General features: G+C 37.8%; 6 protein-coding genes across 6 annotated transcripts; all 6 read left to right on the forward strand.

Moving 5' to 3' along the window:
* Window positions 1–6,719: 6,719 nt before the first annotated feature.
* On the forward strand, window positions 6,720–8,220 carry CBG16365 (the record flags this gene model as incomplete). Its single annotated transcript, XM_002643578.1, has 3 exons — window positions 6,720–6,803; window positions 7,735–7,865; window positions 8,193–8,220. 3 exons carry the CDS (start codon window positions 6,720–6,722, stop codon window positions 8,218–8,220), a joined length of 243 nt encoding a protein of 80 aa, XP_002643624.1.
* Window positions 8,221–12,345: 4,125 nt separating this feature from the next.
* On the forward strand, window positions 12,346–16,293 carry CBG16364 (the record flags this gene model as incomplete). Its single annotated transcript, XM_045238770.1, has 8 exons — window positions 12,346–12,499; window positions 12,923–13,145; window positions 13,439–13,559; window positions 13,761–13,898; window positions 13,951–14,034; window positions 14,298–14,448; window positions 15,801–15,922; window positions 16,156–16,293. The coding sequence occupies 8 exons, from the start codon at window positions 12,346–12,348 to the stop codon at window positions 16,291–16,293; spliced, it is 1,131 nt and encodes a 376-aa protein (XP_045095863.1).
* Window positions 16,294–18,013: 1,720 nt separating this feature from the next.
* Cbr-nas-39 lies at window positions 18,014–26,834 on the forward strand (the record flags this gene model as incomplete). Its single annotated transcript, XM_045238771.1, has 20 exons — window positions 18,014–18,248; window positions 18,538–18,658; window positions 20,350–20,528; window positions 20,577–20,963; window positions 21,009–21,070; window positions 21,577–21,780; window positions 21,803–21,988; window positions 22,035–22,136; window positions 22,181–22,335; window positions 22,965–23,080; window positions 23,500–23,784; window positions 23,848–24,009; window positions 24,062–24,160; window positions 24,208–24,302; window positions 24,719–24,812; window positions 24,942–25,061; window positions 25,149–25,237; window positions 26,247–26,354; window positions 26,538–26,622; window positions 26,668–26,834. 20 exons carry the CDS (start codon window positions 18,014–18,016, stop codon window positions 26,832–26,834), a joined length of 3,051 nt encoding a protein of 1,016 aa, XP_045095864.1.
* Window positions 26,835–27,001: 167 nt separating this feature from the next.
* CBG16362 lies at window positions 27,002–29,363 on the forward strand (the record flags this gene model as incomplete). Its single annotated transcript, XM_045238772.1, has 7 exons — window positions 27,002–27,207; window positions 27,258–27,342; window positions 27,432–27,473; window positions 27,655–27,744; window positions 27,790–27,959; window positions 28,170–28,362; window positions 28,407–29,363. The coding sequence occupies 7 exons, from the start codon at window positions 27,002–27,004 to the stop codon at window positions 29,361–29,363; spliced, it is 1,743 nt and encodes a 580-aa protein (XP_045095865.1).
* Window positions 29,364–40,937: 11,574 nt separating this feature from the next.
* Window positions 40,938–41,828, forward strand: Cbr-cah-3 (the record flags this gene model as incomplete). Its single annotated transcript, XM_002643574.1, has 4 exons — window positions 40,938–40,977; window positions 41,035–41,181; window positions 41,230–41,584; window positions 41,630–41,828. The coding sequence occupies 4 exons, from the start codon at window positions 40,938–40,940 to the stop codon at window positions 41,826–41,828; spliced, it is 741 nt and encodes a 246-aa protein (XP_002643620.1).
* A 2,723-nt stretch (window positions 41,829–44,551) lies between these two features.
* Window positions 44,552–45,723, forward strand: CBG16359 (the record flags this gene model as incomplete). The annotated part of the gene is made up of 3 exons (XM_002643573.1): window positions 44,552–44,853; window positions 44,898–45,476; window positions 45,546–45,723. 3 exons carry the CDS (start codon window positions 44,552–44,554, stop codon window positions 45,721–45,723), a joined length of 1,059 nt encoding a protein of 352 aa, XP_002643619.1.
* Window positions 45,724–52,071: the final 6,348 nt, after the last annotated feature.

Here is a 52,071-nt window from a genome sequence, read left to right on the forward strand (position 1 = left end):
CATAATATACAAAATGAAAATTGGAAACAGTGAAATACCATGTAAGAGAACAAGGTTAAGCGGCTTTAGCAACATACAAGCGCTGGCTGGTGGGAAAACGTGGCGTGTCGGATTGGCATATATATCTATCTCATATATTCAGCTAAACATATATAGAAATAAAAGGAAATAATCGGTTTCTTCTCATCTCGATCAACGAAATCCTGATTTGTGGGAGGCGACGAGACTAGAAAAAAGGCGAATAAAGAAAGCAAGAAGTCGTAGAAAGAACTGGTGGAAAATTGGCGAGAGGACGATCTTTTTCCCGTCTTCCCTCCGCTACACGTCGTCTGATGGCCTCCCGGGCGTCGGTTTTTCTATTTCCCTCTCAATTCACTTTTCAATGATTGAAATCATTTGCGGTTCATGCCCTCATTACCATAGAAAAGAAAAACACAAACTCCTAACGGTAGTTCGGGAAATTTCAGGGTTTTAAATGTTCATAAAGTGTTCAACTCACCTGGAACTCTAGGCCGTGAACAAACTATCAGAAAAACAATCACGCAATGCGTTATGAATATGAAAGAAGAAAAAACAGCTAAGGTAATGATGCCATCACAGGAGAAACATTTGAAAACTAAGAATAATCGAAATAAGAAAACATACAGGTTTTGACGGTCATGCTTTTCTTACCCGATGATAAATACACAGAAGGAGAGAAAAGCGGTGACAAGGGCATTTGATTCATTCTATCACACCCATTATATATCATCCAATTAGATTTTCTAAGGTTGGGAAATCGGATATGCGTTAGAAAAAAGAACAGTTTAATGTCTGTGAATGTGAGTTCTGCCCAAATTATGATAATAAGAATTTGAAATAAAACGAAAAGCACTATGTCTTGAAATTTTGTAGAACTTGCTTCAAAAAACAGCAAAACTGTTCAAAATTGTCACTGTAAGTACTTTCACACTATAATCAAGCCTTGGATTTCGAATAATTGATTTTTCCAAATTCCAACTTTAGTGTTACCATATTTTAAATTGTTGAAAATTATTTATTTCAAAAATTTGACATTTGGAAGCATTTCTGCTCCAATTCGAACTGTCCAAGTTCTCAAATGTGTTTAAAAACCAAGAAGCTGTTCTTATAAAGTCTCGTTTCCCGTCATTGAACACAAAAACTCAAACTGACCATTACTTTAACCTTCTGAAAACTAACGTTACTTGTAAAAAAGTAGATACAACCGGAAAAAGGTAAAATGAGTTGAGTATGTGTGTTGGGACCATTATAAAGTGAAACGCAGCCATACTCTTCTCTGCACCCTCTGGTTCCGTTTCGTTCTCTTGCTTGTTACCAGGCAACATTTAGGATGTGAGAGCGGATGTTTTGGACGGATTTTCAAAACGTAGTTACGAAATCCGCGGACGCACGCGACGGAACATGAAAAGAGAAGGAACCACTAGACCTGTGAAGAAGTAGATTACATTTTCTGAGGTTGAGATTGAAAGAAAGTCGAAGAAGAATAAATTGTTTCACTTCACCATTACGAGTACCTGAAAAACCGCAATTATCCATTCCCAACCACTTGTATTTTCATCTCGTCTGAAAAGGTGAAAGCTGGTTATGTATTTGTATGCATACTGCCTTCATCCCTCCTCAAAAGTCATTATCGGATTCTTTGGAGAAGTTTGAAGGAAATGAAGAAATTAGAAATTAGAAAAACACACACATATATGTTTAAGGAGAAGACATGTACACTTTTCGTTTTCCTCCCACGCAAATCAGTCTAAAAATGAAATGTGACGTCTGGAAGGAGATATCAAGATAAGGAGAAACTGAAAGTATGGGAGAGTGAGAAACGAGATGGCTCATTCGGAAGTTTGCAGATATTGCATATTGAATGTTTTCAGGATAACAAACCGGAAGATGATTCAAAAAGATTTTAACACCAAATGTGTTTATTACAACCTAAATCAGCTTGTCCCACTATGAAAAAGATCGTCTTTCTATTTCATTCTGCTGTCAACTCATTTTCGATTTTTTAGTCCCCCTTTCTTCAATCCCTCGAAGTCAAAAACTCACACTGCCATATTTATCTGATTATTTTTTTCACAGCGTAAATCTCGGATCTGATCCCACGCCAGCGTTCAAATACCCTGTTATCTCTCGATTCTTTTATCTCATGTAGTGAAGTGACAATAGAAATTGGATTACTCTATTCAAACAAGAAAAAAGTTTTGAAAAGATTTGAATAGACCACATTTCAGATCATCTTGAACTCATGAACTTTCAGTACAGGATCTGGGTAAATTCATATGACTGGAATGATTGAAAACATTGAACTGAACGCTGTTCGATTTCTTCATAAAATGACACAGCAGAAAGAGCCAGGTGAAATTCTAACGTTACGTGGAACCCCTGATCAATTCGAGGCCACATGGGAATAACATCAATTATTCATTTTTTGGATAGCTTGTCGGTGTGTTTTTTTTGTCTAAAACAAATTAATGACGTAATGAATCTTTAAATTTGTCATTGTCAGCTCCACCGCTCATCTCAAACACCAAAAAGGTTCGATAATCATGTCGGCATCCTGTGACCAACCAGTGTTCGTTGGCCTCGTTGTTATGATTTCTCGAGGGATAGTGTGTATTTTCATAGTTAAAAAGAATTTCATTAGATTTGTGTATTTTGTTTTCATAAATTATGCTAATCGATGTTTGTGTCTTGAGAAAAATAAAAAAAGAAATGGAACGCTTCAAGAATTGTTTTGTGTTCATCGGACATTTTTGTTGGAATCTGTGGTCTTTTCGGAAAAATAGTGAATATTACTTGTAAAGAGATCAAAAATGTATCCGGGTGCGAAATTGAGTTTAGTTAGCGCTTATAAAATTTATTTTGCAGCGCATCTCCAAGTTCTCACATGAATGCTGCATAGATACATTTGAACATTTTTTCGGAGTTTCAAAAATGATGAAAGCGGAAGTTCATTTCGAAAATTTAGCAAAACGAAACATTTCAGCTTTTCCAGCTCCAAATGATGAGAAATCTTTTTACATTGTTAACAGTTGTGATGAAAACGAATGTGAGGTTTTTTGAAACTAAATGTCAAATCATTCGATCCCATGTCTCATCATCATTTCTACCAATTTATGTTCTTTCTCTGTCCAAATTTGATACTATTTTACGGTATAATTTTTTATAGTTCATTTTATTTTTTGAAAATTTATTTATTTCTCTACTTTATCCAATTATATCGTAATTCATGTATTAGAAAGGCTTTCAATATAAGGTTCCATCGAGTGGGGCTTGGAACAATAGATTGGCCGGTCCTTCTGATACAAGGTTTACGATATGTGAAGGAGGAAAGACATTAAAAATGATTATTATAGCAATGAAACTTCTGTTTATTGACTTATTGTAGTCTTGACCCATGAAAAATCTTGATTTTTCTAAATCCTGGCGTTGTTCTTTCGAACCCTGATCAATAACAATAAGTCTTCAACCTGAACTGCAAACGTCCATTGTTTTACATGTGACAATAATTCTTTTTCACTTCAAACTACATCCAGTCCTTTTTTTTTTTTTGTTTTCTGCTACTTCACCTTTAAAAGCTCTTTGTTTTTTTTTGTTCGAGCTCTTTATTTTCTTTTCAGTGCGAGAAAAAAAAACGCTTCACCGCCGAAGAAAACCGGGAAACTATTTTTCAAAACGACCATGAATAATGAAAAAGACACAATTTCCGATTTTTCGTTTCAGACTCGGCTAAAAGCTTTACTTGTACATGTTACGAGCAGCTCTAGGGTGTTTTTTCAAATGGTACTATGATCCTTGAAGTTGATTCGGGAGTCACATACTTCCATGAATGCTCGCAATTAGACTCGTGGTCTTCCTTATTCATCACGATCCTTCTGACTAATATGTCCATAACTAACTAGACTCCCTAGTCAGCATTTTCTGCAAACCAACTAACTGACTTTAGTTTTTGAAAAGAGGAAAAGCTAAACGAAATGACAACTCTTCTCTTATTTTCATAATTCTTTTAGCTATACTGAGTTGGTCCACCGGAACTTTTACCACTCACAAAAATTGGAAATTTCTTTTTTGCTGAAGCTTACATTTTTTCAATGTTCAATGAAACAAAAACACTTAAAACTTCACTAGGCAGTCATAAAAAACTTTTATGGTCCAAAAAAATCATCTATCTTGAAAATTTGGAGACTCAAGAGTCTAACGTCGCCGTTTTCGTTTTTTTTTTCACTGGAGTCCAAAATTCAAAACATCCTTCAAGACGAAAATAAGTTTCCTTTGTCTGAAACTTCCTGTGATCATGTTTTCGAGTCGCGCTGATCCCTGATATAACTTGTTTTATAAGAAAAAAACTGACTTGCTTTTTTTTCCAGAATAACAGTTCCTCTATTCTACTCAATCAGAAACCCCTAACGCTCTCAAGTCGCTCTTTTTTCTGTTCTGCTTCTGAGTTTTGATCTTCTTTAGTTTTTGTTCACCGAAGTTGTCATAGACTTCGACATTTCACAAAAATAAAAGACCGCCTCAAACTTTTTGTATGACCGATCAGAAGCCACTACTAGTACAAGAGCTATTAACTTTGATGGGTCCCTAAGTTTTTTCCGCGTTTTTCCTCAAATCGTGTGGCCCCCATTAAATCCCTCGCGCTTCGTGTTTTCTTCCGGTTTCATGATTGCTCCCTTTGTCGCCAACGTCACTCCTATGTCCCTCACGGTCATGAACAATGATGGTTAAGTGCACATTAGCTTCAGAATATAAACAAGAAAATTACAGTAGTGTTCGCGACAATTTTATTAGAAAAACTTTTTTTTTTGAGAAACAGGACTACATAGAACACTTTGATATCTTAATAAAAGTGGTAAGATTGGACGTAGCCTTATGACATCAACCAATTAGTTGTCATTCAGCCCATATAATATTCGATACAATTTTTTAAAAAGCTTGAAACATGAAACTAAAAAGTATTTTTCAAAAGTTCAGTATTTTGAACTTATTTGTTGTTTTTGATTCCCGATAAGTTTCGGCACAATTCAATCTGAAATCAATGGCTGAACAACTTTTGAAACATCAGCGTTTTTTAAAGGTTATCTCAGGCCATTTGGACACTTCGAATTTGTGAACAAATTTTCAAATTTAACTCATTATCTGCAATATCCTCCATTTTGTCTGCTCCACAAAATCATCAATAAGCAAATTTTGCAAATCCAAATGCTCACATTCTGATCATACCACGAAAAACGAAACATGAAAGGAAAAAACTTTCTTCCTCACTCCCAAAAAAAATTAACGACCTCGTTTTTTGATCAGAAGCTCCAGAGCACGAGGCCGATAGGAAACGCGGTGCAATTTAGATGCTCGAATCGAGCCTTGAATTATTCCGTCTTCTCCTGTTTCCCCCTATTTCTGGAGACAACAAGGAAATGTGCAACACTCATCGCATTTTTCCTTACGGCAAGGCATCACAAACAGCCACCCACACTTGTTCTGCACTACAGAGAAATGGGATTGTTTAAATTAGAAATTGAAATAAAAAACTTTGTTGTCTCATCTCTCCTACTCATCTCCGAAAGTCTGAAGCCTTCGTCGCTTCTGATTGGCTTGCTTGTCAAATGCAGTCTTATTGTCCTTTCAATTCATCAGAAACGGTAGCACCGACTCAATTAGGCGCCATTTCAGGTGTCACCCACAGAATGGGCAGGCCCCACCCGTCTATCTACTTTGGTAAACATTCAACAAACTAGTCATCATCTAGAATTTTTTAGTCTTGCTAGGATTTAGAAGATTCCATGTTGACCTGCCGGGTTTTTTGATGTTTTAGTAAATGTAATGCTTCATTTTTGTAAATTTATACCCCTTCCCGTCTTCACCACCCTCTTTTTCTAGGCTGGGAACGTGCCATTCTGCAAAAATAACAATAACTGATCTCAAAATCCAGTCAACCTAAACCTAATCAAGCACGAGTTGGGAGGGACCGCTTCACTAGTTAATTCATTCCACCCAAGTTCCAAGAATATCTATACATGAGAAGAAAACTCAATTTCCCACTCGTTCAAGGAATCCTTTTTTTGTTTCACATACCTGCTTTTTGCACTTTTGCACTTTGAAACTTTAACGATCATGGAAACAGCTTTTTCTTAATTATTCGTCCTATCCGCCCATATCGTCATTTCAGCCCTCCCCTTCTTGTCAATGAAGTGAAAACGATGTGTGTAGGAGAGAAGAATATGGAAAAAAAGTTTTGAATATTTTAGTGTGGGTTTAATCCAATAAAATTATGTCATTCATCTTGATATCTCCCAGAAAAAAAGAGATAGAGAAGAAAAGTGATGTTCATTAATCCAGTGCCCGCCTTCATTGAATGCCCGCCCCTTTTGAAGAGTTAGGCCGGGTGTATAAAACGGAAATGGTGGAGAGCTTGTCGTTGGGGCTCCTAACTGGAGAAAGATGTTCTTGACTTGATCTTCTTTATTTTCGATTTTTCATTCTTTGCTCTTTTTTCATTCATCTTTTTTTTTCAAAATTTCCTCGAATTTTTAATAATACCCCATACCTATTCACTTCTTCATGAATTCATTATCTTTTTCTCCACTCTTTTCCTTTTCCATTTCTTGCTCATTTGACAATTTGTATATTTGCTGTTCATATATACATGCAAACAGCTGTTCAGTTTTCCAGGTACTCTTTCCGATTTTCAAAGGATCTTCTGCATGTTCCGTCGGCTTCTTATCGCTGTTTTCTGCTTCGCCTGTCTTTCGGCAGTGACTGCGCAGCGGTTCCTGTACAACCCAAAAGTGAGTAAGGAGTATTTGTATCTTAACAGAGTTTAAAAGCTTTTTGGATAAGACTAACAATTTATTAATGATTGATTACTATTTCAACGAGTTGGAAAAAAATTAGAAACATAGTTATGATCAAATTTACTGATTTGAAAGTCTGGAGTGTATCAAAAGTTGCAGGTAAAAGCAAAAAATCAAAATTTCTACGTGGCCTGTCAAAAAATATGTTTTGAGATGAACACAGAATTTAAGATCATTTCCATATTCCTAATCAACAAATACTTCGCGGACACTTTTAGGTCCCCTATGAAACTTTTTTGTTGTCGAAATCTGATTGCTACTTTAATAGCAACAAAGATCTCGAGTTATTGAAAAATTGAAAAAAAAAACTCAGTGTTGATCTCTTGATCTTCCAATCAAGCCTTTTATTCGGAAAAAAGTTATTCAGTACACAATACGTGAGAACAAAACAAATGTGCTCGTATTCAAAAAAATTGGATCAATCGAATCATTTCTCTTTTTCCTAGATGTTTTTCCCCACTTATCGGATCAGTGAGTGTGTTTTGATCTCACCCACACCAGAACTCAAGAGCATAAGCTCTATTGAACGTGAAGTCATGAATGCTGCATGGCTAAGTTCTCGTTCAGCTACTGTATTCTTGCACGGCTCAAAAATGTAGCCAGTGTGTCTTGTTACCAAGTATTCAAAAATATTGAAAGGATATGACATCTGACTTCTGATAAAAATACATTGAGGGTGTAAGATGAGGAGATTACCATAAACCGATTCTTTGAACAATAGCAAGAATTACTACGTTTTCGAGCCTAATCCGTGGTAATAGCAGGAGTTGGAGAACTAGCAAAAACACCCTCAATTTCTAAAAATCCATCAAGTTATCATTTGACGTGCCCTTCTCCTGACGTCATGATCCCCATTTTTTTTCAGTTCCAACCATCATTCAATGATGGATCGTCGCTAGACGGATTTGGGGAATACGCGAACTACATGCCCGCCAAACGAGCCTTCTCGTTCCAAGCTGCTCGTGGAAAGAAAAGTATGGTCGGTGGAGAGAAGAGGTTGGTATTTTCATCTGCTTTTTATTAGCATCTCTTTTTTTTGTTCCTTTCATGTTCTGATGGATTGGGATGTGCTGTCCAAAAATAGAGGTTCCGGTTCATTCAGCAAACGAAAAAAGTAAAGAAAAAAGAAAAGAAGAACATGTTACATTTTGGTACATTTCCATCTATTAGAACATTTATTAGCATTCTCCAGTCAGAAAAGCTGGAATATGCATATCAATAATCATACCGGACCACATAGTCTTCTTTTTCTTCTTTAATAGATACTAATGAAAAAATGTCATGAAAAACGGATAGGAATTTTTTGATGTCTGACATTTCCAGATACTCGTACTTCCCATCTCGCGGATAACTCGACAGAGATCTCCGACCTTTGCGACAGATACGTCCGTCATCAATTATCTCCCTTTCTTTTCCAAAACTTTTCAGCAGAGCCCCCTTCAATGATAAATGCAGATCTCAGAGTTCTTACGATTATCCTTTCCCATTGTCAAAAATAAAGACATTCTGTTAAAAAACTGTTTATTTTGAATAAATATTTTCTTGGGATTTGTAACAGAGTTGAGCAGTATCCCGCTTGATTTATGCAAAAACAAGTTAAGAAGAAATCTATATAAGGCTTCCCGTTCTTTCACTGAATTAAGTCCGGCTAGGTTTCAGACGTAGATGTTATATCGAAAGTTAGGTCTTCATAAACAAGATGTGACTTTTAATTATATCTTGACAAAGATTGGAAGCTGGCGAGGGAGGGAGTGGACCTACCCGGAAAAGTTCCTACATCTTCATTTGAAAGTATAATGGATTGCGAGCCATTCGACATACCTCTACATATATTTTTAATGAAAACCAAAGACTAAATCAGGTAAATGAGAGGGTGGGAAATGTGTGAGCGATACGCGCGTGTTTTTGAGAGAAATGTTTGAATGAGATTGAGATTCTAGTCTAGACGGGAACACAAAAAATAGGGGTTTATGGAATGAAATAGGAATGTTCTTGGAGAATTTTAAAAATGGTACATTCGGTTATTGTTGGTATGTATCAGTTAGCCCTACATCAAGTTACGCGGTCCCAAGAAAACTTAGTTACATGGTTTTCGGGACTAATTTAGTTGATTGGAAACATACGTCAGATAACCCTGAAAGGCGTTCCTTTTTCGCAATCCCCTATTTTTCAATGGGACCCCTGAACTTGTTTAGGCGGTGCTTTGAGCCCCTTGGGTTACTGTGATGGTTCGGCTTCATATATGAGTGGGACAAGAAAACTGATGGGAAAATGCTGATTTTAAAGTTTTTGAAATCTGAAGAGAACGAATAAAATGAAAACTTAATTTTAATGTACTAGTATATATGTGATTCAACAGATTTACAATTCATTTCTTTGGGTTTTTATCATTCCTGATTTTCAGATAATTTTTCAAACAGTCGTGTAGCTTAATAACTATTTTTGGAAATTTATATCTGAGCTCTCCACAAAAAAGGAAGCAAATTTTTGTGATTCTCTTATCAGCAGTAGCTTTTAGACCACTGATATCAGTGTTTACAGTTGATTGAAAATAATGCTTGTCTTTTTTTTGCTAGATCAATTAATTCTAAGAATGTCCAACGATTGTGAAGAGACTTTTTGTATTTTGTTGTTTAGAAGATTGATGATAACATTTTCTGAGACTATAAATTCCTGGTAAGGTTTTAAGTTTTGGCTTCTTCCGGATAATGAAAATGGTCACTATCAATAATATTGGGAAAAACACGTTTGAATGTGATGGAAAATAATTGTCAAAGGGACGCCTGAATGGCGTGATCAAAAACATTAAAAGTTATTTTTCAATGGTAAATTTTCAAAAAGAATAAAAGAGTAGCTGTCGATGACAATCCTCAAAAATCTCTGGTTTTCATCTGAATACCGTAAAATCCCTTACAAAAAAGTTATGAGTTTTTAAAGTAATTTCAGTACTTATTTCTCACTTTTGGAGTGAATTTTGAAAGGGTTAATCATAGCACGCTCAAACAAGAGGTGAAATTTTAGATGGATTTTTTCGGCTTGCAGGTTCAAAGCGTCCGGAAAATAGTTATCTCGTTATTTACCATATACGGAAAAATATAAGTGTACCAATTTTCAAAAAATTCTCAAAGCTGTTCTGAAAACACTTCCCTTGCAAGGTACCTCAGGATGGATACTCCTATTACAGGTGACTTTCTAATACAGGTTTTACGTAATTTCTCTTGTTTGGTTTTCAGCGACTACTAATACCGCAGAAGAATAGCAGTTTCTCATAATTTTGCTACAACAATATGCCTTTATTTTTCTCCTCTACAAAACATCTAACCAATGTCTCTTCCAACAAAAAAAAACATGATAAAATTATTTGAACTGAGAACCTCACATTTTTCTCTTCCTACCAGCCAGTTTTGTTTTTTTCGTTATTTCTGATTTAATTGTAAGTCAAGTTGGTATTGTTTAAAACCAAAACGATTCGAACAGTAAGAGGGACACTTCAAAGTGTTGATGGTGGAAGGAAATGGTTTGAAAAGTCTTTGGTTGAAGGACAGGAAATTACGGGGTTCTCATTTCATACCCGAAAAATTCTCAAGGCTAGACAATAGCGATTAACGAAACATTCAGAACGGTAAGAGCCGCTTTTGTGGATTTGGCCTTTGAGTGGACTTGAAGAGCAGTCAGCAGCAGGGCTTGTTTTTTGTGACAGTTTTTTTCGGTTTCTTTTGGCAGATTGTTTAAATTGACGTGGCAGCAAGAACAAATTTCAATTAGTCATAATGAGTCTTTCTCGATAAGATAAATCTGATTTCCTGCGGCTTAGATTGATAACGAAACCAAAAATATTGAAAACTGAAACATATAATTTTATATATTTGAAAAATTTGAGGTTTGAATAGTCCAGCAGCTCGAATTTATCATTTCAAATTTAAACAGTTGTTAATTCGTTCAACTTCGATGAAGTAAATATTTTGACACTTTCTCATAGCTGAAATCGGAATTTGTTTTTCAGCAGTTTTGGTTTTATAATTCACGAAATTGCTGACACATTTTGGTGGGACCGACTTTATTCCGTCAATAAATTTTCCGAAATACCAAAGCACTACAGTAATCTTTTGGAGAAATCATCCCTAAGAACTCCAACTAATTAATGTTTTTCTCAAATTTTTTGCCTATCCACTCCGTGTCCTCCCGACACAGTTTGCAATTTGTAGTGAAATGAAGTTATAGAATTTCCCGTGCACATATGTTCTTCCGCTCGTCGTCATCTTCGATTCTTGGTTCAGTTTTAAATTTCAAAAACTATTACACACTACTGACACAGAAACAGAGAACTTCGGCACACGCACGCACACGCCACCCATACGCACACTTAAACTTTCTCTTTCTCGTTCAGTCATCAAGAACTGAATGTTTCAAGAAAATGGTTCTGCAGGAGGTCTCTATGGTGTTAATAGGCCGTCTCGCATCCTTTTTTATTCCGAAATACTGGAGACCACAGCCAACAGAGAGGGGTTCATCGTGTTAGAAGTCTGACGTTAAGGAAACAAGAGAGACATGGCAGACGATACGCAATTCATCGAGATAGTATGGCAGTTGAAGAGTGCAACGAACATTTGGACGGGGGTAAAGAAAAAGGCGATGGGAAGAAGATGACGATTGAGACGAGCGGGAGGAGAGAGGAAGAGAGTCGATGAGAGAGTGGAGAGCGGGTAGAGAAAAAGATGGAGAAAGACAGGGGGCACTAGTGCGTTGGTTTTACGTTGTGTTGCGCGCAGTATTAGCTGCTCTGTTTCTCTCGCTCTTTATTTTCACCGATCTCTTCTTCTTTTTTTGTTATAAAAATATTCATATTGTTTTTCTAGAGAAGGAGAGGACCCCAAATCGACGAGAAACAACCATCGATGGCGTGCCAAACTGGTATCAGAGGTGAGTAACGTTTCGGCGCGAGAAAAAATATTGGGGTTGCGGCGAGGGTTAAGTGATAGCCAATATTTGAGTTCTCGACTGGTTATTCCGCCTTTTTTGGCTGTGTCCAAACATGAGAACCATTTCAAAAACGAATCTAACCTTTTTTCGCCCCAACATGGAATCAAACTCCGATTCTTCCCTAATTGATTCCTCCCAAATTGATTCCTCCCAAATTTCCAGTATTCCACCTTCTCCAACAAATTCCAAAGGTATAATCTCTTTTCTGACCTTCTTTGTGGATTATTCCATCCCTAATCGTTCGATTCTATTCAAATTCTCAATGGGAGGTTTTAGTAAAGTGAACACCGTCTTCATCTCACCACACAGTCGTTTCACGACTATATACATAACCTTGACGCGATTCTTCATCGTTTTCTCCATTCTTCTCTCATTTCGTTTCTGAGAGAGGGAAAGGGTTCCGAAACAATGATGAGGATCCTGATATAGGGGTTCATGAGGCCCGAAGGGATAAAATTACACACATTGCTCATACACTCATGATCCGATCGCTTCAATGTTGACAATGAGTGTGGTGGATAATAATGGACAAAAACCCGAACGAGCTTTTGATTTCATCCTCCTCTTCGTTTCCCTACAATTCCAAATCCCGAGACCCGTGTATTTCTATCTATCCTCGCCACGGCCGTTTGTGGAGGGAGGTGCATTCCGTTAATAATGAAAACCTGCCCGGTGAACGAGGAGAGAAATAGTGCACTTACGGTTAGAGACTCTCCATTGGAGCGAACGCAACAGGCGAAAACAAACTGAAAGTCCCGGCAAATAGTGTGTTTTATCCCGCGAGCTACCCTCTCTCTCCCAGGAAACAGAGCAGCCCGATGTTTTATATACATTTTGGATATCTGTAAGACATACTGAAAAGGGACTACTAAGATACTCTGCCTTCTTGAAAGCTTCTTCTCCAGACACCCCACAAAACTATACAACATCAATTCTTTTGGGAGCGGTCCCAAAAAGAGGAAGCGGGAGAAGCTTTTTAGAAAATGGGACCCTAGACCAGAGCGAGCGCAAAAAAGAATAGAAGGGGAAACAGAAATGACGAGCAACACCACTAAAATGGAGACGTTTTGCAGCAAACGCCGCACTTCGAAATGCACTCAACTTGGGAAAACAGGCCAAACTGCGGCTCATCAAGATTGTCGTGAATAATGAGGAGATGACGCCAAACTACGAGTTCGCTGGAACTGCCAACTGGCGTGATGATTGGAAAGCGTGTCTACCGGAATGTGTGGATGCATATGAGCCATGCTTCATCTTGTTCCGTTTGAATACAATCACTGAATGGGTTTTGATAACGTAAGTTTTGGAATTCATGTTAGGGTGCTTGAAAAATGACTATTTTGCTTTTTCTAATTTGGAATTTTAGAATGGACTGATCAAAATTCTGGCTTTTCTGAACATGTTCTAAAAAACAACTCTATCATAATCGATCTCAATTTCGATAACAAACAAGATTAATGAATTTTTTGAAAAATGTGCACACATGTTTCGAATTTTTAAAGGACACGACACCCGAATGAATTCTTACAAATTTCATGGACCGCACATGTTTCTTGACAGAAAACTAACGATCTTGTTTTTTGTTGCAGATTCGTCGACGATCGTGCTCCGGTTCGCGAGAAGATGCTTCTGGCGGCCACATGTGCCACATTCAAAAGCGAGTTCGGACAGTGTTACATCGAACACGAGAAACATGTCACGGACCGTAAGGTTAGTGATCTGTGGTGACTGCACAAAAAAATGGGACAATTTGAATATGTAAATTGAAACAAAATCGTTGATGTGCTTACTGGAAATTTTTAAAAAATAATCAAATTGGAAAAAAAAAACAATTCTAAAAATTAAAATGTTCAACCTGGAAACCGTGAAATACAAGTTAAATTTTTTTATAAACCGTTTTGTTTCTTCCAGGATCTTACTCTCACTGCCTTCGAATCATGGCTGAAAGCAAAAACCGAACTGGGACCAATGAGTGAAGTTGAGAAAGAACTTCACAATGCTCAGCAAGAGAGAGCCGCCATCGCTCATGCCGGACCACAACATTTGAAGGTGAGTCTTGCTCATTTTTAGCTCTTACTTTGCTAAATGTGTCAATTTTTAGGGTGTCGCTTTTCCAGTGGATCGTAACGCTGAGGAAGCGCTGAGAAAATTGGCCCGACAGCAGCTGAGCTTCGTTCAGCTTTCGGTGAGAAACATCCTTTTCATTTTATTAAGTGACACATAGGGTTCCGCTGCAAGGAAGAATCCAATTAGTATAATTCATGTGTCTCCATAAAACAATAGAAAAAAGGAAATGCGGAACCACAATAAGCTATCTTATGAAGGAATATGCAAAGACTAATGCAGCTAAAAGTAGTCCATATGTCAGTCACATCGTCAAATGACATTATGCATTGCTACCTACATGTTTAATTCACATATACGTACTAATTCTCGTTTTGTTTTCAGGTTGACACACTCAACGAAGCCATCAAACTGGAAAACACTCTCGAGTCATTGGAACCATCTGCACTTGCATCCAAGGTGCCACGTGACAAGCCAAGATACACATTCTATAATTTTGATCATACATGGGAGGGTGTTCCACAAAAGTGCACTTGTAAGTTTTTATTACTCTGCATAATAAAACGAGATCTCAAAGAATTAAAACCAAGCCATAGTATGCGGAGTTCTATTACAAAATTTCGAATTCGCATAATCGACAATTAAGTTGAACAAAAAACGACTGGAGCAAAAGGAAGAAACAATTTAGACCTGACCTGTATTTTCCTGTCTCTAGTTTTTCCCTCTAGTTGTATGTCGTATCGTGCTGCAAATAGTCCTAATCTGAAAATTGTCCTGAATTCACGGAAAATACAATGTATGATCGTCACACAAGAGTTTCCCAATCGAAATCGTTTCCTGTTCAAAAGAGAGGGATTAAAATGAATATGAATGTTTGGTATTTCTAAAACTATGGGATCTTCTGATGTTTTTATTAATTAATAGCTCTTGACCACTGAGAAATTTTTTCAATAAACGGAAAACGAAAATTGACGTTAAAATGAAATTGACGTTAGATGAAATATGGGGACAAAGAAAGATACTAACAAACACATTTGTCGTCGAGCTGGAAACGAGCCCATTAGAAACTTAAGTATATAATTTAAAAAATCACAACATCAAAATTGTCAATTTCTATTATTGATTTTTTTTGAAGTTTTTTTTTCAAATCTAAAAAAAGGCCAGCGTCAGTCCGTTTTTGGCCCAGCAACAAGAACTAACTAATTGATCAAACTCAAGCAATACTATAACGATTAGCTTGAGGTTTAGTTTCACCTGTACTATGAAAACAACTCTCATTGAGCCATAATCTGAATGTATAGTAGTTTATTGGAAAAATATGTACATTATTCAAAGATCGTGAATTTATACCATTTTAGGAAAAAATGGTTGTATTTGGGTGCCTGAAAAAGTACTTACTGCTTGCCCCTTTGGTCTGAAAAATCAGAAGTTATAAAACAAATATAAAACTTTATTTTTGTACTTTTTACACATTTACTTGGTGGCGAGATACATAATGTCACCAAGAAAAAAACTTAAAATTTTTAAAATTACCACTGAAATTGGTGAAAAAAGAGAGAACTGTTTCGAGCGACATTTCTTCATAAAAAGTGATTGTACAAAACAGTTAAAAATATATAACAATGAAATTCTGTGTTTGATATATATTCTGTGAAATGTGCAGCCCAAATGGACAAGTGAGGTGTATTTTTGTAGGACACCCGAAGTTGACCATTTTCATTTGGATGGTCGTTTTGGGGTGGAACTTTGGCCAGCACTGGAACATCACGGTCAGAACGTGATAATCTGTTATCAGCTTAGCTAAACATGAAATAGTTCTGAATGGCCGACTTTTAGAGATATTATAAATTGAAATTAAGAAATTTTTTGACCACGATATTTTTCTAGTGTTCATCTACTCGCTGCCATCATCCGGAAGCTCAATCAAAGAACGAATGCTCTACTCCAGTTGCAAAGGGCCATTCTTGGGTGCTGCACAAAATCAATATGGAGTTGTCATCACAAACAAGGTGCGTAGTTACATAGAATTATAAATTGGAGAATTGGCTTAAAACACTGACGTAAAAAACTGGAAATGAAAAAAATCAACAAAAAAGACGCTAAGAAATTGAAATTCGAAATTTCAATAAAAATGTATTTTGTTGCTTGCTGCGGTAATATTTAGTCTATCTCCTAGTAAAACTCAATAAAAAGTTTTTACTCAATAGGTCTGGGAAAAAACAATACCATTCCTCCGTTTCAGATGGAAGTCGATGCTCGTGATGATTTGTCCGAGAAAGCTCTTCTCGAAGTCATCCATCCGCTTCCCGTTGAAGCGCCAAAACAATTCTCGCGTCCAGCTCCACCACGCGCCGGTCCACGTCGTATCACAAAGGTCTAACAATTTATTCCGACGTCTTCAACCCCTCTCTTTTTCCTTTTTTTTTCCTACTACCATATATTATATTTTGACCTCCACTCTCTTTCTTTCTCTCTTTTTTCCTCTATTTCTCCTTGTGCAGCCCTAATTGTAATTAACATCGCATTGTGTGTATCGCATTGACATACATGTTCACGAACCAGCAACCAAAAAAAAAAGTGTGTTAAAAAATCAAATATTCATCCCCACAACACAATTCTCTCTTCCCGTTTTCTTCACCTCTTTTTGCTCTCGCCGCTCGCCCCACCAATTTTTCTCTTCAAAAATACAATTTCTTATAAAATGATATTATGTATTTCTATTTCCTTTGTTTCTAGAATTATGTAAGAGTAATTGAGTGATACCAAGCTTTGTTTCAAACTGCCTGTACACCTTTCCTCCTTTAAATTTGTTTTAATGTTTTATAAAAGATTGCATAAAAAATGTCGCCTTCATTTTTTCACCCTTTTTAAAATGGTTTGTTGTGTGGCTTCAAAAATATCAATCTTTCATTTTCTTTCCACCCACTCCCGAAATTTATGTGTGACGTTCTGGACATTGGTTTTTATCACGTTTTCATATAAAAACTGAGTGACTGTGTATGTGGTGTGTACGCGCCTGGAAAGCTCGCCTTGATAGTGTTTCTTATAGTTTTTTGAGAATAGTTTTCTTCGATATGGTTAACTTAAAAGTCACAAGTTTCTTATTTTCTTCAGATGGTTGAAATGCTTAGGAACTTCCTCGCAGATTGTGAAAAAGAACGAGTTCGTAGGAAGAAAACGAACTAATAGGATTAATTGATAGATGATGGCAAACTAAATTTCTTGATGATAAAGCGACACAGCAAAAAAACGGAGAAAATTAGTAATTTGAAATTTTCTAGAGGTCAAGTTTAGTACTGCAATTCTTCCTTTTCCCTTTTTCAAATAATTTTTAAAAATCTTATTCCAACTATCAGCCCTCATTTCAAATTAGTATCTTCTTCAATAACAATTAGGAAAGTCATAAATCTTGGAATCTTAGGAACAAATAAAAAAGAAAAACTTCCACTATAAAACTGTCATCCAACCCCATTCAATTACCTCTAATTCATTATCAAACTTCTCTTATTTGTACTCATTTTTTTCCTATTCTCTTTTGTTTGGTTTTTTTGAAGGAATGGAAATCATAGAAACGGCAAAAAAAACCGCCGGGCGAGGGCACAGAGAGTTCCACGGGACTTGATTTCCGAAACGTTTTATTGCTAGTTGCGATGGACGTGTTGTGCCCCCGGTGTCAGGGAGCTCCTCCACCGAAACATTCTTTCTTCTTCACACATTTTGGCGTAGTAACATTCTGCCGAAGATCGATTTCGATGGGAGGGAAGAAAATGTGCAGACAAGACGAGTATCCGCTCTTTTCTCAATCAAAATTAATTGTTTCATGTGATGTACATAGAACGGAAAATGGTGCCAAGCAGTCAAAAAGAAAAAGTTTCCAAAAAAAAGACGTTTTGAGTGACAAGCAAAATCAGAGCGCACAAAATGACGATTGACAAAAAGTCTGTGGGATTCTGGGAGGGTGGCCGTGCTGTGTTTAGCACACCGCCAGCTGACCGACACCGCCGCCGACCATTGCGCCCTGCGGGAAAGAAGAGCTATCGCCCCACTATTCACCCAAACTAGCACCATCTACCCGAAAAAAGTGTTTATGATATTGGAAGATGAAGATTGTTAAAAACCACGTCGTACCTGTCTACGCGATTCTCCTTTTTGTTGTGATTGATTTGGTGCAACCAACTTTGATTCCGTTTTCCTCGTTTTCCGAAGACGCTGGTGACATCAGATTTCGGAGGTTTTATAGGAACTCACGACGAGTTTCTAGAGCAGCGACCGCAAAAAAGGAGAGAATATGGCCGGAAGGAATTATTCCGTTTGTGATAGCCTCCAATTTCTCAGGTGAGAGATCTGCAAAAAATAAACGAACTTAGGGAATTGAGAAAATTATTTTTCGAACTATATCATTTGGCGCACCAAATTTAAAAAAATTGTGAGTTTTAAAACATTCAATACTCGACTGCGTTTCAAAAATCATTTTAATTCAATGATTCGAACGTTTTTTTTTAATTTGTACTTTCTCTCCATGAAAACCTTTTTTTTCATATTTACAAGTAAAAATACCTACGGGTACTTATAAATATTTTCTATCTGAAACACTACAGGATTTTCTAAAAGCATCAGATTTCAGGAGAACACCAACACCTATTTCTCCGCGCAATGAGGCACTGGGAGAACTACACGTGTGTATCTTTTGTTCCTCGACAAGCACACCACAAACATTATATCACTTTTACTGTGGATAAATGCGGGTGAGTCAATTTCAACTCTTTAAAAATCGATAAATGTAAACAAAAACATTAAAAAAGAACTGCGATGTCATAATAGGATTATGTGGCCCGGTGTGTTTCTTTCAGCATATTTTTCTACGGAGACTACTTTTTCCAGCAGGTGGCTTTCTTTTTTTCCTTTTAGTGTCTGATAAGTCGAGGGAACTTTTATCAGTGTATGTCAGTTTCCCACTTTTGATGTGTCGCTTGCCTCCTGTGTCTGACAGCTTACACAACAGATATCAGTGATAAAAATTCCGGGTTCATTGTGTTTTCGAAGAAAAGAGTTGATTGTGAAAAGGAACAAATGAACCCCTCTTCACTTTTTTATGTTTTAGACATATTCAGTGGGTGTAGTTCTAATCTTTTTCTGCGTAGATCTAATTGGCATCATCTTCAAAGCCGCGGCCCTAAAAACTAAAAATGTCTCGGTAATTTGAGTAAGTCAAACCACTCAGGAAATAGAGCAAAAAAGGAGAAAAAAAAGAAAAAAGGAAGAACATTTTAATTGCTCACCGAAGCTGTTAGGTCGGTGCAAAAGTTTCACAAAAATCTTAGCTAAAAATTGTCTGATGAGTCGTTAGCCTAGATTTTGTAGTCACTAGACGTATCCTGTTTCGGCGTTATCGCATACAAAAATTAATGGGAAAATAAAAAAAACGATTGGGAAATTCGAAATTTTGTAGACATTCGTCAATCGTCTAAGATTTCGTGAGATTTTGAGGAATCGAACCTGGGTGGTCAAATTTTGAGAAAAGTGCAATCCGTTCAGTTTGAAAATTTTTCTTGTTTTTCTGTTTCAAAACATGTTTTGAAAATCTGATTTAAGGCGTTTCAGGTAATTTTTTTTAAGTTGCCAATTTTTGAGTATTACTGTTTTTAACATTAAGCTCTGTAACTTCATTCCAAAGCATTTTCGGAGAATGGGATACTTGAAAATGATGAATGATATGGATGATTCGGTTAGATATTCTGCACTCCCATGCTAGAGAACGATTCTAGAGCCCGACGATTTTTTCAGATTAAGATATCCGCGCTACATACTCTCTCAAGACTATCTAAAAATAACTTCCAGCCATCAACCCCCGTTTTTGAGACATAGTTCGTTCAAAGACCAGCCAGTCTGAAAATTGAGAAGAAGTCAGTAAGATTCCGCCAATAACGTTGTTGAGACCCATGACAATGAGCTGTTCTAAATCAAGAAAAGATTTTGAGTAACTTTTGAAAATTTCTGAAAGTTTTGTAGCAACTTGATGTTGGTTATTTTTTGTTATAACATTCATTAAAGTTTTTGAAGTTAAAAACAGAAAAACGCATATATTTCATATATATATATATATATATATAAAACGCTACACGCTTCTGTCTGTATCGGTGTCAGGCTGTGGACTTTTGAAAAATTTGAAAAATAAATATAGGTTCACGTGACCCTCCAAGAAAACGTGAAGAGCCGAGCGACGAACCAGTAAAAAACAAGGTTAAACCGCGCAAAAGGCGCACCAGCTATCTGATCGAAACGCCGGAGGTGCGGCAAACTACGAATCAGCTATTTTGAAAAAAAAAACGTTTTTCAAGCTTCAATATCAAAATGAAAGGTTCTTTGTTGAAGAATGATACTTTATCATCCCCACATTTCATGAATCCTGAAGCGAAAAAAACCGTAATATGTTTAGATGTTGCTCCTATGTTGGCCGTCGTGGCGAAGGGCCGCAAGCAATTTCAATAGGCAAAAACTGCGACAAATTCGGAATTGTTGTTCACGAACTCGGGCATGTTGTTGGCTTCTGGCACGAACACACACGTCCCGATCGGGATATGTATGTGGATATATTTTACAAAAGTATACAGACAGGTTGGTACATATGCTGAATTATGGCTTTCGTAGAATATAAATTCTCAGGACAAGATTACAATTTTGAAAAATCCAAGCCTGACGAAGTGGACTCTCTCGACGAGCCATACGATTTTTCATCTATCATGCACTATGCAAGAGATACATTTTCAAGAGGAGCATTTTATGATACAATTCTGCCAAAACCAAATTCAGGTTCGTCCCTTTGTTTCTCTATTCTGCCAAACCTAGCCGATCCCGTCACTTTTATTTTCCGAGCAACCGCCCAAGAAAAATTCCCATTCCCCTATTTTCCCGAGGATTCTCATCCTTTTGCTCATCAATCTTACCGGAAGAACCTCTTCTTCTTTCCAGGATTTCGATTGGAAATCGGGCAGCGTGTGCAGCTGAGTGACGGGGACATTCGTCAAACGAAAAAGCTCTATAAGTGCTCAGGTTTTTGCTGAATCTCGGGGTTAAATTAAATTTTTGTATTCTCAGAATGCGGAGGTACTTTGATGCAGGAGTCCGGTAATTTAGCAGTTCAACAGCCAGGGATGTGTGTTTGGCACATTATTTCTCCACAAGGACACACAATTTTCCTTAATGTGACAGGTTGGTCCAAAAGACTCCAAGAACGATAGAGGGTAAAAATAACTGGCAAGAGAAGTTCAAGAACCAAAAACTATCAGTTATCAAAATCTTTCTAATAATTGAAGAACTCATAAATCAAGGTCCGCAGAAGCAGGGAATGCGAAAAATATCAACTCTCGCATTTCCTGATTTCCTGCGTTTCATTGTCTTCCGACACTTGATGCATAACTATTTTCTTCCACCTCCCCCTCCTCAACTCATCCAATAACCAATTTTTTTGTTCTCAATCCCGTTTAAATGTAAAATGTCTGAGAAGAGAAGAGCTCTTTTGCCGGTGTTCTATCCTTCACTAGACTGTGTGTGCACACACACACTAGTCTTCCCTCCACCACCACCAAGTCAACCTAATGACTCCCCCCCCCCCCCCACACACACACACACACATAAACCTCAATATGCGGTGATGAGACGGCAGTCCAGTTGTTTTTTTTTCGTTTGCGTTGAATGGATTTCTTTCAGATCTCTATCACATTTTCTGATGATTTTTTGTCATTTTGTTGTAGGAGATAGTATTTTAATTCAGGATCCACCCTATTACCACCTACGACAACCTGTACAAACGAGGTGGACAATGTTATTAGCGTCCGAGACGGAGTATCGATTTCTTCGCCTTTGTTGGGTATGGACCATTTGCGCATCAGCGTTTTCTAACTTTTTCAAATTTAGATCGAGTGTGCGGAGGAAGCAAACTATTCCGGACTATTGCCTCTTCTGGAAATCGGATAACAATCCAAGTACAGTCGACTCATCCAACTCCATCGCTCCCGTTCGCCACCTATTATGCTATTTGTGGAGGGCCAATCTATGCGAATAAAGGAGTTATACATGTAGGAACCCAGAAACTAGTCAATTGACAAAGTTTAGGATTTCCAGAGCCCGAAATACCCGGAATCGTACCCACCAAATAGTGACTGCCAGTGGACGATACATGTGGATGAGAATAGTCAAGTGGCAATTGAATTCGTATATTTTCATGTAGGTGGACTGGAACGCCGGCTCGCTGGAATTTCATTTTTCAGCTTGAGCAGCACAAGGAGTGTATTTATGACCGATTGATTCTGACAGAAGGATCATCGAAAGTTCTGAAAAAGAACGGAAAAGAGACTAGTGAGACTTTTTGTGGACAAATCGAGAAAAAGACAATTGTCAGCAAGACGAACCAACTTTCTTTACGGTAAGGAGGTGCAAAGAATGAGAAAATATTATGATGATTTCATAGGAATCTGATACGCAGACTTCGCAGCTATTCAATAACTTGTGCCTGAAATTCTAGAATTTCCACTAACTAGAAATTTTAGAATGTAAATACAAAATGTCGAGACGTTCAAAAACTGAAACTTATGAAATTCGAAAATTACTGTAACGCTCTATTAGAAGCTTACTCTATAAATGCACTGCGAGCTCAGTTATCTCGTTTCTTCCAAACGCCATGATAAATTTTGTCTGATGAACTATTTAACATATATCACCAATGTTTTATCAGTTGACACGTCTTTAATATCTCTTATATGAACCGACATACTAAGCCCAAAGTGCACGGTTAGGGACAATTGAAAATTTTTGTTCCAGCTAGAACTTCAGGAAAAATTCATGTTAGCTGTGTTTTCCTCGTACTAAGATTTCACGTTTCCTGAACAAAACTTGAGATTCATTCAGAACAAATTATTGTCACTCAAGATAACCATAAATCGTTCTATACAAATCGTAGTTTTCATTCTTTTGACGTTTTCCCAATCCTTACGTATTCTTTCTCATCGACCCCCCCCCCCCTATCTGAAATGACATAATCTCACACTTTTCCAGTTTCTTCTCGGACAATTCCGTTCAAAAAAGCGGATTCGAATTACGATTTTCCAAAGAGCTGAACGAATGCGCAACGGACAAGAACATCTGCCATCATTATTGCGTGAACACTGTCGGTGAGTTGGTGGGGAGGTCATTTATCTTTTTTGTGGGAGAAGCGCCAAAACCAAATCATCATACGACTTTGCATCACTCACGGATTCAACAACAGCTGTCCCATTCGACCGGTGGTAGTGGTTTCAATAGGGTACATGTACCATTAGATATCTGTTTGAGTGAAGCTTCTTCAACCCCCGTCTATTGGTGGTCTACGCTTCGTTTAGTTTCTTCTCATATTTGAAACGCTGGTTTTTCCCGCTACTAAAAAGAACATTTTCCGACGTTTCTAATTCAGTCACTGCGTTCTCCATGGAGATTCGTCAGAATGTCAAGCTTTTTTCTTCGTAAAACTTCTCTGGAGAGTTTTGTCTGAAGAGGAGAGGAAATGAAATATGATGTCTAGAAAATTTGAAGATTGGACTTTCAAGTTTTTCAGGTGGATTCAAATGTGCATGTCGGGTCGGGTACAGCTTATCTGCAAATGGATTCTCGTGTGATAGCACCTGTGGAGGTTATCTCAAAGCTTCAAACGGATCAATATCCTCTCCAAATTTTCCGGAGATGTATCCCAACTCAAAAACATGCGTCTGGGAAATCGAAGCACCAGAAGGCTACCACATCTTCATTAATTTTACCAAATTTACAGTAGAGGGAATGAAGACAGAATGTGCCTACGATTACGTCACGATTGGTGACAGTGAGAAATTGTGTGGGGAGTACGGTAGGTTCATTGCTCTATTTTTAAAAAAACGAGGGTGAGAGGGACCACATCATTTGTCTTCAGACAAGCCATTACTCTTCACAACACCAAAAAACCGAGTACGAATCGAGTTCAGCTCCGATTCATCTGTTGAGAGAGATGGATTCTTTGCCAATTTTATAGCTGATTTTGATGAATGCCAAAACAACAATGCCGGATGCGAGCATGTATGCCAAAATCGGCTGGGTTGGATGAAACATCATCGATCAATCATATTACGAAGTTTTCTATGTTTTAGGATCCTATGTATGTACTTGCAATCCAGGATTCATATTGTCTGAGGACAGGCATAATTGTAAAGAAGGAAGTTGCTTTTTCGAGGTTAATGCTCCATCAGGTATGGACTAGAGAGAATGTTTACCAGCTCTAGTTGCGAGTTTTCAGGTGAAATCAACTCTCCAAACTATCCAAACGACTATCCGAAAGGACAGAATTGCTCCTGGCATTTTGTCACAACTCCAGGACATCGGCTTATGCTGGTAGGTCTCTGATATAGTTGTTCTGCAAAGCTTCTAGAAATGAGATACGCATCAAAGGTTATATTCATGCTTACAATGAAGTTTAGTTTATGGTTATAAAAAGTTTAGAGGCTCGAAAAATGTTATCTAAACTGTAATGGAATTGATATATTTCTAATAACTTTTACACATTCAAATTTTGATAATCCCATATTTCGTTTATGAATCCCTTTGCTAGTAACTGCTTTCCATTAGTACTTCAACACCCTTCCTCTCTCTATAATTTTCTTAATTTCGAATTTTCCTACAAAAATTTCCCAGAAATTCACTTCCTCGAAAAGGTGAACATTTCCAATGACGTATACTCTGAACTCCTGAACACCAATTATGCTGTGCTGTTTTTTCCCCATAATCTATATCATTTTTAAATGTTTCAGACATTCTCCATTTTCCAAGTTGAAGAGCACGCTCAATGCAAGTATGACGCTGTTTCAGTGTTCGACGGAGGCGATGACTCCGCCCAGTTGGCTGGTGAGCTTTTTTCTTGTTGGCTTGTAGCTCAACTCATCTCTCCTCTCTTTTCTACACCTACCGTGGCCCATCCCTCTCAATTCTAGCATTTTTAAATCGTCTTCCCCTTTTCATTCCTTATTTTGACAGGCGTTTTCTGCGGTTTGACTCCGCCTCCTCTTCTTTTGTCGTCTTCCAACGAGCTCTATCTCACGTTCTCTTCCGACGCATCAGTATCTCGACGAGGCTTTCAGGCTCAATACACTTCTGGTAAGTCCTATTTATTGATTTCTAGCAGAGAGTGAGCCGGGGTTATTTAAGAGTTTCTTTCTCGATAGATACATATTCGCTTTTCAGTGTGTGGGGGTCGTCTGACTGCTGAATCAACGCCAGGACACATCTACTCGCACGCGACGTTCAGTGATAGCAAGTATGGAAAGAATCAGGTTAGCTCGTTTGATTTTTGTCTCCCAAGTAATCTTCCAGTATCATATTGTTAAATTTTGAATACCATAGCAAAGGATGAAGTCAAAATAAATTCTGATTGATCTAATGAAGTTTTTTTCTAAGGTTCAAGGTTGCAACACAGTGGGCGGGCCGGTTAGTTTTGACTATAGAGAAAAATGAGCGGGTAATGGTTGCATGATTAGTGTAGGTGTTGTCCCAAAAACACTTTTTCAAAAATTTCAAAAATACTAAACCTCTAGTTACTGAGCTACGGAGTAAGTTTACAAATTAAGAAAAAAATGTAATACTTCCTTGTCTCCTTCTCCCTCCTTTGAATATTTGTTTTCTAGCTGGGTTGTTCTATCATCTCAATGAAACTATCTAGACCTAATCGGCGTTGCTCCGAAATTGCGGTTCACGCTCATCTGGATCTGTGAAAGACGTAAACTCTAATTTTAGGCTTTCCCCCTTTTTCGCTACCGTAGTTCATTTCCGTCCTTGCTGCCCTAGTGTCACTTTTCATTACAATTTGAACGCTAAAATCTACCCTTTTTCCCGTTTTGGGTTTTATACTGTAGCTGTTTTTTCCTTCAATCGCTTTTCTTCGTATGACGTGTGGGAGAAAAAAGGAAAGACACCGAGAAAAGTTCTATTTCTCATCAATTTTCGGCTTTTAATTCTTTCTCAGCTTTAGCTTGAGTGAGATTTCGGAAAAAGGAATAGAACCACCAAAAATAGGGATTGGCATCTGGGAAAATAAGAAAATGTTTTCGAAATGAGTCGCCCCCTCACCCATTAGTGGACTACGGTATACTTTCGAATTCTCCAATTTACGACAGCTCATAAAGAAGGTCGATTGCTTTTTTTTGGCTTTTTCGGCTTTTACGACCGCCGGAAATATCCATGGAAATCCAATTTCAACATCACTATTACGAGCAACCTTCGGGGATGTGTATTGTGACGTTTTTTAGCTTTTTTTTGCTCTCTCATTTGTACATGTGCTTTCAGGATTGCACATGGAGTGTGAGAGCCAAATCACCTGGGAGAGGAGTTCGCATTCAGTTTTCAACATTCAACGTGGAATCTGAAGAAGGTTGTCAGTACGATTACATCGAGGTGAGAAACTAGTAGCCTAATTGAACGTTCCAGATTGGTAGTTTAGTCTTGCTGTACTTTTAAAATGGACGCGTTCGAAAGTTTAAAACTAGAAGCTTCACGAAAATAAAAATACAGCTCAGTGATACTAAGAAAAAAAAATAATTATAGGCATACAGTTTAGAACATATAATTTTATTACAGATTTACGACGGATCTGAAGCAACTGTAGAAGCTCTGGTAGGTCGGTTTTGTGGTGACATTATTCCAGAAGTCATTAGTAGCACAGGTACGACCTTCTGAACTCCTAGCACGCCTCAGTCCACAATTTTAGGTCCTGAGCTTCTCTTGATTATGCACACCGATAACGCGGAAGAAGAAAAAGGATTCGTAGCGGAGTATCGAGAAACCACAAGATCCAGTTCGACAAAAAGGACTTACGTGTCAAGAACACGACACAATCCTCTAGAAGAGCCAATACACGATCGCCGGCGAGAATGAGACCGATGGATTTTTTCCTCTTCCGTGAACTTTTCATTTTATCTTTTCTCTTCGTTTCTCTTTTGCTTTATTTGACGATTTTCCGTGTTTTGTTCCGTTCTCGTTGCTTATCATAATTCCTTAGAACCCAATAAAGAAATTTCAGGTTTGACCGTTCTCCCAGAAAGATGTCGGATTGGATGGGAAGACTGCCCTGTTTTGTGAAGAAGAAGGCGTTTTGTATGCTGGCCATTCCGGGCTCGCATGATTCGGGAGCATTCTGGTTCAATCTTCCACTTGGATACGCTCACGATCAAGCATTCATTGATTACGTGAGACGATTCAAATGTATGCTCATAAAGAACATTTTCAAACGATGGGGACTCACTCAAAAGTAAATTCAGAAGTTTCGGATTCGGCGAATATAACCATTCGGGTTTTCAGTTTAACAATTGTGGAGCAGCTTGAAAATGGAATCCGATTTTTTGATCTTCGCCTGGAGTTGGCTCTGGATGAAAGGTGCTTTGCGGTAAGAAGCATGGGAATTCTTTCGCAACCTTTTTTGATATTAGTTTTAGTTGTCTATCAGTTAGCTTAATGTTTCTATTTGTTTTGCAGCAACCAGAAGTCGAACAAGACCCAAACGATCCAGTTAGAAAGGTAGCCATGCACTCACATTTCTTATTTTCGTTTGTCTTCACTAACAAGTTATTTTTGTTACCTTTCCTAAACCCCGTTCCTGTGTTTCTTTCAATTCTTTACCTTTTAAAGTCCGAAAGAATTTCAATGTGTTGTGTCGTCTGCATAATAAAACCTTCTCCCCTGCAAGTGCTAATTTCAGAGCTGCTTCATCGTACACGGACTGTACGGAACCGATTGGCTCAAACTCGTTCATCAGATTGTTTCTTTTCTCGCAATTCACACGGAGGAGGTAATTCATCATCAATCGAGACATTCCCACTATCATTATTTCTAGGTGATAATTTTGAATGCCAGTCACACCTACCGCATGGATGATCAACACTTCCGCCGATTCTTCCTCCACCCGCTAAAAAGAGTCGCCAGCAGATTCCAAATTGGACTTTGTAGCACAAAAGTCGATCTTCGAACTATTACCTTAGAGGAGCTCTTGTGCAACAACTTCCGGTTAGTTCGATACATTAAAATTTTGCTCATAGAAAATTTGTTGAAAATTTAAGCCTTGTGTTCCATTATCGCGGAGTTTGAAAAGAAAAAGGCGTAGCCTTTGTAAAATTGATACATTAAAAAAACGAATTCCTCGTATACACCAGTTTTTAAGTTTTTGGGGCTCCTGAAAATTTTAGTTTTCAGTGATTATTTTATTTTTTTTTCTAGCATTATCGTTGTTGGACCGAAAGACCAGGATGTTGATGATATTTGCTTTCGATCCGCAGCCATCCAAAACAAATGGCCAAGAAAAAACAATGCAGCCGATATTCTTACGTTTTTAAAAGCTGAGATTCATGCTCCAATCACTCCAGGACTCCGTGTGCTTCAAGGAGTTATTACTCCAAAACTCTCGGATGTTGTACGTTTCATTTTTACCGCTTTTTGAAACAGTCATATTTATAGATTCGAAACTTTCGCAATTCGCTGCGAACTATGTTTTCTATGCCACTACGTGGGTTGATCAAGGAATGGCTTGCTGGGTTGGATGAGGAGGAAGCTGGACTCATGAATATCATAATCACGGATCAAGTAGATACAGAGTTTTGCCGTCTGGCCTACTACTTAAACGTAACCGATTGTCCAGATCATTCACTTGACGATCAAAGAAACCCGCACCTAGACACTAATCCAGTCGTCAACGATATACCAAAGGACATAATTTCATCACCACGTCTACAGTTAATTGAAACCAAAAATGGGATTGCACCACCTGCTAGGAGATACAGCGAGCCAGAATTCCTTATAGAAGAAATTTTCGATGACGAACTATCCACATCTTCTGATGCTCCAAAAAAACCGATTCGTGCTAGTGTGATGATCCAGCAAATTGAGATGGTTCCAGCGAATCAAATGGACGGAAGATGTAGCTCTCCAGTTTCTCCAGTTCCACCACCAAAGCCAAGACGACATACTCAACGTATTCCCTTCGTGATGGAGGTGGAGCCAATACCAGATGACGTTATGCCGTGCCGATCGATCACCCGAGGTCCGATGTCTAGACCAACCGGTACTCCGGTTCGCATTGCACTTCCTGTAACTGCGGAAGAACTGAGATTGGCTGCTCTGGGCGAGTATCCACCATACGGATCGGGATTCTTTTATCGAGTTGTTAGCAAGAAGGAAGGGTCAATAACTGAAGGATCAATTTTTGAAGACACAATAGTAGACGGCCCTCAGGAGCTAGCTCTACCAGCTTCGACGACATCACTGTCCTATGCTGAGGAATGTGAGGCTTCAGCCGACGAATCCTCTCCACTCATCTCCACCGAGATTGAGCATATGGTCGAGAACCTTGTCATCAATTCTACCCTGGACGCTATGGACAACTTGGCTGGACGTTTCCAAAAATACTCTGAATAGACACTGATCTAATTAGATCCCGATTATGCATTCTTCCCACACGTGTTTCGTTTTTTGATGAATGCTGGCTAGTGGAATTCATGAAAACAACTGTTTCTTCAGCTTATATACTTCCATAAGTCAGTATTTCATCTCAAAAGTCATTATTTTATCACGTTTCAATTTCCCTGCTTATTGTCAAATTACACAAACTGGGACCTGAAAATCTTCGCGGGTAACGCTACGAGGCATCGCTCCCAAAACGGATACTGTAGATAGCAAATTAATTTATGTGAATTTAGTGGGATTTTCTGAACAAAATTTAGATTTCTTGGTATGAAAATGATTGCTAGCATCTCTAGAATCTGTTTCTCATCGAAAAAATGAACTTAATTGCGAAAGTAGCTCGAACGAGGCGAAAATCTGAAATATTACGTTTTTGCAGAGCTTTTTTGTAGATCAAAAAATGCGACGATTTTCAAATTTTAAGGTGTCACTTTTTTTTTAATTCGACAATACATTCCTAGAACCCAAGAACAACCACTTTTGAGCATCCTCTATTTTTCTCTTTCTAAAATTCTAGTTGATCACCAATCAATCTTCCTAGAACAATTTTCTCTTACGCCCACTTTATATTTTTACACAAAACTTTTTCACTGTGTGCTAGTCGCTATTGCTTGTAGTCACCATCTTTCCTCCTTCCATAAAAAATTATTCACGTCAATGATGTGTTCTCTTCAGAATTCATGCTGCCACAGTAGATACTCTATTCGCGTCACATTTTTTTCTTCTCCAAAAAATTTCAGTGAACCCCCCCCCCCAGATTGCACTTGCAAAATTCCTAAAATATTCTGTCACATTCCCAAAAAAATCTTTCTTTGTGAAGATTTTCGATCATATAGTATTTATTTTTCTCTTCTGATGTGACGAATTCGAATTCAATGGTCTAACTATTCGTTTGGTGTCCTGTTCATTTTATTTTGCATTACTTTCTTCATTTTCTTATTCAAGTCTAAGTCCCCATAAAAGTTTCCAGTGCCAACTTTCTTCCCATTGGCTAATGACTTCATTCCCGTTGTGAAAATTATATTCTCGGTTTTTATTCGACTAATTCCGTTTCACTGCAATTCTTATATATTGTTCACTATGCTTGATTTTACCAGACATTTTTTGGCAACCGAATAAATTTACTGATATCTTTGGTTTGTATCGTTCGTCTAAAACCGCAGTTTTTTTTTCACTTTTTCATATTTTCGAACTGATTGCTTTAGAAGGACATTTATTGGAAAACAGAATGATTGCTAATTTAAGATATGAATGAAGTCGTGCTGTGTAATACTGAATCAAAATAAAGTTTAGAGTCATAAACTCTTAAAAAAACGGCTCCGATCACTTTTTGATGGATCCATTTGATTCTTTTCTTCACCTTGTAGTTGAAACCGTAAAAGGTTCAGATGCGGTAGTTGGAACGGTAGTAGGTTCAGAGCTGGTCGTTTGAATATGATGTAGGTTCGGAGGTGGTAGTTGCATCTGTAGTAGGTTCAGAGTTGGAAAATTGGATATGAGTAGGTTCAGAGCTGAAAGTTGAAACTGTGAAAGGTTCAGAGGTGGTAGATGGAACTGTAGTTGGTTCCGAGGCGGTAGTTGAAACTGTAGAAGGTTCAGAGGCGGTAGTTGGAACTGTGAAAGGTTCAGAGGTGGAAGTTTGGATATGAAGTAGGTTCAGAGCTAGCAGTTTGGTTATGAAGTAGGTTCAGAGCTGGAAGTTGAAACTGTGAAAGGTTCAGAGGTGGTAATTGGAACTGTAGTAGGTTCAGAGGTGGTAGTTGAAACTGTAGTAGGTTCAGAACTGGAAATTTGGACATGAGTAGGTTCAGAGCTGGAAGTTGAAATTGTGAAAGGTTCAGAGGTGGTAGTTGAAACTGTAGAAGGTTCAGAGGCGGTAGTTGGAACTGTGAAAGGTTCAGAGGTGGAAGTTTGGATATGAAGTAGGTTCAGAGCTAGCAGTTTGGTTATGAAGTAGGTTCAGAGCTGGAAGTTGAAACTGTGAAAGGTTCAGAGGTGGTAATTGGAACTGTAGTAGGTTCAGAGGTGGTAGTTGGAACTGTAGTAGGTTCAGAGGCGATAGTTAAAGCTGGAGGAAGCCATCAACGATAGAACAAGCCATCAACGATGCATGTTTAGAGGGGTAGTATTTATCAGAAAGGAGGTTACTGTAGATTCTAGAAGAAGAAGCTAAAGGTTAGGATGATAACTGAACTACTCATAAACAGTGGTACGGCAATGGAACAAGCCATCAACGATGCATGTTTACCGGGGTAGTATCATATGTTATCAGAGAGGGGGCTACTGTAAATTCTAGAAGAAGAAGAAAATATGAGAGAGAGAGAGAAACACCATAAATACCACTACATCCATATCCATGTGTTCCTTCTTCTCCTTTTGACTTTAGGCCCCTCCGAGCTTCTTGAAATTGACGTGCCTTCTGACATTATAGAGTTGAAAACGGTATATTCAAAATAACTTACCGGTTGTTCACAGGCGATCTTCGGAGTTTTTCCCTCTGTCTATGTGGATTTTAAAGACTCAGCTGCCTGACGCCCGTCGCTGTGCAATCCAGTCCGAGGTCTGCAATAATCAATAAATGGAGTGGGGTCTCTTTTCTTTTTTACATGTCTTTTTTCCTCACAGGGCAAATCTGTCAGGCCTAATTTGATGTGGCATTAATTGCTTTGGGTCTGTCAGATCTGAATCGCAATTTGGAATCTGTTTATCTAAACTTCAGATATGAAAATCAGACATCAAATAGGTTTAAAAAAAAAGTGAGGATTTTTATTGAAAATATAAACCAATTCCGAAATCAAACTCCAGTCCCACACAAATGAAAAGGCATTCACAATAAAAATTAGATTTCTAGAAGCCGACAAAAAGCTAAGAAATTTCAAGTCGTTCAGGAAATTCCAGACAATATTACCGTATTTCCTCTAATAGAAGTCCACCCAAAAGGTCAACTTCGAGCTCATTCTTCTCGATTCCTGGAAAAGGTATCAGGAAGTAGTCAACTATCAAAATATTGTTGATGTTGTGTTGAATAATTCATTAGTTGATGACTTTTCGATATATTTTGATAAAATTTTGTAGTACTAGTCGAATTCTATCATACCTAATAAAGTCGGTCCAAAAATACTAACTCTGCAGGAAACAATGGCAGGACTGGCGAAGGCCCGGGAAAGGCCCGGATTACAAGTATGCTATATTTTTAATACCTTGAGTTGTCTATTTTTCACGGAGAGTGTTTGAATGAAAAGGAGGAGGATATTTATTGCCCGATGCTTGCAGAACCAATTTACCTCTAGTTTATGACATCATGATGAAAGCATTGTCCTAGTTCTCGTTATCCGGGTATACAGCTATTTGGATGTGACGTTAGTTTTGTTGCCAAAAAAGTTTCCTTGTCCATTAACAGAGATTGTGAAGGCGTCAAAATTCGCAGCATTTCTCATGACCACGAGGAAAATGGGCGACACGAGCTTTGGAGGCTGATTCTCTTCGGCTCTTTTGTTTCGGCAAGGTCCCATCACAAACGGACAATGTGCAGTTTCGGGCTGAAATGATTTTTCAAAGGTATATTTTCAAACTATAATATACCTATTGCTTTTATCCTGGAACTCGCTGAACTGCTTGCCTTGGGAGGCCACTGAATGGGTTGGTGGAAATAATTGCAATTTTGAATTTTCAGAATTTGGGTAAAGAAAGTTCATTGATTAAAGAGCAGAAATTTGTGAATAATACTGAGCAGTTTGGAGTTAGGGAAATTGATATTGGCAAATTTGAAGGTCCAATGAAGGCTGAAAGTTCTGAAACTTTTGGTGACTCACCTTCGCTGGATTTGAATCATGATGTTCTAATGGAAGTGTCAGAGAAAAATGGATCAGAAGGAAGGGAACAGTCTGAAGTCCCAGATTCTGTACAGTTGCTCAAACATTTATAACTGAAATAAGCAATTAATTTTGAATTGGAAACAACTCCGCAGGATGTCAATATGGAACATTTGGATGATTTAGATGTGCGTATGCATCAAAAGAGCCAATCGTGTCTGAAAAGAAACCCGACGAAATGGAGAAGCAAAAAGATCCGGCGGAATATGGGACAGTTTTGACGTTTAGGTGAATTATATGAGAAAATTGAAGAAAAATCCGCCACCCCCCAAAAATCCCAACGGTCTGACATTTTATGTTTTTTTCAACTTGCTTGGAGCAAAACTGAGCTACCAATCAATTTTTTGTTCATTTTACGGAAAGCTTAAGTGGTACCTATAACAAAACATTTCAGAAACAACGACAGTTAGTATTACCACTGCTGAACCTACTACAGTTCCAACTACAAATATTGGAACTATAAATGCAGAAACGACTATTGCGCCAACAACCACCGCTTAAACTGCCACGAAGCCATTGCTGAAACCACTGTATACCATCTAAATTGGTGAAAACCAAAGAAATTATTGTCTTCAAAAGTTGTAAGCTGTAAAAAATACTGTATTTGATTTTGTTTCATTGTTACTAGAGTTATCACACAAAATTAACAAAACTGTATACTAAAAGCACGCACTAAATAGTTCCTGGAGCAATCTCACCCAGATCTTTTGCTCATTTCCAACTGAAGGTGGAACGTTTTCGAATGCAGACAGTGTAGTCTACGAACGAAACATTTGTTTGTGACTCATTTGTTTGAATGAAGTTGTGATGTATGAACTAACTAGAAAGAGGCCAAAATGGAATGAGAATAGTGATCGTTGTTGCAATGATTTGAAGAAGTTATAACACACTCGGCGAAAACCTATTTATACGTTTCAATGGCTCAATCATTCCTAATAAATTGAAGTTGTCTCTTCTTCTTCTTTGCATATCATTCTGCTTTCTCTAAAATGTCGATTTTAGAGTCTCTAAAAAATGTTATGCATAGGTTGATCATCTAAATCTTTCCACTCGAAGGATAATGCTCTTTTCGGTTCTTTCTCCGCTACCACTACTATCCTAATCTTATTATCAGGTCACACCCATCCTAATATTGGAGGAGAGTATTTATCAGTGAAGTGTCTTATGAGAAAAAAAAACATGTGGAGGTCTTACTTAGACAGATTTATCTACTAGTAGTTCGGGTTTTATATTATTAGCTTCATTATGGCAGACGTTAAAGTAGGAATATTATCAGTTTTATCGAGGACATTTTTATTTTCTGTATATATCCATTTTGCTGAATAAAGTTATTCACAGTATTTTTTACAATTTTTAGAAACCTTTCCAAAGTATAAATACTGCTTTGATACTTTAACACAAATTTTGAAAGGAAAAAAACTTCAAGAAAGTCAAATGTCATGAATATTTTAAACGAGCACTACTAAAGTTATTCCAGAGTGATGAGATCTGCAAAAAAACGTCATTTAGCTTCCGCTAGTTGCTATTTTATTTCAGTAGAAAAATGAATTTACGTTTTTGATAAAATGAACCTGCTTGTTCTTTGTGGGACTCCGCCTACATTTTGTTTGGCTCCAAAGAACAATTTAAAATTTCACACTTTTCTGGAAAAAATGAAACATAACTGAAAATCTGAGAGTTATCAAACTTTCGAAATGAGAACTTTGATTTTTAATTAAGTTTGCCTGTTAATTAGACGGTTTGAAAACATGCCAGTTTTCGACGCGCAGCTCCTTAAAAAATCTGAAAATTGATCGAACTGAATATTTTTGACAGAGATCTCATTATCCTTCATTCCTCCAAGCTTTTCTTCTTGCAATCTTTATTCTCGGAGATTAAGTTTTGTCTCGAAAAACATTTTGTTCACACGTTTTCCGAGAAATTTTTTTGTGTAGCTAATATTTCCCGTTTTAGTACTATTGCATTTGTTTTCATTTTCTGAACTTTTCTATTAAATTAGGATTTCAAATTTTCAATTCTTTTCAATACAAGAATATTTGACTTTTGAACTAAATGATCATTGAATTATTCAATTTTTCTTTGTATTCATAAATTTGAACTTCTCTGACATTGAAGACGAGTAGAATAAGGAAGTAGACTATCAAATTTGTCATATTTTACTGGTTTGCGGAACCAATGTGAAAATATTTTCAAGAACAAAATAAATTTATTATTGGTTTTTTTATTGTCGCAAATTTTACATATATAACGATCGTTCGTTGGCTAGTCGATTGTTATTTTTTCTCTTCAGTGCATTTTTCCTGGAATCCAACTTGAAATGACCTGAACAATACCAATTTAAAAATTCAAGCGTTTTTTTCAAAACCGTGACTTTTTCATAACGAGCAGATTCTCTATGACTTGTGCAACAATATTAGCTTTTCCGCATAGGACTTTGAACATGGTGGATTGTTATTTTGGGACATCTACTGTCTATTTGTTGGATTTCGTTAAGAAGAGTTTTCATTATTTGATCTCAAGGTGGTTTGATCTCTGTGTGAAAATATTTCTGGCAGAAAAAAAAAAGAATTGGAGAGTAAAAGATAGAGCAGGTGCTATGGAAACATCCAAAGGATTTGGTTGAGAGCTCTTCATTTTTTTTCATATTTTCCTAGTCTCCTTTCAAAATTTCACCCCTTTTCATGAACTTTTACTCTTATTATTCGTAGTCCTTTCAGAAAAAATCTTTCACGAAGTCTATATATCAATAAATTTGTATGATAAACCGTCACATCACACCCATTTCCAGAACAAATAATACTTTTTTCTCATCTACTTGCACATCCGGTGTCTCCTTTGTCCTTTTTGCTTTGCTCCAGAATCCCATTATCCTCCCTTCGTGCAGGGTATTCGATTGCCTCTTTTCTTGTTGATGACATCCAGAAGATATTCTTTTTTTTCTCATCTTGTTTTGTTACAGACGTCTTCATTCATTCTTCTATCAAATTCTTCTACTTCGAAAAGAGGTTGAAAGTAGGAACCAATTACTGGAACGGAAAGCCTGGAATAAACGTGAGTAATTAAAAACAGGATAAAGGTTATTTCAGGCGCCATCAGGAGTTATATAGAATCTTGGAATTGAAAATACAGCCGAAGAGAAAAAAAATAACACAATTTCCGAAGCCATATGAAGCCCAACAACTTTTTAAACACTTTTAAGTTCAGTTTCTTTAAGAAAGCCACCCTCACAAAAATTCAAAGATTCCAAATAACTTCCGGGTGCAAATGAAATAACCTCTCTAATTATTGTGCGTTAACTATGTTGTAAACTTTATCTGCATGACGTGTGCCCGTTAATTCGATCTCACTCACAATCAGTGGGAAATATCATGTTCTCCCCAGTCTTCTCAAAGTTCATGTGCAGCTGTTGTGCAAAGTTTTGCGTTTTCCTGGAAAATCTCCGAGAAAGTTTCCCCTGGAAATTTGAAACTTTGCTGTACTTGTATTGAATTTTTCAACCTTTTTCCTTTTTTTTTTGTTTCTTCAATTGTTTTGTTGCTCTTTTTGATGAATTGCGATTTCTGTCAAATCCCAAAAGTTTCAAAAAAAAATTAATGGTTCTCAAATCTCGAGAAAATGAATGTGCACTCGCTTCATTTTTCTGTTTCTACTCTCATCATTTCCTATTCATAGGCGTTTTTCTCCCACTCTGCTCCATTTTCGTGCATTTCCTGGTTCTCCGAGTACCAGGAGCAGAGGACCATGGAATTAGCGCTTCCGCTGGGTTCTTTCGCAGAAACTTTGATTTTTGTGTTGTGTGACGAAACAACAACAGAAAAAGGAGCATTCTCATTGTGGGACCGTAAAGCCTTATGGCTCAGAACGTTAATACTCTGAAATTGTTTTTTTTTTGCTTTGTTGTTGGCAATTTAATCTACAGTAATCCTTCAAAGTTAATGAGTTTTGTGGAGAAGAAAGAAAATGAGAAAAAATGTTTTGACATTTTTATCTCGAGACCGGAACTGCGGCTTTTTTCCTCACCGCTTAATTAAGTCATTTCTTTTCCCATTAGCCATTTATTTTCTCAACATTGTTAAGTAAAAATGTGCTACATTCATTTTGTGGGCCCCTCCCCATAGGAACTTTTTGGCAATGATTCTCAATTTTGTTTTCCTTTTTTGGGCTTCTAAGAAAGAATTTTCCTTTCCGAAAAGAAAAAAAAAGACGGAAGAAAACAATGCGAAGAAGCAGAAAAGAGCTTGACATGCTTCTAGAAAATTGTAGTAGTAAAAAGCCATTGAAATTCTCGAAAAAAGGAATGTAAATCATGTTTTCGGCGCATCTTTTTTCTTTTTTTTTTTGGGACAAAAATGCCAGAGATCCTTGAACCTGGTTGGTAGCAGATGCAATTTCTTTTCTATTTCAAACATCAAACGCCAGAGCGTCATGGAATGAATGAGTGAGAGATTGAGCAAGTCCGGCGAGTGCCGGCAAATTGATGCGTCACTTGTTCAGAATATCTTCACACTCATCACCTGGTTTTTTTTCAATTATTTCTAATCTATGTTTCGAAAATTTCCACAGCTAAAACACCTCACTTTTTAGTTTCATGTTTATTCAGATTTTCTTTTTGTTTTTCTTCCCCAAAAGTTTTCCCACAGGATCCTCTTAAAAACTCTCAGATTTCGTTCTTCATCCTCCCAACCATTTTGTTTGTCCTTCCAAAATTTTAGGAGCTCCAGAAGAAGGAAAAAAACTTCTTCTTCTTCTTCTTCTTCAACGTCAACAATAAAAAACTCAATTCCCTCCAATTTTTTTCGAAAGGTGCACTTAAAGAATATTGCCCAATTGTTCCGGACCAAAGAATCTAGGAATGGAAAATGGGAATTGAGTTAGTTTTGCCTCTCGGAGAAAAAAGGAAAAAAGGAAACGAGGTTCCTCTTCTTCATCTACTCTCATCGTCTTTTTTTTCCAACTTCTTCTTCTTCTTCTTTTTCCTTGTTTTTTGTTTTCTTTTTTTGCTCCAGGCTTCCAGGAGCCAGCTCCAACAACTAAGTAATACATCAAATTAGACCAACTGTTATTATTGTGGGCGTGTGTCATTAGTGTCTTTTTTTCAGTTTCTGGAAATAAAAACAAGTTTTTTTCTAGCAAATATGGCGGTTATCCTGGTTTTCCAAATTTTGACATCAACTAAATTTTATGAAAGTATTTTTTGAATTGAAAAAAATCACGATGAAATTTCGATTTTCTTGTTTTTTCAAACTTCTAAAGTCCCTTGTAAAACTTTGAAAATATTGAAACATCCTGAAACTTACACTAAAACCGGAAGCTCTCAATTTCAAATCAACTATTCCCAAAAGGGAGAAAAACACAGAGCCGAAAAAATGTCTCACAAAAATTCACATGTACATACAACTATTTGAACAGCCGCGTATTTACATTTCAAAGCTTTACTCCGTCTCTTCCCGGCTCTTCCTCCCCCTCCGGGCTTACTAAACCATAGATCTAATTTCGCACATCTCGCGTGGGGTCACACTCATCCATTTCAAAATGTTTATTTCTTACTTTTGTATACTTATAGAAATAGATCCATGACTAAAGATGTTTTTTGCCCTATTCTATTTGCCTTTCGAGTTGTGTATGATTCAGAGAGAAAATGACAGTTTGATGCTCTTATCATACTATAGAAGGTTATCAGAACCTGTCAAATAGTCCGCGAGCAACCTGCCGAAACCATTCCTCACTTGCATAGAACACATTATCGTTTCATTCAATTTTCCCCTTTCAAACTCTATTTTTCCTATCCATCCAAGGAATCTGGAAGCAGTCCAAACCACCACGTAAAAACGTGTCGGCAAAAAAAAAAATTAAAAAAACAAATCAGGTTTGCTCGGTGCTCTCATTACATCACTCTCGCGCGTGGCCCCCACGGGCACATTTTCCTCCATTTTTTCCATCTCTTCTGCTTCTGATCTCTGTTTTCTGGAGAAGAACAAGATGGGAAGCTTGGAGAAAAAAAAGAAGAAGAAGTCAAAGACAATAAGATGAGTGAGGCGGCAGAAAAAAAACCAATGGAAGAAGAAGCACTTGATGATGGAAGAAAACACCCACCCAACCATTTGCACATTATTAGAAAAGAATTCAAGACTAGAGGTAAAATCCAGAAAATGTCAAAGACTAATCTTCTCGGGGCGACAAAGTTGTATGATTCAAAGATTCGGAATGTTCAAAAGCCGGTTTGTCTTAGCTCTAGCCAAACTTAATAATCTTTGAAACACGTGTATAAATTTGGCCGTGCAGAAAACTGAACTTTTCATCCAGTGTTTCATCTCATTTCTTTATTTGCTGATCAGTCTGTGTAGCCAAAAGATGATGTTATTCCAAAGTTCAAGCATTAGGAATTAGATAGGGGTGGGTCGAATGTCTTCTCTCTTCTAATTTCCATGATTTCTGGTCAAGTTTCTGAACAAAAAAGCAAACAGTATTCAGTTTTCTTTGATCCATAATTTTTCACTCATTTGCTAGATTGTTACTGATCTCTAGAGCTTCATTATTTCAAACTTCTGGAGTCAACTGACCCACTCCTTCCTTTTCAAAAGCGCTTTGTTTGCTTTTCTTCAAAATTCCAAAAGAAAAGAAGCACCAAGAACAAAAAAACTTGTTGCCACTACCACCACTCGATTCTTTTTCTCCTGTTTTACTCAAAAAGGTCTCCACTACGTCATTTTTCCTTTCTCCTGGTTTCGCCCACTTTTTCCTAAGCTCATCAACGCTGCACTCCACTTGGAATTCTGTTTTGCAATTTTATGTGGTCTTCGTGAGAAAGTTTGTGGTCGTTTTCGGTGCTCATCTTGCGAAATTCTTTTTTTGCTCCTTGAAAAAAGTTTGGAATGAGTATTTGTGGTTGTAGTTGTGGTTGTTGGTTGATTCAATTGACTAGAAATTGAGATTTTATCATGATTATGTTTAGTTAAGAACTCTCAAGAATCAGCTCTCCCAACAATAACCGCTGATCATCATCTGAAGGCTTTTTTGGCGGCACAAACAACGTTTTTCATCTTATCTCCAGCCAGACGTTCCATGATGACATCTCCAGACGAACAAAGAGAGGAACGGCAGGAAGAAGAGGAATCGCTTTTCCAGAAATTCACGAAAAAATTTCGTTGGTGTTTTTATTTTTTGTTCCTTATACTTCTCACAAATTATTGTTTCTCTCTTTTTTCTTAAGTTCCATCTTATGTCAAAAGATGCTTCTTAAGACTAGAACTCACAAAAAAAATGGGGGAAAAACTAGGAAGTAGAGTAGCAGCACAATATTTTCATTTTCCCATCTTTCGGGCCTTTCTTATTCAATTTTATCTTCAGCATTCTCCCCCATACAACAGACTCCGCCTATTCTGGCTCGCTAACCATCTTCTTCAGAAGAGGGACCCTCTTCTACTACCCCTTTCGTTTTTTTTTCATTCTCTTTTTTCAATTTTCAGAAGAGAGACTCTCACTTGAAAAAAAAATTGCCCCTTACGAAGAATCTAACCACGAAACCGGAAGTCTTATCATTTCTTCTATTTCCACGTTTTTCACCTCTGTAATAAAAATGCGTGCATTCTTCATCTGATTTGCAGAGTCATCTTATCGCATTTTCTGCTCCACATCAAAGCGAGTCTCGCCAACTAAAATGACTGGGCACTGGAGCTACTGTGATGATGATGAGTGTGGTAAGTGAATTAGATTTTCTTCGAGATGAGATTTTATTCAAAAGTTTGCAATTATAGGACCTAATCGTTGGCCAACCGGACAGCATCAGTCCCCAATCAACATTGACTTGGGAGAGGTTGAACGTAAAGATACTCATGATGGAATTAAGTTTGTGAACTATGACCATCCAATCCAAGGAGACATTGTGAACAATGGACATTCAGGTTTATACCTCCTCACATTTTCAGATTTCTCTAAAACATGTTTTTCAGTTCAAATGACCCCGGAACTTCGTTCGGAGCACCCAGAGATCTATGGTGGAGGACTTGACCAGGTCTACCGTCTCGTCCAATACCACTTCCATTGGGGAGAGAATGACAATGAAGGATCGGAGCACACTCTCGGAGGACTCCGCTACCCAGCCGAGCTTCATTTGGTACACCAGGGAGTTGAGGATCCAGGAAAGCTTGCTGTTGTCGGAGTTTTTCTGCAAATTGGAAAAGAGGGAAAAGCGTTATCCAATGAAGAGCGAGTTTTGGGACAACTTCGTAACCCCGAAACTGTGACTCGTGTAGAAAATGTGAGACTCGCTGAGAAGCTTCCCAATAATAGAAGATCTTTCTGGCGGTAATTTTGAGTAGTCGTGTGGTTGCTATTTAGTGCCATTTTCAGATACGAAGGATCTCTCACCACACCACCATGTTCTGAAATTGTTACGTGGACCATCTTCACTGAGCCGGTTACCGTAACCCATGATCAGCTGGAGCTATTCCGTCAAGTTCAGGATATTGATAAGCGTCCAATCAAGAAGAACTATCGCCCAACTCAAAATTTGAATGATCGCAAGATTGTTCACATCGTGGCCAACTAGCTTTATTTTGAAAAAAAAACAGTCCAGTCTATCAATTCAAAATGCCAAATTCAACTTCATGGTTCCTAATTTTTTGCTCTTTCCTCTCATCCCAGTTTTCCCCTTTTCACAGACTTCTCTTTTGTCTCCCAATCCCGATGTACCTAAATTGTAGTTCGCGTTTTCTGCCAAAATTACTGCAATATTAGAAATGTGCTATTTTTACTGACACCACGAAACTCATGGGTTCCCACCATCTACAATTCCATGTTTTGCTGAAACTATTATTTTCAACATTTTAAATGAAACTTGTCTCTAGACTTGCTTTGTTGCTTCCGGGATTTTCATACAAAGCATAAAAGACATCACACGTCACTCGGTGCGTTTTCACAATTTGGACACATACACGACGTACGTGTCAGGATTTGAATGAAAGATTGGTCAATAAAAAAAGATGGGTAGTTGTGGGTGTCACTGAAAAGAAAAAAACGCATACTTCACAAAAAAAAACAGCCTTAGGGGCCTTGAGTGAATGCAACAGAAATGAAATTGAAGTTGAAATTCAGGACAAAAAACAGATTAGTTTTTAAAGCTGAGAAAACATTCAAGACAATTTCAGGGCCCGGAGGGCGCGGTGGACAAGGATTTCCAAATGTGAACAATCTCGAAATTCCAGCAATTTTTCAAATTTTTTTCATATTAAACAACACTCCGTCTGTTGCCTTTTTTATTTGGCAGGAATTTTGTTAAAGTTTTTAATGAACCCTACAAGTGAAAGGCTCCAAAAAAAAAAAAATTGGAGAAACCGTGTTAAATTTCATATTTTTAAAAAACAAAGTGCCTGTTTTCAAAGGAATAACAGAAAGATAGGAACACTAGTAAGGGTCTGTACGGGGTAAAAAAACTGTCAAAAGCAGAATACTAAAAAGCGCCCCGCGCGGTTTTTCGCTTCTCGTTACTGTTTTGGAACCCCAGAAAAATATTCATGATGGTGAGACACGAGAGCGGGAAGAAGAGCTTGTGAGCATATACGTGGAGTGGAATAGAATTGACATGCAAATTATGAGAACGCAGAAAAAAGATTGATTAGAGTAGAATGCATATTCGTATGAGTGTATACACCGACATTAAGGAAATACGCCACAGCCATATGCATTCGTCTTAATACAAAGGGAACTCATTTTGTACACACGCGATATAATGCCGGAATTTTTCCATTTCTGAAGTGTTCGGCACTTTAGAAAATCATGCAATGGAAAAGAAGTTATCAATCGATCAATTTTGAAAATCTGGAAAATTTTGGGACATATTGTTTTATCTTCTTTAGAAATTTTCCACTTTGTTCATCGTTCTTCATTTTTTTTGTTCTTCCCGGTCCAAGTGGAATAATGTTTATTAAAAACAATTATGAATGTTTTGTTGTTTCATAGGATGCTCTTAAACTTCAAAGGTTTCCCGTCCGTTTGAATTCAAGCTGGCAGTGAATTTCAAGTGTAAAGATCTCGGAACTTCTTATTTGATTAAAAAGTTTCCAAACTTTTGTTTTTTATTTTTAAATATCCTTGATGAATTGCAATCATTAGATAAACTAACTTGTGATCTTTTCTAGACTGCCTATGTCTATTTTTGCCAATTATCTGTATATCTTATACAATTTTTGTTTGTTTTTTCAATTCCGTACCCAGGGAAAACACCTCTCCCAAAATAAAAATAAAAAAACCAGCCTGCGAATCATCATTCTCTTGATGATGAAATTGATGAAGTTCTATCAATGAACATTTCGAAGCAAGAAAAAAGAGAGTTGGAAATTTGGCTAATCTAAAACAAACAACAAACTAAGAACATTTTATTGGATATTTCGAGAGATTTACATAAACTTTCTCTGGGAAAATATGCGAGATAAAATATGACTCATACAACACATATCCTGTCTGAAACTCAGAAATTTCAGAAACCCAGAAATAATTTCCGAAATCCAGAGAATTTCAGAAACGCAGTAATTATGTAGAGTCTAAGCAATTTGTCATCAGTCCAATTCACACCCAAATTCCCACGGGGTCTACTATAAACATCATGGAGAATGACTGAATTTTCTACGTCAAAAGTTTTCCGCGTCGGTGTTAGCATTGAGATTTTGGCGGTTCGGGGAGAGCACATCCATCAATTAGGTATGAAGAAATAAATGTTATGTCACCCTATAATTTTCCCGGTTCGAAGGTTTTCCTTTTAAATAATTGGCTTCGTTTTTGCACCCGCCACAGTTGGCCAATCCTGAAGTTCTCGATATCCACTTTTTTATTTTTTGTATTCACAAAATCCATCTTCCCACCCCCACATCATTGTATACGTGAGCGGCTCGAAATCCGCACCATCTAGTCTACTCAACGTCACATTGACATATTACTGCCCATTTTTTCCTCTAGAGCCTATACCGCTCACCAGCAGATCTTTTCTTCTCTATATCCACTGCCTTCTGACTTTGTTGACGGTTTCTAGGCCGTCTATCCCCGGCACTCTATTATGCGTGGCTCTGCGTTTACCAAGGACGCATTTTAAAAAATCGAAAAGACAGCCCAATTTTCCGGCCATAAAAAAGACGCCCCTTTCTCAGTTTTTTTCAGTTTCTCAAGAACCCATTATTAAACCAAATCAATACCCAGTTGTTTTCTTTCAACAAAATTTTATCTTCTTGCGACTGCATTAGCTTATCGATTTTTACGCTTTTATTGATATTTGCAGAAACAATGAGCTTTTTGGACTTTGAGGACTTAAACATGATTCCGTTCACTCGGATTTTGGAGCATTTAACACTTACGGATATGTTTCTCGCGTCGTTCACCAATGAAAATGCTCATAATATTCTTGAAGACCTTTTCGTTCGCACGTTCATCAGCATACAAGCATTCGACGGGAAATTTGATCTGAAAGTGAAGTCGCCTGGACCAAGAGCAACGCTTTGCTTCACGACCCAGAAAACCATTTGCGATCTACCTGAAGGAGAACGGAAAATGGTGCTTCACATTAGAGGTCATAAAATTGAAATGACGTAACTTTTGAATTCTTGTGAAAACATTAGATAAAAATTTATAGGCTGATGCATGGATTGAATCAAAAAGTAAAATACATCCACGTGGAGAAAAAATATGTTCCACTGATGCTGACCGTGGTCTTCGACTATATTCGAGATCTTTTCGGGACCACTGACTTCAACATATGTGTGAGCCTTAACAAAATGCGAAGATACCTTCGGGATATGGACGTCCTTTGTATGACCATCGTGGATAAGAAAATAAGCGCTGGCAGTCTCGAAAGACTTCTAACTAGAATTCGTGTTCACGAGCATCTCAGACTCCTCGCCAAAGTTACTGGATCGCTACCGGAAAACTCTGCTATTCACAATATCAGTCAGTTGCACACACAGGGAACATGGATGAAGTTCAAGCATATTATGCGATTCAATGGAGAACACGCGCTTTTCGATCGCAACTGTTTCACCGAGGAGAATATCGTCGATTTCATTGCTCATTTTTTGTTATGTGGTTTTCCGAATCTCCAGACAGTAATCATGAGGAGCAAGAACAGATTAGATTATAAGAAAGTCACTCAGCATGTTGCTTCGAGACCGTGGGATCCAACTCAGCGAGCACGTCATTTTATGTACACTCCAGAGTGAGTGACATTTTGCTTTCTTTTTTTCGGGCATGACAACAATGCAGAAATCAAATCAAAGCTTTTCAGGATCTCCAGCGTCATGAATGATCAACATTTGAGACAATTAACCGATTGCACCTATGGGTTTGACATTGTATGTGGGCATGGAAGACTAGCAACATTCCAAATCACTCCCAACCACTTTGTATTTTTTGTCTGGACTGACCCCTTCCCATGGAGACACATGCTTGTTGATCATCATTGAAACTTTATTCATTATTCTGAAATTTGTATTATTCAAGCTGCTGTAATTCCCGTATAACCCCAAAGCTGTCTGTTCAACTTTAATTTAAGTTTTTAACCTGATTTTCCCGGGATCACATTTTCAAAATCCTTCAACTTGCTTTGATGTTCTTAATAACATCTCATGTTTTTAATTCTATATTAATCAATATTATTAATTGTATTAATTATATTAATTGCCTAGAATTTTAGGTTTTATCATTTTATAAAACTCACAAAATATTTCAATACCCTTATTTCCAACACCGATTGTTTAACTTCTCATATTTGGATCTCGTTCGGGCTGAGTAGTTATTCTTCTGAAGTTTCCACAACAAGAAATATACATTATACTTCATTTCCTGCATATTTTTCAAAATGTAATCATTCCTATAATAAATAAATGAAGTTGCGCCTCTTTATCTGTGGCTCTGTCCGCAAATTTTGAAAAGATGGAAAATAAAATATAGATTTACGTGAATTTTAAAAAGTGAATCGCGAAGCGACGAACAGTAAAAGAAACAGCTTAATTCCAGCTGTTTGAAGCGCCGGAGGTGCGGCAAACAGGCTGGTTATGTATAAAACTTGAAATAATTAAATGTCCCTCATAAATTTTTTCTACAGTATTAGGACCTCTTACTTTATTGTCGGACCAACTAGATCTACTCTCTGCTCATTTCATATGGAGATTGCGCAAGACCAAGCGGAGCTCTTTTTCACTTTCCGCCCCTCCGGCATCTTTCGTCAGCTCATCGTCTCCTCTTTGTACTCAGCTGTTCTCGGTTTAAAAAGAAGACGTCGGAGGGAAAAAACCTCTGCTGCGGTATGTCATAAACGCGCGCATCTTGTTACGTCACCCGCCTGAGCGGCAAGTGTTTCTTGAATTGGAATGATTTATGGATAGAATGGGATTGGGTTAAGTTAGGGCGATGAAAGTGAAAAGACATGATTTGGATCTAAATGTTGGTTTTGAAAGGGATACTGTAATAATGTGGCGAGGAGGAAAGATGGCAACATTGTAACTGTTGCTATGAAGATCATTGCGAAAAGTAGAATGTTGTAGACCCCTTTTTTCATAGTTTCATAAGGCCGGGCCGGGCCGGTAAACAAATTTTCTCTTCCCGGCCCGGCTCGGCCCGACCCCGGGCCGGCCCGCCTACCACTGTTGAAATTTCCCAATGAAAATTTGGGTAATTTTTTTGAATTAAAAAAGAAAAAAGGTTACATTATTTAACAAAATTAACAAAGTGGAAAGTAGTCGAAAAATAGGACGTTATTGTTTAAATTTTTGAAAAAATTCCAAGAATTTCGAAAAAAAATTCAAAAAAAAAACCAGCATCTGTATGTACCCCGGCCCGCGGGCGGGCCGGCCCGAGATTTTGCAACTATGCTTTTTTACGTTGGGTTCAGTTGTTTATGTTCCCATTGGTTTTCTTTTGTGTTTGCGTAGCTATTAAAAAATGCAACAACTTTTCTTTCCAAATTACCGCCTTTTTGAGGTATTCAGAACCCAAAAAAAGATAATCCAATTACGCAACCATACCACAGATTATTGTATCTTTTCCTTTTCTTAACCGATCCTAATTGTAACAAACGCAAGATTGTTTGACACCATTTGATGTACTTTCGACTAATCCTGTGCCAGATATTCTTCAAAAAGAATCCCTCTGATCTGTTTGCGTACCTCTCCCATTCCCGAGGAAGACGCTGAATACGCAATGTGGCATCTCGCGGCACACACCACTTGTTGTTTCTACCCAGGATTTTCTGGCTCGGGGTCCCTGACCTGAAAAGTAAAAGAGTTATTATCCGGAAGGAGCACACACACCCCCCCCCCCCCCCCCCCGATGTGGGACAGGCGTCTCTTTTTCCTCTCTGTCTTCTTCGGGGTCCCAATTGCCACTCCCGTCGTTTCTGATATGCGCTCGTAAAAGATAATTCCGCTTGGGAGGATGCCTTGGGATGGAGACAGCTGTCGTTGAAGACACTCTCGAGGTCCGTCTCACTCTCTTTTTGTTTCTGTGCTGGGCAATGAAAGTAAGGGAATTGGCTAACAGACAGTGGACACGTCGAATACCTGCTGGGCAGAAAAGAGATACTCGGTCTGTGCGGATCAATCTCAAAAGTGACCGCCTGCGGTCAGTGAGATGGTTCAAAACTAGGGTCAGATTTCAGTCTTTTGGATTAGTGGGACAATCAGCTGATGATTTTGGTTTTTGAGGGAAAAGTGAGAAGATAATATTATCGGTGTCACGAGAAGATGAATTCTGAAACTGAAAATAACTGAAATTTCAAAGATTGAGGAAAATAATAAGATTTATACCCGGGAAATTAAAAATTTCAATAATTTTTGAGATGCTAGATGTGTTTTGAATATCATTAAAGATATGCTAATATTCTGTAAACTGTCTCTAATTCTCCTCAATTGAAAATTACTCTCGGGTAATAATGGACCATGTGTTGCTCCTGCCAAAATGAAATTTCGCCGTTTTTTGAAACATCTGTTGTTAGACATTCTGTCTCTATTGCTTCATTTAGACTCCTACTATAGAAACCAAACCCTCCATGCTTCTTCTGATACTTTTCCGAATTTTTGGATTTGTTCGCAACAAGGAAGTGATATGATAACGGCAGACATAGTCGTTTTTTATTCACGCATGTTATAAAATGTTTCTTATTTCTCTTTTTTCAAAAATGATTATCTAAGAGGAACGATTGATCCGCGTCTAGTGCGGCCGACGGCAATTTTTTTCTCTCATTTATCTAATTGATAAGAAAAGAAGGAGAGGGTATCTAAACGTGCCAAAAAGTCCAAGATTAGTCCTTCACCTCTTCCTCAATATCTACTCTTCATTTTGGAACATCATATTTGCCCTGTTCTAGTACCTCTTGAAAAAGCGTCTCTAGCCGCCGCGTAATATCTCAAGCCCAAGAGTCTACCGCGAAACTGTGCCTTATCTCTCCATGTGCTGTGTCCACGGAAAGTGAAGGCGCCGCGCTGCGCAAGCGTTATCTCTTTATCCCTAAGCACAGGAGCAACCCACCGGAGAGAGCGTGGGAGACGGCAGACTAAAGAGCTTGATCTATTTCGCATAGTTCAATTGTATGATGGGGGCACCAGTTTTTGTTGCAAGTTTTTTTTCGGTCTTTATTGGTCTTTAATTTCCCCTTTTAGACCCTCCATATGTTATAAACATAGGATGGTGTTGGTGGTCAATTGCATAGTCACTGTCCAAAAGGTGTTTCATGGAACTTGTTTTTTTTCGCATTTTTTTCCAGCGTGACAATCTGATTGGCCGAAAGAGAAGCTGCGTTCTTCGCCAACTCCTATTTTCAGTTTTTCAGATTTTAATTGACTATAGCATCATATTTCCAAAAATTATTTTGTTTAACAACACCTGTTCACTTCCAAAAAATGGACCACCAACCTTTTTTCTCGAGCAAAAAAAGAAAGGGATTCCCTCTAGAGTAGACTTTACAAAATCTTAATTTACACTAAAAATTTCATCTTGACCGCCGAACCCGAAGCGTGTGTTTGTGTATTGTCAGTGTATCCCGTGGGAAAAAAGAATTGTTACAACTTTTCTCGAGAAAAAAAAATTAAACTGGACCGGGGAATCCCCGAACTTCCAGAGATATTTTTAGTAGGTTGGGGTTAGAAGGCAATCTGATTTGCCATAAATCTCATTGGATTTCTGATGACAAATGGGGTAAGGAAGGAAGACACTTATTACAATTTGACGATTTATTATCTACCGATTCATGTCAATTATTCATCATTTTTAGGGTATTCCCAGAATTCAGAGCAACTGTTCTCGCAAGCGCCCTATCATTATTTTTGTTCCACAAAGAATTATGAGAGCAATATTTATTGGTTTCTCTGCTTCCTAGTTCATCGTTTCATCCTTTTCGTGGTATATTCAGTTCATCAGATTCCTGGGTTACTGTAGATAAAAAACCTTTACACTCTGATAATGATATTTGTAACCAGGCAGGAAGTGATCAATCCTCTCTCTACAATAAACAAGCTTATCTTTTCCATTTCCATCTTCCCTTTAAACCATTTTTGTTTCTCTTCCTAGGCTTCTTCATTGACTATTTCCTAGATTTTCTCCTCCTCCTTGTTTTCTTTTTTCGCCTTTTCCTTTTTCGTCCCTCTTGCGCAAAAGATGTTACGCAATCCAAAATTTCACTCTCATTTGCCATCGGGCGCTTCATCCGTTAGCAAGTTTTGACGCCAAACCGTCGTCAAGCGTTTTCAATTTCATTAATGGAGAGGGGAGACAGGAAGGAAGCGTAATCGAAAAAAAAAATACGCATACACGGCGTGGATGAAAAGAAGATTTGTTTTTTTTTCTTGAATTTTTCAAATTTTTACATTTTTCAAAGTTTGCATGCTAGAAAAATGTCTAAAGTTTACTCTAACTGTTTGAAAATTTATCCTAATACAATATCACTAAAATTATCCCCTTTTGCATTTTTTTTCCTCCTAGAACTTTTTTCCAGCTCTGAAACGTCCATCTCTAGTTTATCATCTGGAGCTCATTATTATTACTCATTGAATTGGCCGTATCCAGATGTCTCACTCGGGTGTCGTTTCGCCTTCTTTCTTCTCGAAATATGAAAAAAAAAAGTAGAAAAGAAACGAGCTTCTTTTTTTCTTCGGACGCGCGGGGCTCCCGCGACTCGTTGGAGCCCGCCGATCTACCACATGACTTTTAACGACTATGCGTTGGCGTATCCTTCTTGCAGAGGCAAAATCAAAAAAATCCAATCCAATGATACCCTTGGTATTCTGCGAACTCTGATCGTGCGAGGATCCCATACACAGCTGCGTTTAGGCTGGTGGATTTTTTCTGATCCTCCTCTCTAGTCAGCCATTATTTTAAGATACCTATCTAGTTATCATCAGTTTCCTCTTTTCACTTTTCCTCCCATGGTTAATTATATGAAGAAGCAGAGACAGACCCAAAAAAATTGGATGGGAGGAGAAGCCTCTGCAAGTAATAGGTGATGATGGGTCGTCAACCTTATACCTCAAACTGACATCAGAAAAAGGATGCTAATTATCAGTAGCTTCAACTAGACAAGACATAAATCATTGCAACAAATGGCAAGTTTTGCCGTCAGAAACAAAAAGAAAAGCCCTCCCAAACAAGAGGTAATTTGAGGAATGGTGCTTAGTAGAATGACGAAATGATCAGAGTTCGAACCTATAACCCCAGGCAACCCTTCCAGACCATAATACAATCATGAGACATTCCCCTCTTGCCACCAAAACTTGATTCCCGCCCTTCTGGGTCGAAGCATAACCCCCGAAGATAGATATGATTGCTTTTTTTGTGTCTTCCCGCTTGTTTTGTTCATTTTTCTCTTTTTCTCGCTTTCACCTTTCACTCTTTTTGATTGCGATAGATGGCATAACTTCGCCACACCGCCATCCCGTACGCCCTTCCTCTCTCTCTCTCTATCCTTATTCCACTTTCTCCTCCAACCCTCTTCAAGCAGCTTTAATCGTTTCAAACGTTTCTCATTAATCTAAAACTCATAAGGACAACGCATAACGACCGCTGTCCCGGAAAAAGTTGGATTGTTCGTTGGCAGCTTCTTCTACCTCTTCTTCTTCTTTTTCTTCCTCAACCATCTTTCTCCCAGCCACCCCCATCATCGTACCCTCTTAATGATGTTCGTTTCCATCTCCTCTCACCTACCTTCACCACCTACTTTACCTTTGGCATCATCCTCCCCCGTTTCCCCACATTTGTCAAGATGCCGATATCATTCGACTTTCATCTTTTCACTCTTTTCACTTCTTCTTCTGCTTGGATAATCCGCGAAAAGGTGGTGCCGCGCCGTTGGTGCTCTCATAAATTTGAAAATTCAACAATTTGCCTGGTGCGCGAAAATGCACACTTCCTTTGAAATGGTGCCGCCGTTGTTGCCTGAGACAGTTGTTACCCACCTCAGAAATTGATAGATAGCAGCTCTAATTTTTTTTATCAGAAATTTGAAAAAAGATAGTAGAAGTATGAGCAGAAATTCAAGTGTACACTGTTTGCCCAAATTTGACTCATTAGGCAAGAAACAAAAAATCTGAGTAATCATTACTGATTGGGAACAATGGAACATAAGAGAAGTCTCACCTTTTTTCTTCCATCTTTTTTTTTGAAAAAAAAATTAAACTCTGTTATCCCAGATGTTATCCCAGAGGTGATATGAATTCTGTGCTTCAAATAGGTTTTATTTTCTCAAATCTCTAGTAAAAGGCCTATCAATTCACCTTAATTGCCGTAACGATTCTGATATGACTAGAAGGGAAGCTATGATTGAG

This window comes from Caenorhabditis briggsae (assembly GCF_000004555.2).
Source record: "Caenorhabditis briggsae complete genome, chrX, whole genome shotgun sequence".
NCBI classification, from domain to species: domain Eukaryota; kingdom Metazoa; phylum Nematoda; class Chromadorea; order Rhabditida; family Rhabditidae; genus Caenorhabditis; species Caenorhabditis briggsae.